Source organism: Bufo gargarizans, chromosome 2 (assembly GCF_014858855.1).
Source record: "Bufo gargarizans isolate SCDJY-AF-19 chromosome 2, ASM1485885v1, whole genome shotgun sequence".
Taxonomy (NCBI): domain Eukaryota; kingdom Metazoa; phylum Chordata; class Amphibia; order Anura; family Bufonidae; genus Bufo; species Bufo gargarizans.
The window spans coordinates 440405450-440477538 of NC_058081.1; positions in this window are offsets into that span (position 1 = coordinate 440405450).

A 72089-nucleotide genomic window follows, 5' to 3' on the forward strand; every position below is an offset into this window, starting at 1 on the left:
TAGCAGGTGTTTTTCTTGGAATGCTGTGTTCTTTTTCCTCCATGCATAACACCCCTTGTTATGGCCAAATAACTCAATTTTAGTTTCATCAGTCCACAGCACCTTAATCCAAAATGAAGCTGGCTTGTCCAAATGTGCTTTAGCCCACCTCAAGCGGCACTTTTTGTGCTGTGGGCGGAGAAAAGGCTTCCTCTGCATCACTCTCGCATACAGCATCTCCTTGTGTAAAGTGCGCCGAATGGTTGAACGATGCACAGTGACTCCATCTGCAGCAAGATGATGTTGTAGGTCTTTGGTGCTGATCTGTGGGTTGACTCTGACTGTTCTCACCATTCATCGCTTCTGTCTATCTGAGATTTTTCTTGGTCTGCCACTTTGAGCCTTAACTTGAACTGAGCCTGTGGTCTTCCATTTCCTCAATATGTTCCTAACTGTGGAAACAGACAGCTTAAATCTCTGAGACAGCTTTCTGCATCCTTCCCCTAAACCATGATGGTGAACAATCTTTGTCTTCAGGTCATTTGAGAGTTGTTTTGAGACCCCCATGTTGCTACTCTTCAGAGAAAATTAAAAGAGGAGGGAAACTTACAATTGACCCCCTTAAATACTCTTTCTCATAATTTGGATTCACCTGTGTATGTAAGTCAGGGGTCACTGAGCTTACCAAGCCAATTTTAGTTCCAATAATTAGTTCTAAAGGTTTTGGAATCAATAAAATGACAACAGTGCCCAAATTTATGCACCGGCCTAATTTCGTTTAAACACATATAGCACACTTTCTGTAAATCCAATAAACTTCATTTCACTTCTCAAATATCACTGTGTGTGTCTCCTATATGATATATTTAACTGACATTTTTTATCGTAACAACCAACGATTTATACAGGAAAATCATTTAACAAGGTTGCCCAAACTTTTGCATCCCACTGTATATGTGTAAGTGGGTAACAGTGGGTATAATTTGTAGGACCCAGAAACACATATCAAGTATAGGCTTTTCTATAGTAATTCCATGGGCTCCATAGTCGCAAAAACTTGGAATGAGATCGGTTGGCCCAGCTACTAAGTTCTTCCATAAGGTATAATTGATCGACTTTCATCTTCCATTGGGTAAGGGAAGGAGGATTTGGGTCAAGCCAATGCAGCGGGATAAGAGACCTGGCTGCTTGAACAAGCCATGTAGGAAGATCAAACGGTTTAGGGGACCATCCCTTAGAGGGTAGCCACAATAGTACTGAGACAGATGTAAGCTGGAGGGAGGTATCACATATTTGGTTTATTTCTGTTTCAATATGAGACCAAAAACTGGTAATTAGCGGGCAAGACCAAAATATGTGGCCAAGTGTGCCTTTTCCCTGAGAGCAACGCCAGCATACGTTTGTTTTTGTTAAACCCATTTTGTGAAGTTTGCTAGGATCATTATACCATCTGACCATCGTTTTGTATGAATTCTCCTGTATTTTTATGCATCCAGAGAATCCATGAGATCTCAGATGTATTTGGTCAATATCCGCTACACTGAAGGATACTCCCAGAGCCTCCTCCCATTGGGCGATGTAGGCAGGTTTGTTCTTTTTTAGTGAACATTGTAAGTTCTTGTAAATAGCAGAGATTGCGTGTTTAAGTGTCGTTTGCCCTTGTGCCATTTTTTCAAACCAGGTAGCCTCTTTTACTGTTGTATATTTGTCATGTAGTTTAGAACATGTATCTTTGAAAAATTGGCCTGTTTTAGGTGATGGGAATAGATTGTGTTTAGGTCTGTTGTTGTTTTTGTATGAGCTAGTAGTTCCTCAATATTTAAATCGTTGAATAGAGTCTAGAAATCCGGAGGGTTGATGACACTAGGATAAATTAGGAATGGACTTAGTGTAGAAGGCACGAGTCTTGGCGGTTCAGAAAGTAAGTGTGTGTGGCTGGATAGGATATTGAAGACCGAACAAATCCCTTTGGACAATCCGTCTATTGGGAGGTGAAGCTTTTTGATGCCCATAAGCCTGCTAATTGACAGTTGCTTAGAATAAGTAATTCTATATCTGAGCCTAAAATCCTGAAGTGGGGAATGCATAATTACAGCCACCTTTTTATTTGGATCGCCTTGTAGTAAGTCTTGGCGTCCGGGAGGCCCATACCTCCTTGTGAGTGGTCTCTGATCGCTTTATCGTATGCTATACGTGACTTTTTGCCTTTCCATAGGAAAGATGTAAATAATAAGCGGGTGGAAGCAAAAAAGGAATGTGGTAAGTGGATAGGAACCATTTGGAGGAGGTAGAGGAGTTTAGGCATAATATAGGTTTGTAGAAGTTTTTTTTCTGTACAGCCATGAGACAAAGAGAAGAGCTAGGGAGTTTAACTGGTCTCAGATTTTTTTCAGTAGAGGTAAATAGTTTATGGAATATAGATTCGACGGTGAGTTGGTTAGGAAAATTCCTAGGTATTTGATTTTTTCCTGCTGCCATGTAAAAGTATAGGAAGCACGCAGTTTATGGATTTGAGGTGTTGGGACGGTGATGTTACGTGCTTCTGATTTAGAGTAGTTAATTTTAAAGTTTGATAGTGTTCCAAATTGCTCAAACAATTCCATTAGCGGGGGAAATGCCTGAATGGGATTGGTGATCAAGAGTAGAAGGTCGTCCGTAAAGGCCGCATAGACTAACCAATTGGAGCGATCGCTGACAAGGGACCACTCTGATTGCTACTCTGATTACGGGACTCTGCACTTTCCCTGACAGCAGCAGTGCAGGGGAAGAAGCTTTAATCCAAGTGATTTGCAGCACTTGGATTAAAGCACTGCCATGACGTTTATACACATGCTATCTGCACGGGGTATGTGCAAATGGCACGTATATAGCCGTATGGCAGTGTGCTCTGCAGAACTAACTGTCCCCCAACAGCTACTCTACACGTTTTGCTAATTACTAAGCTCATCAGGAGTAGCAAACATACATGCCGTCTGCCTCATGTGGTGAGGCGGAGGTCTCGGCGCTAGGATGGCTGTAGTACAGCCGCCGATCCGACTGAATTATAAAGAGGAGGCCCCTCCAACTGATCTAGCCATTTGGCTGATGTGTGGGAGGAATGGAGGTGCGGTAAGATCGCGATATACAGTACCACCTCTACTAGTCCGGCTTACTCTCAGAGGAGATCATGGTAAACAGTATAAAACTCTCAAATATCATCTGGGGATATATATCAGTGGTTCAAGAAAAGGTAGACCATAGCATCAAAACTCAAGAGATCAGTTAGAATCATCACATGGTGCACAAAATATGCACATCCAGGAAAAATGCTAAGTGTTCACAATCAGGGAAACATAGAATAATGATATATGATGGAAGGACGTTTCTAACATCTCTTTATAAATGAGAAGGAGGAAGAGAGAGAAGGGGAGGGGATATAGTGGATGGTAATACTACCCATACACAACATGGTAGAATCTAAGCAAAAATGAACGTCATCATCTCAGATGTGACCTGGACAGAAGTCCAGATGTTAAATAAAACATACAAAATAGATGTGTTCATTCAGACCCTCTGGATGCAATGTCCGCAATTTGAAAATCCTTTGTGCCTCCTACTGAAGTAATTTATTATCAAAGTCTTCCCCTCTCGGGGACCTTTTTGCCACCTCCAAACCCTGGAATCTCATCACCTCCATGTTATTATCATGGGTCCTGGCCACATGACGGGCAATTGGGGTGTTCGAGCTCTGGAACTCCCGAATGTTTCCAACATATTGTTTTCTACATGTACATGTGGCTAGATAAATTACCCCTCTCGTTTTGCAATTAATATAGGATCTAATTGCATTTTGTTTTGTGACTGCACTGTTTCCTACTCGCACACCAGGCCACACAGTTACCACAACGAAAAGTACCGGTGGGTTTTTAACCAAGCCATGTAGTTGTGGAAGGGATTGCTGGAAACTGTGAACCAGTCTATCCCTAAGGTTGCGTCCACGGCGGTATGTAATTATAGGTCTATCCTCAATAAGGTGCCCCACATCGGGATCTGATTTCAAAATTCCCCAATATATTGTGAGGACCTCTAGCACCCTTTTATGGGCCACATCAAAGGTTGCAATGATGCGACTTGTTGTTTCTTGCAACGTATCAGTTTTAGGCTCAAGCAGAGTATCCCGATTCACTGCCAGAGAATGTTGATAAGCTCTGGCTAAAACATGATCGGGATAGCCTCTGTTCTTAAACCTATTCTGTAAGTCTCTGGCTGCAACCCGAAATTCAGATAGCTTAGAGCATTTGCAATGCAGTCTTAGATATTGCCCCTTAGGACTGCCTTGCTTAAGGGGCATGGAGTGACAACTAGAGATGGCCTTGCAGTTCACCCGGCGGTCGTTTCACGGCGAACTTTGCGCCTAACATTCGAACATATGGCGCCATATTCTTTTGCATTGCACCATACATGGCACATTCATCAGGTGGGACAGGACAGCCAATTGAGACTTTTCAGCATATGGACACCCTCCCACCCTATAACAGAACCCAATCTGGCAGCCATTTTACATTCTATGTTTTGCCAGTGTAGGGAGAGGTTGCTTTGTGGAGCAGGGACAGACTGTTAGGGACACCAAATGCTAGCAAATAGGGCCATAAAAGTCCTTTAAAGGACTGGTATAGTTGTGCTATTGATAGGTGTGATATACTGAGGGGTGTGATATACTTATAATATACTTTCTAACATAGAAAGTATATTATAGTGCATTTGTATTGTGCAGCAGTTGTGTGTGGTTCTGCTGCGATACCACAACTATAAAAAGGGACAAGCGCTATTGGAACAACTATTTGCAACGGGTGTGATATACCTGTTGCCCCCAAAATAACTGATTAAGGGGTGCAATATAACTGCTTCCACAAAATACTGATTAAGGGGTTTGATATACCTGCTTCCACAAAATACTGATTGAGGGGTGCAATATACCTGCTTCCACCAAATATTGATTAAGGGGATTGATATGCCTGCTTCCACAAAATACTGATTGAGATGTGAGATATACCTGCTTCCACAAAATATTGATTAAGGGGATTGATATGCCTGCTTCCACAAAATACTGATTAGGGGGATTGATATATCTGCTTCCAAAAAAATATTGATTGAGGCCTGTGATGCACCTGCTTCCACAAAATACTGATTAAGGGGTTTGATATACCTTCTTTTACCAAATACTGATTGAGGGGTGCGATATACCTGATTCTGCTAAATACTGATTAAGGGGTTTGATATACTAGCTTCCACCAAATACTGATTGAGGCCTGCAATATGCCTGCTTTCACAAATGATGCTCTTCTCTAGGGACATTGGCACAAGGTCATTTTGAAAATGACAGGCAGAGGAAGAGACAGGCCGTTACACAATGGGTGGTAGGGGTCGGTTAGGTGCACCAGGCCAGAGCCTAAGTGGGAAGTTGGAGAAGGTGTATGCGATTACTTCAAAGGACCCACCAGAGTTGGCTCACACAGCCTTCCACTTCTGCACCCTCCTCATCCTCTGTATCTGCACCCTCCCCACTGTCTGCTGTGTGCACCCCCAAAGACACCACCACCACCATAGCTCCTCCACTCGAGTCAGAGGAATTATTTTCCCATCCATTTCCAGACCTTACCGATGCACAGCCATTCTTGGCATCGGATGAGGTAGCAACGGCCGCCACCCAGCGGTCTGATGACAGTACCCAGATAAGCCCAAGGAGGATGATCCCAGCTGTTGCTGCCTACTCCGAGATCCCTAATGGCAGTGGTGGTGAAGGTACCGATGATGACGTGTCGATGGACAAGAAAGGAAGAGGAAGAGGAGAGGAGTCCAAAGGTAGAGACGGAGCAGCAGATAGGGAGAAGAAAGCAGGAGAAGCAGGCAAAACTCACAGTGCACAGGAGGCTAAAAGCAGACTGAAAATGTATCTGGAGCGAGCTATCCACCATGTACGGTCACATCTTGCACTCCCAGGATGCTGGCACATGGCTCCGCAGTGTGGCCTTTTGTTAATGCGTCAGTTGCTAACAATAGTGTTGCCATCTGCAGCCTGTGCTGTCAATGCATAAGTCGCGGTAAGCCCAACACTCACCTAGGGATGACTGCCTTAATAAGACACTTGGCCTCCCATCACCAAGCCCAGTCGGAGCAATGCTGTCGGAACCCACAAAGCCACATTCCTGGCGCTCCACGTCTCTCCTTTCATTTGTCCTCCACTCCACCTTTCACCGTGCTGTCGTCGCATTTATCTGGCAGAAGACAGGCTTCTGTGGCCGAAATGTTCGAGCGTAAAAAGTTGATGACGCTGGATAACCCTCTTGCTCAATGGCTGATCGCCGGCTTGTCAGAACTGCTAGCTCGCCAACTACTGCCATATAAACTGGTGGACTCAGAGGCCTTTAGAAAATTTGTGGACATTGGCACACCGCAATGGAAGGTCCCTGGAAGGAAACATTTCTCCCAAAAGGGCATCCCAGAGTTATATGTCCATGTTCAGCGGCAAGTGAATATATCTCTGGCACACAGTGTCGGTGCCAAGATACATCTGACCACAGGCACATGGTCTAGCAAACACGTTCAGGGAAGGTACATAACTTTTACTGCCCACTGGGTGAACCTTCTGACAGCTGTCAAGCATGCAACCCATGACACCAGTGTGGATTTTGTGTTATCACCATGGATTGCATGCAGCCCTGCCTCTTTTTCTCCTTCTCTTACTCCATCCTTTGTCTCCTCCTCGGCTGACTCCTCCTTTTCCACTGCACCCCCCCCCCAAGCTCCCCAGAACCTATTTGAGGTGCCAGGTGAGACGTTGCCATGCTGTGGCTGTTGTGCCTGGAAGCCAAGAGCCACACCGGTCACTCACTGCTTTTAGCTCTGCGGTCACAGGCCGATCAGTGGCTAACCCCGCTCAATTTGACAGTTGGTAAAGTGGTGTGCGACAACGGTGCCAATTTGCTGAGCGCGCTGAAACAGGGCAAAATTACACACGTGCCGTGCATGGCACACATCCTGAACTTAGTATTGTAGCGATACTACAAATACCCCAGGGTCCAAGGCAAATCCTTTACGTTGGACTCCGCGAGCAATACCCACGCTATATGGCATTTTATTAATTGCCGCACCGTGGGGGTAATCTATCACGTCACCTGTGAGTGTTGGGAAACCCCTAAGGGAGTTCTGTAAGCGGATGAGTGAACATATCGAGATATACGTAATGAGAGGGATACCCCAGTAGCAAGACATGTGCTGACTGCACATGGGGGTTGCATGTCAGCTATCACCTTTATGGGCATCGAGTGCATAAAAAAAATCGCAAGGGAGGGGATTGGGATAAACACATTCTCCGAAAAGAATGCTGGTAGATTTTTTAACTTAACACCTCCCACACCTATGGCTTAAATGAACAGTTACATTTTGGGTGCTTTTTATGACCCCCATCACTGCTTAGCCCCCTCACCTTATCTCCGGGTCAGCAATATATGTCCATTAGTTCACAATTACTTACTATGGTCTGGTTTATAGATTATTTCCTTACTCTGTTTGGCGCGTTTTGAATCCTGCCAATAATGTCTCCCCTTTTAATATGAACTGGTGGGCATCTACTTATGTATTCCCCAGTATCTTAGGGTGGTAGTGTAGTAGCTGTGGTGTTTGATTTTTCATCCAGGGTCGCGATTTCATGAGTAATGTCACCCAAAAAAGACATTCCATCAGACAATTTATCAATTGCCGAACAAAGGGTGTTATATACAAGGCCACGTGCATATGCGGCCTTGAGTACGTAGGTAAGACTACCCGTGAACTCAGAAGGCATGTGGGTGAACACGTGGGAGACATGCAACATGATAGAGATACCCCCTTGGCAAAGCATGTCGCGAGTCACCACAGGGGCACACTCTCAAGGGGGAGACTGGAACAGAAAAGTTTTACAGCGTGAGACATGGATTTTCTAACAGAAAACTATGCACCGGGAGGGGGCTCAATAAGCAGCTATCATATAGCTGCTTTATTTAGCCTCAGTCCATCAAACCCCTTGCTTTTGACAGTTTTTGACTGGCATGGGGGAATGCATAGCGGAGGTAGTTTGCAAACTGGTTGTTGTTGTAAACTACAACTTCAACACACTATCTGTATTTTACAACAAAGCGCATCTATTCTATCATTATTAAATTATGTACAATGATAATAGCGCAGTGATGGTCCCCACCGCCTCCATTCTATACCTGCCTCCGTCAGCGAGATAAGATCCCTGACGTCACTCCCAAAGTGTCACATGGCGCGCGCATCATAGAGCCTCACACATGATTAGGAGGCCTGACGGTCATGTGATTCAATGGGGAAGGCGGCGGCTCTCTCTGCATGTCATCTAACTATACACATGACTCGGTCACGTGACGGTCAGCTGACCGATAAGGGGAGGGGGCGGGCCGGTGCTCACGGCGTTCTTTAAAAAGCGCCAATCCACATGTGGCAATGTTGCTGCCACAAGCCATTTTACAGCCACATCCTGTAATGACCGGCAACACACACAGGGAGGAAAACAGGGAAAGCCCTGCCCAAGGGAGAGGGAAAGGTGGTGACCCCTAACTCACCTTGCAGCTGGCACCTGCCTGCCCTGACGTCCCTAGACGGGTTCCTCACCCGTGCGGCGATCACGTGCCTAAACCCTGGCTTTCCCTGAAATGAGCCCTAGATAATGAGCGGGCCGGTGGGATCGCTAGTCCTCACCACTGCACTAAGAGGGAAACACCAGGGAGAGGACAGACAAACACAGACAAACACAAACACCCAGGTGGACGGCAACAATTGTCCACAAAGGTCCAACAGGGATCCGGAGGGTAGCGTTCTAAGGCAACACTCAGAGAACGCAGCAACACAGCTCCAGTGGGTCAGAATAGATGTCCAGGCAGGAAGCTCTATATCTGGCAACCAGAGAAGTGTGAGAGGGGAATATAAGGAGGATTGGGAGTACTGGACAAGGAACAGCTGAGAGAAGGAGCTACGGATCCCTGAGTGAGCCAAAAGGGTTTGTAAAGCAAACCCAGAAAGCTACAATAAGGAAACTTCCCTATCTGACATAGAGCGTGCAGCCAACCGCTGCGACCTCCTGACCCCGGGTACAACGGAGTCAGGCGTGGCTCTTGACACCCTCGTGACACATCCATGTGGACCGAGACATGGGGGGCAAAGATAAGTATTGAGACTTATGTGATTTAATGCATTACCTTATTGGGATTTAATATCCCTCTTGCATTGGATGTTTATATTGTAGGCCAGTGATAAGAGGTGGGCCTGGGTTTAGGTGTGCAGCCACAGGCACAGCCCAACACAGGGATCACCACCTCTGAAACTGAGCTTATTGCTAATAGGTCCCCTGATGAGTTGGACTGATGTCCAACGAAACACATTGGAACGTTTAGAAGGAACAAACGAGGTACACGATTTATGACCAGAAGATTGACTTACTGGTAACAGGGCTCTTATCACAGTGTGACTAAGCTGGGCAGTCTCCATTGCTGCGCAGGCACAGGGAGGGCCTAATGTGTTTACACGGCTAACTATGGGAATTGATGTGGATGGTGCCACAGACACCCTATATCCATTGTAGCAGGGGCGTAGCTAAAGGTTCATGGGCCCTGGTGCAAGAGTTTAGCTTGGGCCCCCCTTCCATCATTGCTTTGTGGCCAGCGGCAGGGAAGCACATTGCTTTCCTGCTGCCTGAGGCAAAAATTGAAACTGCACCCCCACCATGCCAAATTCTTGACCTAACACCTTCCCTCCAGCCAGAGGTATAACTTAACCAGCATGCACCTTCTATAAAACAGGTGTCTTCTCATGTGGTACCCCTTTGGGGCCCCTCAGGCTCCTGGGCCTGGTAGCGACTGCTACCTATGCACCCCGTATAGCTACGCCCCTGCATTGTAGGGAGATACTAGTTGTTAGGGATAGGGGAGGCTAATACTGGGTCTCTATTTCCTGGTTACCATTGGCACAGTGAATGGTGTTTATCACTTATATTTAGGGATTTATTTGCATACTATTAAAAGTTATGTTTTAAAAGGTATCTATTTGGATTATAATTGTGAAACTTATGGTACCAGATTTTTCACCAATTTGGTTGTGTTATAAGCCAAACGACAATGTAACAGCAGTATTTAACGGTTTTATTGGAATGTCTGAAATGCAGCGCAGGCCGCAAATGTACTATCTAGCACAAAAAATTAGTTTTTTTTCAAACGATCAATGTAACAGCAGTTTTTATTGGTTTTATTGAAATGTCAGAAATGCATCGCAGGCCGCAAAGGTACTATCTACCACAGAAAGTGTGCTTTTTTCTACCAACAGTGTAACAGCAGTATTTAATGTTTTTTTTGACTGTCAGAAATGCAGCGCAGGCCGCAAATGTACTATCTGGCACAAAAAGTGAGTTTTTTTCAAACGACAATGTAACAGCAGTATTTAACGGTTTTATTGGACTGTAGGTACTGTACTTTATGGGAAAAAAGATGATGTTTTCACCCAAAGTGAAACAGATGGATTTACTGATTATATTTCACTATCAGATTTGCAGCACAGGCCGCAAAGGTACTTTATGAAAAAAAAAAAAAAAAAAAAAAAGATTTTTTAACCCACAGTGAAACTGATGGATTTACTAATTTTATTTCACTATCAGATTTGCAGTGCAGGCCGCAAATGTACTTTTTAGCAAAAAAAAAAATGTATTTATCCCCCCAGAATCTAACAGATGGATTTACTGAATTGATTACACTCACATATGCAGCACAGGGGTACTTTACAGAAAAAAATTTGAATATGTCTCCCCCCCCAGAGTCCCTAAACACAGACGGATTACCTATATTATTTTACCTTCCCCTGGCACATATGTACAAAAATGTTGCATTGCACATACAAAAAAAAAACGCTGTAGATCGCAGAGTTAACAACAAGTTCTGATATCAGATTCTTTCCTATTCTCTCCCTCACAGCAGCAGCATCCTATCCCTACACTAGTAGGAGCTGAGTGGCTCTACGTGACTCCAGCTTTTATAAAGGCTGGGTCACATGCTGCACTGGCAAATCACAGCCATGCAATTAGTAGGCATGGCTGTGATAGCTTCTAAGGGCACACGAGTTAAACACTTGTTGATTGGCTGCCCTGCAGCCTTTCAAAGAGTGCCATTAAATCGCCAAACACCGAACTCGAACCCGAACTTTCACTGAAATGTTCGGGTCCGGGGTCAAAAAAGCATAAAGTTCGGTACGAACCCGAACTTTACAGTTCAGGTTCGCTCAACCCTAGTTCCTGTCTTATGTATATACAGCGGCAAAAAAGGCCTTTTCTGTCAGGTGAATGTCTAATTTTTTGGGCCTATACTCCACTAGCCTACAGTAAAATTGTTATTCAGTGACTGCCTAATGTACCTTCAGCCACATAATCACTTGTTCTTTTCTGTCAGGTGAATGCCTAAATTTTGGGGCCTGTACTCCACTGGTCTACAGTAAAATTGTTATTCAGTGACCGCCTAATGTACCTCCAGCCACATAAAGTTTCCCTTTTAAGATGTATAAAAATAGCCCCTGATTAAAATACATATATTTTGTGGGACTTTTTGCCATTGATCCCCCTCTGGTATGTCGCTGTCCATGTTGTGGGACTATTTGTGCACTTCTAGTAAATATTTGGTGATTGCAAATATAACCTGAAGGTCATGGGGTCCACTGCGAACGTGCGGTTCGCAAATATTTGATCACGAATGCATGTTCGTGAAACGTCCCGTGTTCGTCCATCACTAGTGACAACTGTCCCACTGTAACAGACTGTTAGTCGCAGTCTTTTTTTAAATAATCAGGTACCCAGACTGCCATCCTGATCTCTATAAATAGTCAGATCCAGTAAGGTGATCTGGTTAGCATGGATTTCGGACATGAAGTGTAACCCTACGTAATTTTTATTCAGGTCCATCACAAAATTATTGAAATCCGCAGTGTTCCCAGACCAGAGTATCAATACATCATCAATGTAGAGCAACCATAGATTGATGTGGCCTGCCCATTTGTTATTCTCTTCGGCGAAGACAACCTCCCGTTCCATAGAGGTTGGCAAAAGTGGGTGCACAGGGGCTCCCCATTGCCATCCCCCTGAGCTGGTGGTACCATGCTGACTCAAATAGGCCGCCACAGCTCCACACCCCTTTTCGTGGGGTATGGAGCTGTACAGTCCAAGCTGGCCAGCATAATGTAATCATCCAGTTGGATGCCCTCCAGTTTTTTTTAAAACATACGTAAAATCCCGCACTTAAGGCAGGAGGGCCAAAACAAAGTGTCGACAGACTTTATCCACATAAGTGCTGATGTTTTGGTTTTTTTTACCAAATCTTTTTTTATTGAAATAGACAGGCTTGCTGCTAGGATAAGCATAGTCGGGAGACTGTGTTTGGATGGGGTGATGGTCTCGTTTGGGCACCATAAAAGTATCATTTTGGGGTCTAGTGATATGTTTGTGGAGCATATATTATTTAATGTGGAGCACAGTTCTTTTCAAAAGGGCATCATGACTGAGAAAAGCCACCCTATATGGGAGAGGGAGCCCACCCCCAGACCGCATCTTCAACATGAGCTTGAGATTTCTGGATTGATTTTGTGCAAGTATTTAGGGGTCTTGTACCACCTGGATAACAATTTGTATGAGTTTTCTTGTATTTTAATGCATCTATTACATCCATGTGAGTTTGTCAGGATAAAGGACATTTCCGGGTCGGTGAGTTTGATCGAGTGCTCCCTCTCCCACACATCCAGAAAGGTTAGTTTCGGTGGTGAAGAAGACGAGTAGTTTATATGAAAGGGATAGTAGTCATTTAGGAAGCTGGGGTGCATCTAGTAGCTTGTCAACACAGGACACTTCTCCCTGGTGAGCGGGGGGTATGGTAAAATGTATGACTCTCTCTTGAAGTTCAGTAGATGCAGGAATGAGGATCCCTGCACTCTAGGGAGGTAAAGGATGCCACTCTATAGAAACCTCACGGAGTGTGTGGTTAGTTAGGAGAGACTATACACCTCAGAGCTCCGTCATATTAGGGTGGATATATGTTTGCAGAAGTTCTAGCAGGAGTATTGGGTGGTGGAACCTGATCCCGTGTGTCTTATAGATCTTAGACCACTAAACCTGCATGCTCCGCATCAGAGTTGGGGAGGAAGAGTCATTGTAAGAGTGGTGTTGGATCCCCCATAGTGTAAGCCTCTACTTGTTAGTCAGAAGGTGTCTCTCTAGTTGTGAGCACAGACTTGGTGAATGTGGGGATAGTAAGGTTAGACTTCTCAGTTGTTCTGCTTTATAATATTGGTGGATATCTGGTAGTCCAAAGCCACCAAATCTTTTCTCTCTCGTCAGGAGGGAGTATGCGATTCTGGAGGGTCTCCCCCCCCCAGAGGAAAACAGACCACATCTTATGTACCAGTACCCAACCCCCATACTTTTTTAGGTCTATCCCAAGTAAACACCTATGCATTAAGGAACTGCCAACAACCTCAACAATACAATCAAAAACATGCATCTTTTCACATAAGATATTTGCAACATTGGATAAAAAAAGGTGCTCTGAGCTAGGCCTAGATAGAGAAGACCTAGAGAGTCTAGACAACCTTATACATCTGTTAGATGGGAACGAACGACCAATTGGACAAGGCCCCTTCACCTCTCTGAGAAATAAGAGTGTTAAAATGCCACCAAAAGCACTGAATGAAGCCAACATTGATATTTTTCTCAAGTCTGTCACACGTGACTTGGAGAAAATAGGACACACTATCCCTAATAAAAATTATACTCGATCAGAGATGGCAGTGCTAAAAAACCTTGGTATGAATTAAAAGATCATAATGAAGCCATCGGATTAAGGGGAAACATTGTGATCTTCTCCCTTCAACAAACTAGAGGTATGTGTATATCTCTTTTATCAGACAAAAACAGCTATGAAGTACTAAGGGGGGACCCTACCATGGCTTACTCGGCCAAGCTATCTCAAATTGTGAAGGGGGGTTTGATAGACAAATGTATAGATCGCAAAGAACTTGAATTCCTGTTACCTACTACTCCAAAAATAGCAACATTCTATGGACTCCCTAAAATTCATAAGGGGACTGTCCCTTTAAAAGGACGTCCCATAGTTTCAGGAATAGACAGCATTACTCAACATGCGGGGACTTACATTGACCATGTCCTACGTCCCCTCGTATCATTTCTACCATCCTATCTTCGTGATACGACGGACCTACTTAAACGAGTAGAGGGCATAACCATGGAACCAGGCAGCTGGTTTGCCTCGATTGACGTAGATGCACTCTATACATCAATGCCCTATGATAAGGGCCTCTTAGCAGCTAAATATTTCCTAGATTCTAGATCTAAAGATATGTGTCATCATAACAGATTTGTCTTGCAACTTCTCAATTTTGTCTTAACACATAACTTACTTCATATTCGAGGACCGTGTCTACCAGCAGCTCAGGGGCACCGCGATGGGTAGCCCCTGTGCACCAACATATGCCAACTTGCTCCTGGGCTGGTGGGAAGACACTGAGGTCTTCTCTGAATCTATGACGGAATGGACCAGACATATATCTCTCTGGTCCAGATTCATAGACGACGTTCTACTTCTGTGGTCAGGGACTGAGAGGGAGTTCCAACAATTCATAGACAAATTGAATTCCAACCATATAGGCCTATACTTCACCTCCGAAATTAATCGGAACACGATCACCTTCCTAGACGTAGCCTTAGAGAGGGACGAGAATAACTATATTAAAACAACGCTATTTCAGAAGAAGACCTCTACTAATAGCCTCCACCCTAGGCCCCACAAAAAGGGTATCCCTAGAGGACAGTTCTTGAGGGTACGACATAACTGTTCTGAATCTGAGACTTTTACACGTGAGGCATCCAAGCTTTTTCATCGCCTTAAGGAAGAGGGGTACCCTAGCCTCTATGAGGCATGGAATTGGGCTAAATCTAGAGATTGGTCCTCCCTATTACGACCACAAATAAAAAGAACAAACTCACAAGGACCTATAAGGATTATTGGGACCTTTGACTCTGAGTCACAGCAGGTCTGTGATATCTTGAGTCGCAATTGGTCATTAATTAAAACGGATCCTAACTCAACCATGGTTTTACCTGAAAATCCGTCCATTACCTTTAGACATGGCCGAAGCATAGGGAAATGTGCTGGTTCACAGCCATCTAGAACCACCTGAAACCAGCACATGGCTGTCCAATAGACATGTAGGTACCTTCAAATGTGGTAAATATAAGGCATGCAACTTCGTAGCTCCAGGAAATACGTTCAAGAATAGCTCTGAAGACAGAATATTCTATATCCGGAGCTTTGCAAACTGCAATACCTCGGGAATGGTCTATCTGGCTAAATGCGTCTGCGGGCTTAAATATATAGGGAAAACCAAGAGGATGTTCAAGAAAAGAATTCTTGAACACATTGGAGACATTCGCAACAGACGGGAGAAACCCATCTCCCGTCATGTATGGACTAGTCATGCTGGGGCTACGAATGTCATCCAATATTCCACGATTGAAGCACTTAAACCTTCAAATAGAAGGGGGGATTTAGATAAAATCCTCAGACAGAAGGAGTCCAGCTGGATCTTTATGCTTAATACCGTCACACCCGCTGGACTCAATGAATATATTGATTTTGCGTGCTTTTTATGAAAAGGTCTCCCATATCTTTCGATGATTTGGGGATTAGTGCATCATGTTTATATAGTTTGTGTAGGGAGGAATCTCTCAACACCTATCCCCATATCTCTTATAGCCAATTACTCCCTTACCATATTATGTTAATTGCATTATTACACAGATTAGTCATTAGTAATGTATGGCCGCAGATTGAGTCCACATTTATAGAACAATACAATAATTTCCCCTCTCCCAAGTTACTTCAGTATAACTTAACATCTGATTTATTAAGTGTCAGGCCTTGATAGCAGCATATACAGATATGAATAGGTGACATTGAGAGGTGTTTTTATCCACGTAGGGAACATCCTGGATATTAAATGAGGGCAGTGAATAAATAGATAATATATATCTACAAGTGGACCACCAACAGTGTGTACCCTATCTATAAAGACGACACCTTAGAGAAGGTACTTATTATTCACTGCAGCATTATACCTATCTAAGTGCAGAATGACCCGTACACTAAACAGGATGACTGGGTCACGTGATCGGAAGCAGATAGGTGACCATACACGTCGGCCGGCTAGTGCGGTCATGTGATCGGCAGTAGGGTCGGGTGCCTACTGATGCCACTGCTGTAAGTAGGATTAATGGGATAACTGAGTCACGTGATCGGAACGAGGCACGTGATCATCCACGTCAGCAAGCTAATACGGTCATGTGTTCGACAGTGGAAGCAGGGTTTAAATAGCGCAAGCGGGGTTTACTGACTGCTTCCTCTATCTGACGATTGTATGAGACGATTATTTCTGTCACAGTATCTACGTATACCTTTTTGTTTGACATCTCATGTGACAACTACTAGCCCCTATATATATCTATATTTGAATTTATACATTGAATAAGATGCTCACGAAGAAATGTAGCATTTATTTGAATTGAGTGATTGGACACTGAAATATATGAAATACACAAACAGGGACTATTATGAGTACCCCTTACTTTATCACTATTCTATCCCTGGTTGTACTGAAGTGTTACTTGGATATTACCAGTATAGTGGTCTTCAACAACAACGACTCGGCCATTACTTGTGACTAGGTTTTGAACCTGTTGTTTCAAGAAGCTATATAGCAATGTATAAAATGGTGTTTTTTTATAGTAGCAACCACTGATCTATGGGAAAAGCATTATCTTGGCCTCTCTATATTCTGGTGATAGATCTCTGGTGACATGATATATATGTTTTGTCCCCTGAGGAGCCTGTAACCAACTAGGCGAAATGGGTAGGAACGGTCAGGAGTGTCAGTCTGACATATGACCTGTATACTTGCTACATTATTTACTATTTCTGCACTGTTTGTCATTTGGGTGGATTCTCGCCACCTCACTGGGGGGCCATTTATGTACTTTATTTTTTTTTATTTTTTTGGGCAATTATACTAGCCTAGGTCTTATGATAGGGCCAGGATTTCATATTGCTGTATCCATTTCCCGTGCTAGGGCCATCTAGGGGTTATTAGGAGGCACGAGACACGGGATCGACCCTATCGGGGCGGCTATTCCGTTTGCAGGCAGGGCAACAATAATAGGGCTAGAATCAGGGACATTGCCCCAATAGCCTATTAAACACTTGTCTGCCATCCTGCGCACGTAGGCTAGTGGAATATAATTTTCACATTTTAGGTTTTTTGATTCATTTCTCGATTTATATATTCTTTTTGTACTATAAGGGTCCATTGGCTTTTATTAATGACTTATTAAAAGTTATGTTTTAGAATTAATGGTATTTCTGTGAAGTCACATCTTACGTACATCAGAGAAAAAGGTAAGGGGGAGCCAGATAGTGAGGGCCTGGAGTAGGTATGTAAATTTGGGCACTATGTATGTTTTATGGTAATTTTTCCTACCTATCCAGGATATGAACAGGATTTTTAGGGACTTGAGGTGTGAGCGCATTGACTGTAAGAGCGGTGTGTAGTTGAGGCCGTAAAGTTCTTTGGGGTTTGCTGAGATATAGATTCCCAGGTATTATACATTTTTAGGTGTCCAGGTAAAGGGGGTGGATCTTTTCAGTGCATTGACAGTAGGGGAATGCTAGGAAATGTTGAGAGCCACTGATTTATTGTAGTTTATTTTAAAGTTGGAGATGAAGCCAAACTCATTGAAAATGGAGAGGAGTCGGGGGAAGGTTGTCTGTGGGTTGGAGGTCATTATGAGTAGATCATCTGCAAAAGCTGCTGTGAGATGGTTGTGTGACCCAACTTTAAGTCCTTTAATCAGTGGATCTTGTCTAATTTTACAAAGCAGGTTTTCCATAGCCAGTACGAATAGGGCTGTTGACAATGGGCAGCCCTGCCTCGTCCCATTGAGTATATGGAAGGGGGGGGATAGAGTCCCATTAATCTTGACTCTGGCAGAAGGGGCCGAATAGAGTGTGAAAATTGACCATATGAACTGGTATGGTATGCCGAATCTCGACAAGGCAGCCAACATATATTGCCAGCTAGACGATTGAAAGCTTTCTCAGTATCAGTGCTGAGAAGCGCTAGAGGCTTATGGGAGTTTTGCGCCCAGGTAATCAGGCACAGTAAACGTATTGTGTTCTCTTTACCCTGTCTGCCAGAGACAAATCCCACCTGCTCCCCGTGGATTATTTTGGGTAGGATTGATTGAAGGCGATTTCAATATTTTTGCCCACCACTTCATGTCTGTGTTCAGTAGGTAGATTGGGCGATAGCTGCTGCATTCTAGTGGGTCTTTTTTGTCTTTGTACGTATATTACTGTAATGTGGGCTTCTAGCACTTGGGGCAGGAGGAAGCCTCCTTTACCTTTAAGGAGGTGGCTACAAAGCGTTGTGAACGTGGGGAACTAAGTTGTTGCGGAAGGTTTTATAGTATTGGATAGTAAAACCATCAGGTCCTGGGCAAACTTCCAAATGTGTGATGGGTGCAAGTAGTTGTTCAGATTGGGAGATGGTGGTGGATGGTAGGTCAAGGGAGGAAAGGAATGCTGTTGTGGCCTCTGGTATAGTAGTTGGGGCTGGATGGGCAGAGGGGGTCAGGTTATATAACTTAGTGTAGAAGGTACAGAAGGCTTTTGCAATCTCGGGGGTTGTTTTGTGCTGGATTCCCTTCATGTCCCTAATGGAGTGTAAGAAGGAATCAGATTGTTGTCATTTAATCAGGGCCAACATCAATTTGTTGCCCCTGTCTCCATGTGCATAGGCCTTAAATCTATATTGGAGGAGGGTCTTGGTTGATGTTACATTAAGTAGGTTCTTCAGCTCTGTATGCAGCTTTAGAAGCTCCTGAGCTGCTGTTTTGGCTTTAGATTGTTTATGTAAGATTTCTAGCTTGGAAATCTGTGACAACAGGGAGTCAAGGGCCATCTGGTGTTTCTTTTTCATTAGGGAGCCTAGGGCAATAAGCTTGCCTCTAATTACTGTTTTGTATGCTTCCCATAATATGGAAGGCAAAGTCTGATCATTCAGGTTGAACCTGAAGTACTCCTCCAGGGAGAGCTTAAGCTTTGATATATTTGAGGGGTCTGCTATCAGCGTGTCATTAATGCGCCAATTCCATTTTCTCTGGGGTAGGTCTTTTAAGAAAGTATGGAGGAAAGTCAGTGTGTGATACGAAAGGGTGATGTTGCCAATGCTGTCCTTCGTTATGGAGCATGGGCAGTGGATAGGAAGAGGCAATCTATTCTGTGATAGGAAGACTGCACATGTGAGTAAAATGTGTAGTCGCGAAATGAAGGGTTGAGGGTACGCCAGACGTCCATGACCCCAGAGTTTTCAGGGCTGTTTTTAATTGGCCAAGGAGTTTATGGGAGAAGTGTGTGCATCTGGTTGAGGAGTCAAGTTCTGGTTGTAGGGGAACATTAAAATCCCCCCCCCCCCCCCAAAATGAACATGCCCTGCTTCAAGGAGCTAAGTAGTTTGAAGGTCTGAACGAGCCACTGTGTTTGACCCTTATTAGGGGCATATAAGTTAGCTAGTGGGACCCGGGAGCCTGCAATTGAGCCCTTGACAAATATATAGTGACCCTCGGGGTCAGCAACGGAGACAGAGTATATGAATTGTTGTTCATGAATGGCGATGCTGACACCTCTGCTCACTGAGGAATATGTGCTATGGAACCATTGGGAAAATCGCCTGGGAGGTAAATTAGGGATTTTACCTGTTTTAAAATGAGATTCTTGGATGAAGGCTATGGAGACTTTGTCCTTAAGGAGTCACAAGACCTGGTATCTTTTCCGTGGCTCGTTCAGACCCAGTGCATTCAGAGATGACATTATAATAGAAACCATGACATCATCAACATGTATCATATAACCGTTGCATAAAAATTGGTATCTCCAAGGGATAGGGTTTAGTGGTGATAGTTGGGGTGGGGTAGTACTGGTGTGATGGGTAGGGGGGAGAGAAAATGCAAAACTTTACAATAGTGGCTATCATTCACTTAACTGGAGAAGGTGAGTGCCCTGCTAAGCACCTGGGGACATTCAGTCCTGCCATATATGAAGCATATAGGAGAATTTGCTTAGGTGGGGTGTCCTGTAGAGCACCTAATGGTCTCTTGTGGACCAACATAATAAAGGTGGGACCAGAACTGGAGGTACACTGGCTATAGCCCCTTAGGTCGTGTATGTCAGTATAGTGTAAGTATTATAACGACTAAGGTAGGAATAAATAAATAAAATAGAAAGATGTAGAGAAGATAACATAATATAAAATGTTCATGTGGGTGTCAAAACAGCAGACCGGTGATTCATCGCAGTGGCCTGGTGGAGCCCGGGCAACTACGTGGTACCTTAGGTATGTGTCACAGATGATATTGACAGATGATATTGCAGATAGCTGGAAGTTATGGATAAACATCCGACTGGTTTGATCCCAAAATAAGGAGCAAAAAGGTGACTCCTGTAAAACCCTAAGAGCTCACCCTGACTGCTAAGCACATACAAGGGTCTCAGAGGTAGACCATTGCATGCCCTCGTACCTAGACTGTGTGACACCTGAAAACCCTATAATAGCGAGGGGACACGACCACCGGCTCCCTGCACTTAATACAGAGGGAGTCAGGGTCACCTAGAATCAAGCCAGCAAAGAAACACAATACAAGAAAGGACTTATCTAAACAAGCAGTAACAGAAGTCTCCAGCAGTGATCACTTCAATCCAGGAAGTAGTATAAACCGCAAAGTGAGGCAGTATGGGAGGGAATATAAAGGGAGGCAATTAGTGTGAATAGGTGACAGCTGGGAGAAGGAAAGGAGATGGCAAAGTGAAACCAAAACAAAGAACATCATGCAAGAGGTACAGAAGAACGTCTTCTCAGAGAGCTGGCAGTGACAGTATGTTGATGGCATACATGTAGATCGGGCAGAGTCCAGTGGTGGTCCAGGTAAGGATGTCGGAGTCCCTGAGGGTTACCGGTGCTGTTTATTGCTGTGTGGATATTTGAATCCCTTGAGGTGAAACGGGGAGGATCAAGTTGGGTTTCTGGGCGTGTGGCTCTTTTGGGTTTTATCAGTCTTTACTGGTGACACCATCTTCCAGGGGTCTGAGCGAGGTGGGCATGGCAGCAGTTCGCCTTGGTCTGCAGGCATCCAGGAGGGGATGTCTATGGGGGTAAGTCCCAAAGTGCTCCAAGCGGCTTTAAGGTCCTGTGGTAAACTGATGGTTATTTACTTGCCATTCTTGGTGATTGCGAGGCCAAATGGATAGAGCCATCGGAACGGTGTCGCTGACGCTTTCAGCACCTCTAGAAGGGGTCTGAGGATTCGGCACTTGGCCAAGGTAGAGGGGTCCAGGTCTTGAAACATTAGTATGTCCGCTTCCTCATATTTGAGCAGGTTGGATTCTCTGCAACTTTTCAGTATGGCAGATGTATCGACATAGCTTAGCAGGCTACATATCGTGTCACGAGGCGGCTCGTTCGTCTTGGGCCTATGGCGCAAAGCCCTGTGGATTCTTTCAATGACAATGTGGGCTGCCCTCTCTGGGCCCAATAATGAAGCAAAAAGTTCCCTGGCGACTTTTGAAAGTGCCTCAGCAGCTACTGACTCAAGGATTCCGCGTTGCCCCTGCAGCTGTAATTTTCCTGATCTTCTAATTCGAGCAGAGCTTCATTTAGTAGGGATTTGTGTGCTGCTAGTGCTTTAATGGTTTTCTCGCCATAGGACAATATGGCGTCCTGTGTGTTTTCTAGCGCCACTACTCTATGACCTAAGTGGTGTAGGTCTTCTTTTATGTCTGATAAGTCCTTTTTAGAGGTGACAGGGCATGTCTCTGAAGACAGATTTCGATATAGGGGGTTCGCTCTGGGGATGTCTGTGCTCCGGTATGTCTGGGATGCTACCTGTATCCAAGAGCTCTCTCTTCAGAGTTGCGCGTGGTGCTCGGTGCCTTCTTGGCTTCACTAGACGCGACTGGTTTGAGGTTTTTGCACAGGAGTTTCTCCAGGTCCGGTTTTCTTGAGCGGATCGGAGTTGCTTCAGCAATGTCCCCCTGCTTTCCTTTGATGATTTATCCCATTGCTGATCAGATGGAGTGTTTAATTAGGGGTGAAACAGACAGTTTTCACAAGGAACTCAGACTTGAGCGGCCATGCAGCAGCGCAGTCAGGCTCCGCCCCAAGTGCTGATGTTTTGTGTCAAACTCCCCATTCCTGATACAATAGGCCTTCCTTTAAGGGGAGAAAGGCCCTTACGAACTTTCGGGAGACTATAGAGGCAAGGGGTTTGTGGATAATAATAATATTTTAGCTTTGTGTTAGTATTAATTAACTACCATATAACTTTACTGTAATAACGATGAATGTAAAATTAAAGGGGTTTTCCAAGCCTCACTGTAGTTGTAGTTATAGCCCTGAATCTGCTTTGCCAAAATAAAGAAAGGAACTTACCTGTTCACTGGTGCTCCATTCCAGTGCCGAGGGTTCCATCCTTGCTGCTTCTGGTCCATTGTGGAATGGAAGTGTGACAACCCATACATTATCACATGGTCTTTTGTTGAAAATCATTGGCCTCAGAGGTGACATGTCCCCAAGTGGCACATGAGTACTGAGGCCTGTGAATGGCTGCAGCAATGCACATGATGACAAATTGGATGTCACACTTTCAGTTCACAGGGGACTGGAATCCACACAGATGAGATCACTGGAATGTGGTACTGGTGAATAGGTAAGTGCCTTTCTACAACCATAACTATAAGTTGTTTTGCAATGATTTTTTAGTTCTAAATACTTTCAGTGGATATAAAACTGCATATATTTTTATGAAATATTACTAAGAATTTTACTTTTGAAAATGTCTTAAAATATAATGTGTAACAAGAGGAAGCTATAGACACATTGACATATTTTAGATGCAAATGCATGACTCTATTAAGTACTTTCAAATGTTTTGCTATCATATTTTCATGGCTGGCTTAGGTTTTGATTTGCGAGGGGGCTACTGTCATCTGACCATTTTACAGCTCTGTGGGAGGCTGTGGCCACAAGTCAACAATAGCTTTCAGATTTTCCGCAAACATAATCTGTTGTTTCCCTTTGTGATGAAATAAAAATGCTCATGTTACACAACTAAAACAATGAAAAGCTCCAGCAGGTGTTTGAAGGTAGCACAGTGATACAAAGTGTTTAATGAGGCTTTGGCTGTACAGAACTATTTTAAAGGATATATGCCTCTTTGCACACAACTTCTCTTCTGACATACAGTTGTAAAAAAACAGATTTGTGCATTGGTTATATTTAATAAAATGTGGTCTGGTTGTTATTCAAGTCACAATTATAGACAAACACAATCTAACTAAGCTAATGATACACAAACCATTTTATCGTGTCTTTTATTGATCTGGATATTGAGTATAGATTCACAGTGTAGGGACCAAAGTAAGTGAGCCTACTTTGAGAGCTAACTGTCAAATGTTTTAATTAGGGCAATGAGATTGTCAATGTGCGTTTTACAGGGATGTTGCTCATTAACTACAGACACACAAAGCCTAATTGATGAAAAATATCTCCTCCAAAATAGATTGGTTTGTGTGTGAACCATGTCTTGATGCAAAAAAAATAAAAAATGTGAAAACCACAGATGTGTTTGATTTTTAGAAATGCCCAAATCTAGAAAAGGCTGCAAAAGCTTTGCAAAAACCATGAGTGTACACTAGTGATGATCGAGCATGCTCGGCCAAACACCGACACTTGCTCGGCACATGCATAATTCACTGCAAAAAAAGCACCAAAGTGATACGCAACTGACAATACTAGCTAATTCCTCAAGCAGATGTTAAAAGCTAAGAACTTTGCCAATATCTTCCAGTCAGAAACATATCGGAGCCCCTCATGCACCACGTCACGGTGTCTCAGCACACATGGGGTCCTACCACTAAACTACCTGTGGTGTGTGAACAAGGTCTGAACAGTGCAATTAACCCACAGCCAGGCTCTCATATGCCTCCATAGTGGTATCACAAATGCATTGTGAGGTAGAATAAAGCTGTGAGCTGCACATGCTCGGCACATGGCAGTACTCAGCCGAGTACCACATATGCTTGAGCGCCATGCTCGAGTCACCTTCCAGAAAGTCAGCCATGTTGGCTACTGGCATTACAGTGATTGGCTGGCCGCAACGAGTCATCGGGTGCTATTTAGCACCAGATGACGCATGTTCAGCTAATTTGTAGTCAGGGAGAGCTCTGCATAGGAAGGGACAGAGAGTGTAGGGAGTTTAACTGAATATTTTTTTGTACAAAAACATTTCAGAGACCCAAAAGTCCTTGTAAGGACTATTCTGTGTGACAGCAGCAATATATGTTTGCAGCACAACCTGCGCTAAATGGCTCAGTGTTAGGGAGAGCTGTGCATAGGAAGGGAAAGACAGTGTAGGGAGTGTAATAGGAAGATTTTTATACCAAAAACTTTTCAGAGACCCAAAAGTCCTTTTAAGGACTATTGTGTGTGACAGCAGCAATATATATTTTTAGCGCATCCTGCGCTAAATACCGTGAAATAGGCCACTACTGAAAGTTGTATTTGCACCACATCTCCTGTGTAAAGTGTGCGCATCCCTAAAATATCAGTGACATCCAGTGTACTTTTTCCGTAGACCGTGTCCGCTATGGATAGTTAAATTATCTGTGCCCCATCTCTTGTTTAAAGTGTGCGCATCCCAAAAATGTCTGTGAATTCCAGTGTACTTTTTCAATAGACGGTGTCCGCGCTTCCTAGCTGAAGTATTCAGGTGAACCGGCCTGCTTTGAACACTGTAAATTTTTTCAATGGTCAGCTAAGCAGCAGGCACTCTCCCATAATTTTTTAAATGTTCAGATCAGCAGCAGGCCCTCAACCATAATGTTTTAGAGGGTCAGCTCAGCAGCAGGCCCTCGCATATAAATTTTTAGAGGGTCAGCTCACCTGCAGGCCCTCACCTAATAATACCTAATAGGTAATCTGCGCGCATGCTGCCTTGCTTAGATGTTGTAGCCGTAGTGGTTTCTTAGGCTCTCTCTCCAGAATCGAACACTGATTCCCCCTTATTTCGTGGTCACCGTGGTTGGCGCTGAAAATAACATCAAAAGTTGATAGGGCAGACATCTGAATGGATCATCGCCGTCACAGGGACATGCGATCGGCCCAGGTTATCCAGATTAACCAAAGCGGAAGCAGGCCCTCAACCCCTAATGTTGGTGGTCAGATCAGCAGGCACATGCTCCAAATGTTTGAGGATCACCATCAGGCCATCAATCATAATTTTTCAAGTCTGTGTATGATGCCCTCCTTTATGTGTAACAAAGGGTTTATTGGAGTGCTTAAAGGGTTTATTGGAGTGTAATTTTTGGCAGCCCTTTCACCTAGTGCATATGCTTTATGAGTGTAGGAGTGCCACTATCTAAACAATTGTACTACAATCTGAATGAGGCCCTCCTTTATGTGATATATAAGTTGTATCGGAGTGCCTCTTCCTTGTAATTTTTGGCAGCATTTGCACTTTATATACAAGTAAATATACAGGAAACAATGTTTCCTAACAATGTTTCCTCTAAAATCGATTTTATCTTCGGTTTTGTGCCTATTGTCAGTCTGTAAAAGTGGTGTAATACTCGGACAACATCGTTCCCAGCAGCAACCTGGGAGTCCAAGCTGCATCTAGACATCCTCCTAATGCTGTTCCCGAACCATTTAGGTGGTGTTTCCATCAATTTCTGACCTTTTCGTATAAACCAGGCAGAGTAGGGTTGCCTGGTTTAATGTTCGGGTTCTCCCATTGACTTCCATTATATTCCAATGCTTAGTAAAGCATCCCAATGTGTTCGGCCGGAGCACCCGAGCACTATAGTGCTCGATCAACACTAGTGTACACCAATGCATGGTTATACAAAATATGTACAAATGAAGAAAATTCAAGGCTGTTACTACTGTTGATTGGAATGGGTGTTCTGTTATGCTCACTTCAAGTCCACCACAAGCAACCATGAAAAAGGTAAGTAAGAACCCAAAGGTTATAGTTAAAGACATACAGAAGACACTACAGAAGAAAGTATACCAAAATGGAAGCTGCCACTATAAAAGAAAAATGGGGAAAAAGGCCATTCCACAGTGCTTTTGAGAAAATGTTCTATGGGTAGATGAGACAAAAGGCTAATTAACACAAATACACAAATGTTTTGATGAAAAAACCCTCACCAAAACCTCAATCCAAATTCCATACATAATGGAGGGAGCATCAAATTTTAAGACTGCCTTGCTCCCTCAGGACACTATGTTTGGATGAAAAAGAACACAGCGCACATCAACACCAAAACCTCAACCCAGTTGAGTGTAACTGCCATTTCACTACCAAAAATGAAATTCCTAACATATGTAATGCTGAAGGGAAGATATTCCTGAAGCTGCCTTTTTTCAGCTAATTTTACCTTTCTGATGTCTGTATTCAGCCCCTAGCAACCATATTTATCTGTGCCTCTATTTCAGCAACTTCCTAAGATGGCCTCTGCTACTCTTCCTGTGATGATCTTTGCCCTTCCTTGAGACCATCCTGTATTTCCCTAATTTCCCATAAGCCCTTGCTCTCCTCACATGAACTATCAGAACGCATATTACTTCCCACAGTACCCAGAGCAGTGTGCATCCTCACATACAGCTAACCAGAGACACGCCCTGAAATTACATTAAATCAGTAAGCATTCCTTTTAACCTCTTAATAGCCAACTGTCCCTCATTCTCTTCCAGACTGACAGTTGGGGGGGGGGCTGCTTTAGCTGCTTATATCTCTGGTTTGGTAACAGCTAGATATGGTATTATTATTATGACATTCCAAGCTTTCAGACAATACCATAATGACATAAATCTGTTCAGTACAGGGGAAGATATCAATGGTAGAAATCGGGATGCTGTGAATGAAGCTGAAAGTAAAAGCAGATTTTACCCGCAATTATTCCCGACTATATTTCTACCAGTGATTTCTGTTTTATGTGAAAGCCTGTACTGTCAGCTTTCAACCAAGTCCAGTTGCATATTTCTAGCTGCTACCATTAAGAAGATATCACCATATAAAGCAGCCCTCCCCCCTCCACTTTCTGCCTCGGCCCAGCTCCAGGCTGTCAGGGCTGAGCTCCTCATCCCAGAGCTTATCGCTCTCTTGTTAGGGGACTCGGAGCTCAATACAGGAAAATAACTGGGTTTTATCCCAATGCATTCTGAATGGAGAGAAATCCGTTCAGGATGCATCAGAATGTCTTCAGTTCAGTCACTGAACGGCGTTTTGGACGGAGAAAATAGAAACAGATCCATTTGTACGTATGACAAACAGAGAGACAAATCCGTTCTTGCAATGCATTTGTGAAACGGATCCACATCCGTATCCGTCTACAAATGATGTCCGTTTGCATGCAAATTGCCTGATCCGGCAGGCAGTTCCGGCGACGGAACTGCTTGCTGGATCACTCTGCCGCAAGTGTGAAAGTAGCCTTATAATACTGAGAAGACGGACTGAACATGGCAACGCTGTGAGATGAGAGCTGCTAAATAGGGCAGTAGCATGCATTTGTGGGAGTTATTAGCAGGTTAACCACTTCAACCCCCCTAGCTGAAACCCCCTTAATGACCAGGCCACTTTTTACACTTCTGCACTACACTACTTTCACCGTTTATTGCTCGGTCATGCAACTTACCACCCAAATGAATTTTACCTCCTTTTCTTCTCACTAATAGAGCTTTCATTTGGTGGTATTTCATTGCTGCTGACATTTTTACTTTTTTGTTATTAATCGAAATTTAACTTTTTTTTTTTCAGTTGTAAAATTTTGCAAAAAAAACGACATCCATATATAAATTTTTCGCTAAATTTATTGTTCTACATGTCTTTGATTAAAAAAAAAAAATGTTTGGGTAAAAAAAATGGTATGGTGAGTTCATGTGAGATTTTATTTTTTGACACAAGTTAGTGGAATATGAGACTTTGTAAGAAAAATAAAATAAAAATTAAATATCTATTTCCGCTAACTTGTGCCAAAAAAATGTCTAAATGGAGCCTTACAGGGGGGTGATCAATGACAGGGGGGTGATCAGGGAATCTATATGGGTGATCACCCCCCTGTCATTGATCACCCCCCTGCAAGGCTCCATTCAGAAGTCCGTATGTATTTTGCGGATCCGATCCATGTATCCGTGGATCCGTAAAAATCATACGGACGTCTGAATGGAGCCTTACAGGGGGGTGATCAATGACAGGGGGGTGATCAATGACAGGGGGGTGATCAGGGAATCTATATGGGTGATCACCCCCCTGTAAGGCTCCATTCAGACGTCCGTATGTGTTTTGCGGATCCAATCCATGTATCCGTGGATCCGTAAAAAACATACGGACGTCTGAATGGAGCCTGACAGGAGGGTGATCAATGACAGGGGGGTGATCAATGACAGGTGGGTGATCAGGAAATCTATATGGGTGATCACCCCCTTGTCATTGATCACCCCCCTGTAAGGCTCCATTCAGACGTCCGTATGTGTTTTGCGGATCCGATCCATGTATCCATGGATCCGTAAAAATCATACAGGAGAATAACTCTCCCTTAACTTGTATGTCCTCCTGTGCGCCCCATGTTCCCCCCAAGTCCCCCATAGTTGGCTGTGTGTCCAGGAGCGTGATTTTAAGCGCGCACACGTCACTGTGTTGCATCCCGACACAGGCACACGATGACGTCATCACGCACGCCTGTGTTGGGATTTCACTACCGCATAGGCCTCAGGCCTACTAGGCCTGAAACTTATGGCGGTGATCGCAGTGGGGCAGGCAACTTGCGCTCCCATGCCCTGCCAAAGTATTTAGGAGTTTGGTCGGCGTTGGGCCCCCCAGCGATGTTGGACCAAGGGCTGCCAACTCAAATGACCCTATTATAATCCGCCATTGCTAAGGATATGTAGAAGTGCGAGGCGGCACTGCTGATACGTCCAGTACTCTCGAAGTAAGACTAGGAACTATGCAGCTCAGTCAGATGATTACACTAATCAGCGGTGCTCTGCTATCAATAGGAGGTTCACAGTATATCATGCGGTAAGTAAAATGAATAACGATAGCGGCACTCACCCAAGTGTTCCAAGCTGTTTCTTTATTTATATACATTCGGATACAAAGTTCAGCGGACATAAGCGTGTCTATGCTGAGTGATTAGCTGGCGACGGCCGTTTCGCGCACTTGTGCTTCCTCTGGCCTCTGACCTAAACACGCTACCTGTGCGCTCCTTTTTAAAGCGTCTCTGTTGCCTCGGCAACCATCGACGCTAGTGAAAATAAGCAATCAATTGCCTCGCTTACTGAAATGTGAGTTAAGGTACCGGACTAAAAACATCCCTGACATCTACTTGGTCTACTCACATATACTAATCTAGGCATCGTGTTACTATTATCATTTATAAATATACACTTAAGTCATTACGGTCGTTTAATCCCAGGGGGCCCATCGCACCTGTGCGAATAATCCAATCCGCCTCCCTCTGCATGAGGAGGCGGTCTCTATCTCCACCTAATGCCGGGGCAGGGATATGTTCCAGGGCTGCAAATTTTAAGCATTTTGTATTGCCATCATGTTTAGTTTGTATATGCTCAATAAATCTTGGGCACACTTTTCCTGACCTGACGGAATTAATATGCTCCCTGAACCTCTCATACATAGGGCGGATGGTCTTCCCTATGTAGAAAGATCCACAGGAGCATAATATTAGATAAACCACGTATTTTGTTTTACATGTGGTGAATTGTTTAACCCTGTGTTTGATACCTGCAAAATAAATATATTTGCCCTGTAAAGCATGCTGACAGAAGGAGCAATCACCACATTTATACCTCCCTACTGGTATACGTTCAGTGAGCCAATTGCTTTCAGTGCAAAATAGATTGGTATGTGACATTCTTCTAAACAGAAGATCTGTCCATGCAGGGTTTCGCCTCGGTGGACTTCTTGCTGTCATTCCAGTTCATTATTTTTCTCCTAACCACCAGGGCACGCAGCATTGAACACTGCTGAGATCTCAGCCTAGGTGCATAGCAATCTGACAGAGTGATAAACCAAGGTTTATCAGTTCAATTATTCTGTCCTTCTCAGTTTATGGCCAGTTGCTATAACTGGCACATCGATGAACAGGAGGCATTTCACAATCATCTGACTCAATTTTTGAGGGGCAGATCCTGCACTTGTGGTCTGCTGCTAATGGCAATCCCCAGCAAAAATGTATACAATGGAGGATGCCCGCAGCGGACCACAAGTACCACAATAGACATCCTACACAGGATAGCAAATGTGTGTTAAACAATCAAACAAAATAACAATAACATACAAAGACAGGTGCACTCAGCGGTCTTACTAAACACTGATACTGATGTAAAATTGAAAGATTAGCCATCATATCCTACTGTATGAGGGTTTAGTTAGACCGCAGAGTGCACCTGTCTTTGTATACAGTCAGGTCCATAAATATTGGGACATCGACACAATTCTAACATTTTTGGCTCTATACACCACCACAATGGATTTGAAATGAACTGAACAAGATGTGCTTTAACTGCAGACGATCACCTTTAACCACTTCAACCCCGCTAGCTGAAACCCCCTTCATGACCAGGCCACTTTTTACACTTCTGAACTACACTACTTTCACCATTTATTGCTCGGTCATGCAACTTTCCACCCAAATGAATTTGACCTCCTTTTCTTCTCACTAATATAGCTTTCATTTGGTGGTATTTCATTGCTGCTGACATTTGTACTTTTTTTGTTATTAATAGAAATTTAACGATTTTTTTGCAAAAAAATTACATTTTTCACTTTCAGCTGTAAAATTTTGCAAAAATAGACGACATCCATATATACATTTTTCACTAAATTTATTGTTCTACATGTCTTTGATAAAAAAAAAAAATGTTTGGGCAAAAAAAATGGTTTGGGTAAAAGTTATAGCGTTTACAAACTATGGTACAAAAATGTGAATTTCCGCTTTTTGAAGCAGCTCTGACTTTCTGAGCACCTGTCATGTTTCCTGAGGTTCCCAGACAGTAGAAAACCCCCACAAATGACCCCATTTTGGAAAGTAGACACCCTAAGGTATTCGCTGATGGGCATAGTGAGTTCATAGAACTTTTTATTTTTTGTCACAAGTTAGCGGAAAATGATGATTTTTTTAAATTTATTTTTTCTTACAAAGTCTTATATTCCACTAACTTGTGACAAAAAATAAAAACTTCCATGAACTCACTACAAAATACATTGGGGTGTCTTCTTTCCAAAATGGGGTCACTTGTGGCGTAGTATTACTGCCCTGGCAATTTAGGGGCCCATATGTGTGCAAAGTAGTTTGAAATCAAAATGTGTAAATAATGGCTGGTGAAATCCTAAAGGTGCTCTTTGGAATGTGTGCCCCTTTGCCCACCTAGGCTGCAAAAAAGTGTCACACATCTGGTATCGCCGTACTCAGGAGAAGTTGGGGAATGTGTTTTGGGGTGTAATTTTACATATACCCATGCTGGGTGAGAGAAATATCTTGGCAAAAGACAACTTTTCCCATTTTTTTAATACAAAGTTGGCATTTGACCAAGATATTTATCTCACCCAGCATGGGTATATGTAAAATGACACCCCAAAACACATTCCCCAACTTCTCCTGAGTACGGTGATACCAGATGTGTGACACTTTTTTGCAGCCTAGGTGGGCAAAGGGGCACACATTCCAAAGAGCACCTTTAGGATTTCACCAGCCATTTTTTACACATTTTGACTTCAAACTACTTTGCACACATTAGGGCCCCTAAATTGCCAGGGCAGTATAACTACGCCACAAGTGACCCCATTTTGGAAAGAAGACACCCCAAGGTATTCCGTGAGGGGCATGGCGAGTTCCTAGAATTTTTTATTTTTTGTCGCAAGTTAGTGGAATATGAGACTTTGTAATGAAAAAAAAATAAATCATCATTTTCCGCTAACTTGTGACAAAAAATAAAAAATTCTAGGAACTCGCCATGCCCCTCACGGAATACCTTGGGGTGTCTTCTTTCCAAAATGGGGTCACTTGTGGCGTAGTTATACTGCCCTGGCAATTTAGGGGCCCATATGTGTGAGAAGTAGTTTGCAATCAAAATGTGTAAAAAATGGCCTGCGAAATCCGAAAGGTGCTCTTTGGAATGTGTGCCCCTTTGCCCACCTAGGCTGCAATAAAGTGTCACACATATGGTATCACCGTACTCAGGAGAAGTTGGGGAATGTGTTTTGGGGTGTCATTTTACATATACCCATGCTGGGTGAGAGAAATATCTTGGCAAAAGACAACTTTTCCCTTTTTTTTTATACAAAGTTGGCATTTGACCAAGATATTTATCTCACCCAGCATGGGTATATGTAAAATGACACCCCAAAACACATTCCCCAACTTCTCCTGAGTACGGCGATACCACATGTGTGACACTTTTTTGCAGCCTAGATGCGCAAAGGTGCCCAAATTCCTTTTAGGAGGGCATTTTTAGACATTTGGATCCCAGACTTCTTCTCACGCTTTAGGGCCCCTAAAAAGCCAGGGCAGTATAAATACCCCACATGTGACCCCACTTTGGAAAGAAGACACCCCAAGGTATTCAATGAGGGGCCTTGAGAGTTCATAGAATTTTTTGGGGGGGGCATAAGTTAGCGGAAATTGATTTTTTTGTTGTTGTTTTTTCTCACAAAGTCTCACTTTCCACTAACTTGGGACAAAAATTTAAATCTTTCGTGGACTCAATATGCCCCTCAGCGAATACCTTGGGGTGTCTTCTTTCCAAAATGGGTCAGTTGTGGGGTGTTTGTACTGCCCTGGCATTTGAGGGTCTCAGCAATCATTACATGTATGGCCAGCATTAGGAGTTTCTGCTATTCTCCTTATATTGAGCATACAGGTAATGAGATTTTTTTTATCTGTTCAGCTTCTGGGCTGAAAGAAAAAAATGAACGGCACAGATTTCTTCATTCGCATTGATCAATGTGGATGAAAAAATCTCTGCAAACAAAAAAAAGGAGGGGAAAGGCGTCTGCCAGGGCATAGGAGCTCCGCCCAACATCCATACCCACTTAGCTCGTATGCCCTGGCAAACCAGATTTCTCTATTCACATCAATCAATGTGGATGAATAAATCATGGCCATTTATTTTTTATTTTTTTTTATATACAAAGTGTTTGCCAAAGCATAGGAACACTGCCTCCTCCTCAACTCATATGCCTTGGCAAACGTATCTTTTACTGCAGAGGAGAAATCTCGTCTTGCAGCGCCGCATACACCGACTTGCGTGTAATCTGACAGCAGCGCAATGCTTCTGTCAGAATGCACATCAGTGCTGCAGCTAGTCGATCGGTTGGTCCACCTGGAAGGTAAAAAAAAAAAAAAAACAGGCCGCAACGCAATAATTTTATTAACTTTGGAACAGAACATATAAACTTTAACTTTTTGAACTGAACATTAACCTTTTTGCTTACTGGTGTTTATTTTTTTTTATTTTTTTTACCTTTATAGAACAAACCTTTCCTTCCCCATGGGTCAATGTGCAAAGCGCAAATCGCCCAAAGATGTGGCGAAGTGCGTTATTCACTTTGTCCCAGGTGAAAGGAGACGTTTGCAGCAGCTCTGTGTGAATGGGCCCTAATAGCCCTGTGTGCCTGTCCTGGTGAGATGTGATCCCTATGCTAGGTGTACCTGTGTGTGGTATTTCCGGAAACACTCCCCTAAGCATAGGGCAGGGTGGTCAGGGCAGTCAGGACAGAAATAGCGGGTGTCACGCCTTATTCCACTCCTGCTACAGAAACACCAACTTTTTCGGGGTGACAGTTGGGTTGAGGTACCGGCAACGACATTGGGGAAATGTCGCTCGTGTAGACGGCTAACTACTCTGGTGGATGGGGCCACGGAATCTCCTCTCGATGATCTCTTCCTGAAATTTGAGGAAGGATCGTGTTCTCCCAGCCTTACTGTAGAGAACAAAATTATTATACAGAGCCAATTGAATCAAATATACAGACACCTTCTTATACCAGCGTCTGGTTCTGCGGGAAACTAAATACGGAGCCAACATCTGGTCATTGAAGTCCACCCCTTCCATGTGAAGGTTATAGTCGTGAACTGAGAGGGGCTTTTCAATGACACAGGTTGCTCGCTCAATTTGTATTGTCGTGTCTGCGTGAATGGAGGAGAGCATGTAAACGTCACGCTTGTCTCTCTATTTCACCGCGAGCAGTTCTTCGTTACACAAGGCAGCCCTCTCCCCCCTTGCAAGACGGGTGGTAATGAGCGGTTGGGGGAAGCCCGCGTGACTAGTTCGCGCGGTGCCACAGGCGCCAATCTGTTCTAGAAACAAATGCCTAAAGAGGGCCACACTTGTGTAGAAATTGTCCACATAAAGATGGTACCCCTTGACGAATAAGGGTGACACCAAGTCCCAGACTGTCTTCCCACTGCTCCCCAGGTAGTCAGGGCAACCGACCCGCTCCAGGGTCTGATCTTTTCCCTCATAGACACAAAATTTGTGGGTATAGCCTGTGGCCCTTTCACAGAGCTTATACAATTTGACCCCATACCGGGCGCGCTTGCTTGGGATGTATTGTTTGAAGCCAAGGCGCCCGGTAAAATGTATTAGGGACTCGTCTACGCAGATGTTTTGCTCTGGGGTATACAAATCTGCAAATTTCTGGTTGAAATGGTCTATGAGGGGCCGAATTTTGTGGAGCCGGTCAAAAGCTGGGTGGCCTCTGGGACGGGAGGTGCTGTTGTCGCTAAAGTGCAGGAAACGCAGGATGGCCTCAAAATGTGCCCTGGACATAGCAGCAGAGAACATGGGCATGTGATGAATTGGGTTCGTGGACCAATATGACTGCAATTCATGCTTTTTAGTTAGACCCGTGTTGAGGAGAAGGCCCAGAAAAATTTTAATTTCGGAAACTTGGACTGGTTTCCACCGGAAAGGCTGGGCATAATAGCTTCCTGGGTTGTCGGTTATAAATTGTGTGGCATACTGGTTTGTTTCGGCCACGACTATGTCTAAGAGCTCCGCAGTCAAGAACAGCTCAAAAAATCCCAGGGCCGAACCGATCTGAGCTGTCTCAACCCGAACTCCAGACTGGGCGGTGAAAGGGGGAACTACAGGTGCGGCTGAAGTTGGGGACTGCCAATCAGGGTTTGCCAGCACCTCAGGGATTCTAGGGGGTCTACAGGCCCGTCTTTGCGGTGGCTGCGACGGGGTAACTACTGCACGTGCCACCGTACCAGCTTCAACTGCCCTTCTGGTGCTCGCCACTTCACTAGGTTGTACGGCAGTGCTGGTACTAGGTCCAGGGAGGGCTGCGCTGCTGGTGTATGCCTCACCACGTAATCCGACAGTGCCAGCCCCACTCTGCTGCCCTTGAAGCGGATCCTGCACAACCTGTGGTCTAGCGACACGGGGCCGGGTACGCCTGGTGCTATCAGGGACCTCAGCCTCCTCGTCCGAACTTTGGGTCAGAGTGCCACTGCTTTCTACAGGTTCATATTCTGACCCGCTAGATTCGTCAGATGAGGGTTTCCATTCCTCATCCAACTGGGTCAGAAGCCTGTAGGCCTCTTCAGAAGAATACCCCCTGTTTGACATTTGGGAAACTAAATTTAGGGGTATTCTCTGAGACTACCCAAGAAAAAAAGCAAGCCTGTCTTACAAATGGGAGGCTAGCGAAGTACCGGAGGCCGCTGCGGTTGATAAAAAATATCAAAACTGATTTTTTTATCGCCGCAGCGCGTGTAAAGTGAATGTGCAGTGATAAAAAAAAAATATAAACTTTTGTTTACTAATATGATGTGTTATCTGGCATTTGATTGGCTTTTTTAAAAATCATCAGCTTGCCAACCGCGATCATTGGCTGGCAAGCTGATGACGTGGCCCGCATTGCGCATGCGCTGGCCGGCTAAGTGCGTCATCTCGCGTCTCGCGAGATGACGCGTATATGCGTCAGTCTGCGCAGCGCTGCCGCCTCCGGACCACGAATCTGCGTTAGGCGGTCCGGAGGCGGTTAATTTGAGGGTATTTACATCCAAATCAGGTGAACGGTGTAGGAATTACAACAGTTTGCATATGTGCCTCCCACTTGTTAATCAACCAAAAGTAATGGGACAATTGGCTCCTCAGCTGTTCCATGGCCAGGTGTGTGTTATTCCCTCATTATCCCAATTACAATGAGCAGATAAAAGGTCCAGAGTTCATTTCAAGTGTGCTATTTGCATTTGGAATCTGTTGCTGTCAACTGTCAAGATGAGATCCAAAGAGCTGTCACTATCAGTAAAGCATGCCATCATTAGGCTGGAAAAACAAAACAAACCCATCAGAGAGATAGCTAAAACATTAGGCATGGCCAAAACAGCTGTTTGGCACATTCTTAAAAAGAAGTTGAGCTCAGCAACACCAAAAGACCCGGAAGACCACAGAAAACAACTGTGGTGGATGACTGAAGAATTCTTTCCCTGGTGAAGAAAACACTCTTCACAACAGTTGGCCAGATCAAGAACACTCTTCAGAAGGTAGGTGTATGTGTGTCAAAGTCAACAATCAAGAGAAGACTTCACCAGAGTGAATATAGAGGGTTCACCACAAGATGTAAACCATTGTTGAGCCTCAAAAACAGGAAGGCCAGATTAGAGTTTGCCAAACGACACCTAAAAAAGCCTTCACAGTTCTGGAACAACATTCAATGGACTGATGAGACCATGATTAACTTGTACTAGAGTGATGGGAAGAGAAGAGTATGGAGAAGGAAAGGAACTGCTCATGATCCTAAGCATACCAACTCATCAGTGAACCATGGTGGTGGTAGTGTCATGGCGTGGGCATGTATGGATGCCAATGGAACTGGATCTCTTGTATTTATTGATGGATGAATTCTGAAGTGTTTCGGGCAATATTATCTGCTCATATTCAGCCAAATGCTTAAGAGCTCATAGAACGGCGCTTCACAATGCAGATGAACAAAGACCCAAAGCATACCGCAAAAGCAAGAAGGGAAAGAAGTAGAATGTTATGCAATGTCCAAGTCAATCACCTGACCTGAATCCAATTGAGCATGCATTTCACTTGCTGAAGACAAAACTGAAGGGAAAACGACCCAAGGACACTCAGAAACTGAAGACAGTTGCAGTAAAGGCCTGGCAGAGCATTACCAGGGATGAAACCCAGCGTCTGGTAATGTCTATGCGTTCCAGACATCAGGCTGTAATTGACTGCAAAGGATTTGCAACCAAGTATTAAAAAGTTTGATTTATGATTATTATTCTGCCCCATTACTTTTGGTTCCTTAACAAGTGGGAGGCACATATGCAAACTGTTGTAATTCCTGCACCGTTCACCTGTGTTGGATGTAAATACCATCAAATTAAAACTGACAGTCTACAGTTAAAGCACATCTTATTTTTTCATTTCAAATCCATTGTGGTGGTGTATAGAGCCAAAAATGTTAGAATTGTGTTGATGTCCCAATATTTATGGACCTGACTGTAGACAAATAAATTGCATTGCCACATCCAGAACAACCAGATGTTTAAAATCCTCATGTTACATGTACTGCACAGTACTGCCCAGCAAACACTGTATTAAAGGAAAGGAAGGAAGGAATGAAGATGAAGTGTTTTTGGTTAGCTCATCTCTCAAAAAATGGAATAAAAAACAGTCAAAAAGTCATATGTACCGCAAAATGATAAAAATAAAAACTTATTGAAAAAAAAGCCCTCAAACAATCAAAAAGTCAAATGTACCACAAAATGATACAAATAAAAACTTACTGATTGCAAATATAAAAAAAAGCCCTCAAACAGTTGCCTTGGAGAAAGAAATAAAATGTTAAGTGAATTAAAAATCATTTCAGCAAAATCCATGTACCAAATTCCAAATCCTTGCATTCTAAGCCCTTACATTTTCCCCAGATATGCAGTTTATGACCAGATATTAGACATTTCTGTACTTAGAAAATTCATAAAAATGGCGTACTTTCTCCATTTACGTTTCTAAAGATGAAAATTTTGAGGCTAAAGCAACAAACCATTGAAAAAAATAACATTTCCACTTTAAATTATACATGATGCAAAAGGTGGGGACTAGAGATGGCCTTGCGGTTCGCCAGGCGGTTGTTTCATGGCAAGCTTTGCTTGTTCGTTGTTTGCCCAACAGGCGAACATATGGCGATGTCCGCCGGTGCCATATTCTTTGCATTGTGCAGAACTTTGACCCATCCATCTGAGACAGGACAGCCAATTAAGATGTTTCAGCACATGGACACCCCCCCCCTACCCTATAAATAAACCCGATCTGGCTGCCATTTTACATTCTGTTTTTTGCCAGTGTAGGGAGAGATTGTTGTGTGGAGCAGGTACAGAATTATAGAGACAGCAAACGCTAGCTAATCGGGCCAGAAAAGTCCTTTTAATGTCTGGTATAGGAGTGCTATCAATAGGTGTGACATACTGAGGGGTGTAATATACTTATAATATACTTTCTAACATAGAAAGTATATTATAGTGCATTTGTATTGTGCAGCAGTTGTGTTTGCGGTTCTGCTGCGATACTGCAGTATCACTATACAAAGTGACAAACTCTATTAGAACAACTAATTGCAACTGGTGTGCTATACCAGTTACCTCCCAACAAATCTGATTGAGGCAGGGGTGTGATATACCTATAATATACTTTCTATATAGTGCATTTGTATTGTGCTACATTTGTGTGCGGTTCTGCTGAGATACCGCAGCTATACAGAGGGACAAGCGCTATTGGAACAACTAATTGCAACTGGTGTGATATACCAGTTGCCCCCCCAAAAATATGATTGAGGCAGGGGTGCGATATATATATATAGAATATATTTTCTATATAGTGTATTTGTATTGTACAGCATTTGTGTGTGGTTCTGCTGAGATACCGCAGCTATACAGAGGGATAAACGCCATTGGAACAACTAATTGCAACTGGCGTGATATACTGTACCAGTTGCCCCCCAAAAAATCTGATTGAGGCAGGGGTGTGATATACCTATAATATAATTTCTATATAGAGCATTTGTATAGTGCAGCATTTGTATGTGGTTCTGCTGAGATATCGCAGCTATACAGAGGGATAAACGCCATTGGAACAACTAATTGCAACTGGTGTAATATACCAGTTGCCCCCCCAAAAAATCTGATTGAGGCCGGTATGTGATATACCTATAATATAATTTCAATATAGTGCATTTGCATTGTGCAGCATTTGTGTGCGGTTCTGCTGAGATACTGCAGCTAAACAGAGAGACAATTGCCATTGGAGCAACTAATTGCAACTGGTGAGATATACCAGTTGCCCCCCTAAAAAACTGATTAAGGGGTTATATATACCTGCTTCCACAAATATTGCTCTTCTCTAGGGACTTTGGGACCGGGTCATTTTAAAAATGACAGGCAGAGAAAGAGGCAGGCCGTTCCGTAGGGGTGGTAGGGGTCAGGCAGGTACACCAGGCCTGAGCCTAAGTGGGAGGTTGGAGAAGGTGCGTGCGATTATGTCAAAGGAAGCACCAGAGTTAGGTGAGTGACTCACTCAGCCTTCCGCTTCTGCACCCTCCTTATCCTCTTCATCAGCACCCTCCTTACTCTCTCATGTGTGCACCCCCAAAGACACCACCACCACCATAGCCCCTTAACTCAAGTCAGAGGAATTATTTTCCCATCAATTTCCAGACCTTACCGATGCACAGCCAAATTTTGGCACACCGCAATGGGAGGTCCTCAGAAGGAAATATCTCTCCCATAAGGGCATCCCTGAACTATATAGACAAGTTCAGCGGCAAGTTAATATATCTCTGTCACACAGTGTCGGTGCCAAGATACATCTGACCACAGACACTTGGTCTAGCAAACACAGGCAGGGAAGGTACATAACTTTTACTAACAACTGGGTGAACCTTCTGATGGCTGTCAAGCATGTAACCCGTGGCACCCGTGTGAATTTGGTGTTATTTATCACCACAGATTGCATGCAGGCCTGCCTCTTCTTCTCCTCCTCCTACTCCATCCTCCATCTCTCTCTCAGCTGACTCCTCCTTTTCCACTGCTACCGCCTCTTCCGCTGCACCCCCAAGCTCCTCAGAACCCATTCGACATGCCAGGTGAGACATTGCCATGCTGTGCTGTGGCTGTTTTGCCTGGAAGCTAAGAGCCACACAGGTCCTGCACTCCTTTCAGCTCTGTGGTCATAGGCCAATCAGTGGCTAACCCCGCTCAATTTGACAGTTGGTAAAGTAGTGTGCGACAACGGTGCCAATCTGCTGCACACATCTTAAACTTAGTCATGCTGTGATTAGTTGCCAGATACCCCGGGGTCCAGGACATCTTGTGGCAGGCCAGGAAAATCTTTGCCCATTTTAGAAGATCTTACACGGCAATGGCTTGTCTTGCTGACGTTCAGCGGCGATACCACTTGCCCCTCAGACGTCTGATTTGTGACTGCCCGACACGCTGGAACTTCACCTTGTATATGCTTGATAGACTTCTCCAGCAGAAGGAACTCTGAGGCAGGACAGGTTCTAGGGAGCATGGTTTCTGTTCACAGCCCCAGTGGCTGCTTATGCACGACACATGCAGACTTCTGTGGCCATTTGATGAGATCACCAAACTGGTCAGTGGCAGCCAGGGCGCCATCAGTGACTTTCTGGAGCGTGCATTGCATCGTGTTTTTGATCAAGCCGTCGAGGAGCAGGAGCAGGAAGATGAGGAAGTCGCAATGCTGAATGAATTGCTACTCCATCTGAGACAAGTCAGCAGGAGTCTGAAGAGGAGTCAGAGGAGGATGGTGCCTGGGGGAGGAGGAAGAGCAAGAAGAGCAGGCTTTAAACTTTTCTGGGATCCCTGGTGTCGTCCGTGGATGGGGGGAGGAGACTGAGGACGACATTCTCCTGGGCGATGAGCAGGATCCAGGCCGCTCCACCGCTTCTAATTTAGTGCAAATGGGCCCTTCATGCTCCAGTGTTTAAAGAGGAACCCCTGTATAAAAAGCATAAAGGGCAAGAACCAGTACTGGGTGGCAATTTACTTAGACCCAACGGTACAAACATAAAATGGTGGACATGTTACCAGCATCACAGAGGGCTGTCAGAATGCAGAATTTCCAGTCCTTGCTGCGAGAGATGCTGCATCCTGCTGTTGCGGGCGCTGGCAGAGGAATTTCCACCCACAGAAAAACAGTTGAAAGTACCAGTTCTACAGCACATGCAAGAAGAGGGCGGTTTGAAGATGTGTTGGTCACTTCAGATATGAGATCATTCTTGCAGCCAACCCATCGACAGCTGCCCTCCAGATCCAGCCTCAGGGAATGCCTAGACCGACAGGTGTCCGACTACAACCGGTTAACGGCCAATGTGGATGCCCTGAGTAGCGAGAAACCCCTTGACTACTAGGTGTGCAGGCTTGACCTGTGGCCAGAGCTGACACAATTTGCTATGTAACTCTTGGCTTGCCCCTCATCGAGTGTCCTGTCTGAAAGGACTTTCAGCACAGCAGAGGGGATCGTGACCAATAAGCGCACTCACCTAGATCACGACAGTGTGGACTACCTCACATTTCTAAAAATGAATGAGGCATGGATCTCAGAGGAATTCAACACCTGTAATGACCACATTTAATTTAATTTCCTCATGACAGCCCACAAATATCCGCCACCACCCAGAACAAAAATTGGTCCCTGTCTTAGGTAAATACAGCGGCATAAAAAGCTTTTTCTGTCCGGTGAATGCCTAATGTTTTGGACCTTTGAGGAATTTAACAGCTCGATGACCAAGTGTCATCAAATTCGAAATATTATCATTTGGGGGGGTTTCAAGAGGGGGGATTTCGTTGTTTTTAATCCAATTTTATATTTTTTGTTCTTTTAAACATATGTATTTGACATCTATTTGTACTGGCCTGCAGTAAAATTGATATCCAATTACCGTCTAACAGTGGCTTAGCGTGGGTTGCCAGCACCCGGGGCAAGCCATGTATTGCGCCCCCGTCCCCCCAACCTGTGGACTCGCCCCTTTTTACAGATAATGTAGTAGATGTCACCTGCAGTCCTATGTAACACCACAGATAACTCAGTGATAACTCTCTGAGTACAGATAATGTAGTAGATGGGTGTGAGGCCCCAGAATTCAGAACACGCACAGTGTGACCAGAAGTCTGGGGCCAGGATGCGGCAGGGTGGACCATATTCTCAATCCACCCCCCCAACCCTACCGTGAAACAGATATGTGGATGGACATAACATACATTGCTACAAAATATACAGTATACTACAGCACCACATACCTCATCCATCCAGTGACATCTCCTGTGATGCAGACTTTCCTCAACGTCTTCATTTGAAGATAAGACCACCATGATACCTTCTTTCAGCTGTATCTCTACAGAGTTTTACAGAAAGCATTTTTTGATTCCTCACTTTACTATGATCCTCGCCTCATTGTACCTCAACACTGTTATCCTGCTGCCCCCCAATACTGTGGTAGAGCCAGACAGATAGAAGGACCAGAGTTAAGGCACACTAATGTATACTAATATTACAGAGGGGCCATTATATATTAAATTAATACACAGGGGGCTATTATATATTATAGTAATACAGAGGGGGCTATTATATAAACTAATAATACAGAGGGGCCATTATATATAGTAATAATACAGAGGAACCATTATATATACTAATAATACAGAGGAACCATTATATACACTAATAATACAGAGGGGGCTATTATATATGCTAATAATACAGAGGGGACAATTATATATAGTGATAATACAGAGGCGGCCATTATATATTATAATCCGTGTGGAGGGGGCACAGAGGAGGCAAAACCACTGTGCAGAGATAAGCGAATTTCATGTTATATAATTTGTTTGTGCTTCGTTTGGTGGTAGAAGCAGAATTGCGTTATGGATTTTGTTACCACGGACCATACACAATTCTATGACTTAATGTATAACGGATTGCCTTTAGAGGCATTCCGTTATTCATTCCGTCATATTAGAAGTCTATGGCCTGCATAACGGATCTGTTCCGGTTCCGTTATGCAGGAAGGACTCCCCTGCACAACGGAAACGGGACGGATCCGTTATGCAGCCCATAGACTTCTATTATGATGGAATAAATAACGGAATGCCTCTAAAGGCAATCCGCTATGCATTCCATCATAGAATTGTGTTATGGTCCGTGGTAACGGAATCCATAACGCAATTCTGCTTCTACCACCAAACGAAGTGTAAACTAATTTCAAAATCAGAAATTATCTCTACCACTGTGTGGAGGGGGCACAGAGGAGACAAAACCCATAGTGTGGAGAGCACACAGACGAGGCAAAACCACCTTATGGAGTTAAAATACCTAATGCAAGGGGATGTACTGTATTGTGAGCAATGTAACTGTGGCTGATTTTTTAAAAGCTTCTAGCAGCTCTCACACCCCTCATATACTCCACTACAAACGACATAAAAATACAGCCCCCAGATTCCTCACCAGAAATCACTGACCACAGCATAAGTGCCTGCACTCTCCCTGCTCTGGACGCTGCTCTGCTTCTCATTATATCCCTTTTCATGCATCTGGCACAGACTGTAAGGGGCAGGAGGAAACAGTCACATGATCTCATGACGTCATGCCCTCGAAGAAGCCAATACATTCTAAGCCTGTCCTGAAGCCCATGAAGCGGAATGGAAATGCTTGCTGCCCTCCTTTAAAAAATGCCTGCTGCCGGGCGCCCCCTGCAAGTTGGCGCCTGGGGCAATGCCCCCCCCCCCCCCCCCAACGCTACACCACTGCCGTCTAATATACCTCCAGCCTCATAATTACTTGTTCTTTTCTGTCCGGTGAATGCCTAATGTTTGGGGAATGTACTACACTGGCCTGCAGTAAAATTGATATCCATTGACCGTCTAATATACCTCCAGCCACATAATCGCTTGATTATTTTGTACGATGAATGCATCATTTTTGGGGCCTGTAATCTAACTGGCCAACAGAAAAACTGTTATACGGTGACCGCTTAATGTACCTCCAGCCACATTATCAATTGTTCTTTTCTGTCCGGTGATTGCCTAATGTTTGGGGCCTGTAGTCCACTGGCCTGCAGTGAAATTGATATCCAATGACCTTCTAATATACCACCAGCCACATAATTAGTTATTCTTTTCTGTCCGGTGAATGCCTATTGTTTGGGGCCTGTACTCTAGTGTCCTGCAATAAAAATTTTAGCCATTGACCACATAATGTACCTCGAGCCACATAATCACAATTTCTTTTATGTCAGGTGAATGCCTATTTTTCAAGGACCGTACTCCCGTGGCCTAAAATAAAAATTTTCTAGGCTCCATCAGGACACATTTCTGAAAATTTCCCTTTAAGACGCATAAAAATGGCCCCTGATTAATATATATTTTTTGTCTAGTATGTCACTGGGACATGTTGTGAGACAATTTGTGCACTTCTAAAGTATTTGGTGGCTGTAAATACTTTTTTCAGGTTTGCCTGCCATTAAAGTGAATGGGGCCCACCGCAAACTTGTAGTTCGCGAATATTTGATTGTGTTTGAGCGATCGCGTTCGCGAATCGTCCTGGCCAAAGTTCATCCATCATTAGTCGGGACCAGCCATTCATCAATTAGTTTATTTTCCATTAGGTTAGGTCTACACGACGACATTTGTCGTGCAACATTTTGTTGCACTAATGTCGTGCGACAATTTTTATAATACCAGTCTATGGTGTCGCATTCGAGATGGATTTTTTTGCGACTGTTGCGTCGCAGTCGCAGCATGTTGCATGTTGCAGTGCGACACCATAGACTGCCATTATAAAAATTGTCGCGCGACATTAGTGCAACAAAATGTTGCGCCCTATCTGTCGCACGACAAATGTCGTCGTGTAGACCTAGCCTTAGATCATTATTTGCAACAAATCTTTGCTCTTTAATAGTTTTGGTTTTAAAAATTTGAAGAAATGGCTGAACTGTTAGGAGGCATATTGAGCACCCTCCCACCATAACAGATCAGACACCAAATTATTTGCTGGATGGGTTTCAACTTTAGCTTTTGTTAAGTACTCCATAAACATTACACCAGGGCTGGTGTAATAGAAAAATAGCTTTGAAACAGTACACCTCCTACTAGTGTTCCAGTAGATTTTTCATCTTCAAATTCCATCCTTCATTCAACTAACATGTCCAACTGCTAGCTATGACTTCATAAATCAGTGAATAACAATTACAAGACAAATCTAAAAGAAAAATGTACACAAAGCACATACAACATATCTGATATGAGCATGAATGAATATCCCACAAGTTAAATGTTAAAGATGAAAGGAGAGCTTGCCTCTAGTGCCCAGAGAGGGAGGAAAAAGAGTTAAGAGAGATCATCATCTATTCTTCTTCTAATATGGGGGATCTATAGAGGACACTGTTATTGGGGATCTGTGCCAATAGAGGACAAAACCATCAAATTAAATATCCTGAGCAGTTACTCTACACCCTCTCTATGTGGTCTGGTGCACTTCAACACCTCAGTGCTGAACTGATATTCTTTTGCTTGACATGATGTTGGAGCACGTCTATGTGCCACACAGTTGTTGAACCCGTAGTTTTAACCATTTCCCATTGTCCAGTGAGCTGACCTGCTTTCATTTTTTATGCGTATAGCCACTACCAGGGCCGGCGCCACCCATAAGCAAGGTAGGCCACCTCGTAGAGCGCCCTCTTGCTGGGGGCGCCGCTTTGGCCGCAATAGAAGTCGCATCGCTCTCTGCTCTGACTCTCCTGCGCTACTCTAAACTGGCCCCGCCGCTCACAGGATTATACATTTATAAACTGTAATCTGTATCCTGCAGTAACTTTAACTTTAAATCAGCGCTCATCTCTTTACTACCTTACACTCAGCTCCAGTAACAGGCAGTGTGGGTGGCCCTCACTCACTGATGTCACGCGTCTGCTCCTCCCACTAGGCGGTGCAGGCTCGTGACATCAGTGAGTGAACCCTGCCGCCCACACTCACTGACGCTATGGACACCCCAGTGTAGTTAAATCTAATTTAGCTGTTATTTCAGAAAAGTTTCTGCTGGGATTCAAACTCACTACCTTCTGTATTAGAGGCAAGGCACTTAACCACTCAGCTATAATAGCTGCATAGCCACCCACTTTAAAAAAACAAACAAACAAAAACGTCTACAGTACTGTACTTCTACTGTATAGGTCTCAGTAGAAGTACAGTACAGTAAAAGTCATATATATATATATATATATATATATTATTTTTTATTTATTTTTTAATAAAATGAGACTTCCACTGTACTGTACTTCTACTGTATAGGCCTCAGTAGAAGTACAGTATAAGTCATATATATATATATATATATATATATATATAGAAATATATATATATGTATTAAGTAACTGGCTCTGCAGCTATTATAGTTGAGTGGTTAAGTGCCTTGCCTTTAATGTAGAAGATTGTGAGTTTGAATCCGGGCAGAAACTTTTCTGAAATACAGGCTAAATTCAATTTAAATACACTGGGATGTCCCCAAGCACTGACTCCATATATGGACATAGCTATATATGGAGTCAGACCAGGGACTCCTAAGCCACAGACTCACACTGAGGGATTCCCTCACTGTACATCGATCTTCTGCACAGAAATAGAGACTAAATTAGATTTAAATACACTGGCTCGAGCACACGTGGTGTTCAGCCAAGCATAGCAATTCTCGAGCCGAACTGGTGTTCGGCCGAGCACGCTTGCTCAACACTAGACAGAGTTGGTTTAAGGGAGTTGTATCACTTCAGTAAACAGCAATTATTATGTAGAGGAAGTTAATGTAAGGCACTTTCTAATGTATTGTGATTATCCATATTTCTTCCTTCGCTCTCTGGATTCTTTTCCAGCACATTATGTGTTATGGGGGATCTGTGGATGACACTGCTATGGGGGATCTGTGGAGGACACTATTATGGGGTATCTATGGAGGACACTGTTATTGGGGATCTGTGGAGGACAGTGTTATGGGGGATCTGTGGAGGACACTGTTATGGGGATCTGTGGAGGACAGTGTTATGGGGCATTTGTGGAGGACACTGTTATGGTGGATCTGTGGAGGACACTGTTGTGGGGGATCTGTGGAGGACACTGTTGTGGGGGATCTATAGAGGACACTGTTGTGGGGGATCTGTAGAGGACACTGTTGTGGGGGATCTGTGGAGGACACTGTTGTGGGGGATCTGTGGAGGACACTGTTGTGGGGGATCTGTGGAGGACACTGCTGTGGGGGATCTGTGGAGGACACTGTTGTGGGGGATCTGTGGAGGACACTGTTATGGGGGATCTGTGGAAGACACTGTTATGGGAGATCTGTGAATGGCACTGTTATAGGGGATGTGTGCTATGACACATAGGGCCATGAGAGGGGCCAGCATAAGACACACATATAGCATCTTATGCTGGTCTCCCTCATGGCCCTATGTGTCCTCTCATGTGTCCTAAACTGCGTGCATAACTGGCTTTTTGTGTAAAGTATTTTACTACTGTCTGAAACAATCTCTCTCCTATTGATAAAATTGGCAGCCTCTGTACTCACTTTCACTATGAATGCACTACAGCGAGCGTCAGTGAGTTGGCTGGCCGGCGCGTGACTGACGTCACTTAGTAACGCTCGTCCTGCTTAATTCAGGAAGAAGGAGCGTTACTAAGTGACGTCAGTCACGCGCCGGCCGGCCAGCTCGCTGCCGCTCGCTGCAGTGCATTAATAAAAGTGAGTACAGAGGCTGGCCATTTTATCAATAGGAGAGAGCTTGTTTCAGACAGTAGTAAAATACTTTACACACAAAGCCAGTTATGTCCCCTTCATATATAACCGCAGCATTTTCGGGTTGGCCAAATCGCCATATCGCATTTGGTGATTATCGCGATTCGATCATTTTTTTGATATATCGTGCAGCAGGACGAAACGCGCGTACGTACGTGCGTTTTTAAATGAGCAAGCAAGAAACGCCCATTGTTGCGTGTTCCCGCTGAAGTCTATGGGCGGGAACGCGTGACAATATGCCCCAAAGAAGCTTCTGTACTTCAAGGACCACCACCAATGATGGATTGCAGGGTGGTTGGTACCATGGAAACAAGCAGTGTATAATGTGATAGAAAAATGAATCCAGCAAGCAAAAAAAAAAAAAAAGCAATATGGACAATAACAATACATTAGTAAGTGGCTTGCTTAACTTCCTCTACATAATAAATGCTATTTGCTGAAGTGACACAAACCCTTTAAGTAGTAGCTTTCCTTGGATGTGTGGTAAACCTAACTTTCAGACAGAGTAGGTACAATCTTGAACAGCTCTGTATCTGTGGTCTCTAAAAATCCTGTAAACCCACAATTATATACTATATATGCTTCTAAGCATCCTCTGGTTGTGGTCCCTTGTGTTAGGCAATCACTACCACAGTGCCTGATGCCTCTCTGTGCTGTTGTTGTGGGTACCCCAGTGTAGGGTTTGCTGGCTTCCAATATTCTGCCTGCCTGCAGTTCTCTGCTTTACATATGTGTGACATTACACATTTATCCACAGCCTGGACTAGTGAGTGACACATCTGTGACACTACAATGTGGACATCTGGTACATAAATCACCACTTCTGGGGCCTACAGCTCTATTGGAGCAAAATTATTCTTGATCTGCAGGCTACAAAACACATCTCTCTCAAAGGGGCTCAACCTTTACTGATCCAGAACGTAGGTTGCTGCTTACAATTCCCAAGTACACCTCAGCATATGTAGTAACTGTGTGATTTTTTTCTGATTGCTGGTCTTATTAATTTTGAGGTCTGACTTAGCGGTCTGATCTAGGTTCAGACTTAGGGGTCCGGTATGTGACAAAAAATAAAAAATTCTAGGAACTCACCATGCCCCTCACGGAATACCTTGGGGTGTCTTCTTTCCAAAATTGGGTCACTTGTGGGGTAGTTATACTGCCCTGGCATTTTAGGGGTTCAAATGCGTGCAAAGTAGTTTGAAATCAAAATGTGTAAAAAATGGCCTGTGAAATCCAAAAGGTGCTCTTTGGAATGTGGGCCCCTTTGCCCACCTAGGCTGCAAAAAAGTGTCACACATGTGGTATCGCCGTACTCAGGAGAAGTTGGGAAATGTGTTTTGGGGTGTCATTTTACATATACCCATGGGACAATGTGCAAAGCGCAAATCTCCCAAAGATGTGGCGAAGTACATTATGCACTTTGTCCCAGGTGAAAGGAGAGGTTTGCAGCAGCTCTGTGTGAATGGTCCCTAATAGCCCTGTGTGCCTGTCTTGTGAGATGCAATCCCTATGCTAAGTGTACCTGTGTGTGCTACTTCCGGAAACACTCCCCTAAGCATAGGGCAGGGTGGTCAGGGCAGTCAGGACAGAAATAGCGGGTGTCACGCCTTATTCCACTCCTGCTACAGACACATTTTTTTCGGGGTGGCGGACGGTTTGAGGTACCAGCAACAACACTGGGGAAATGTCGCTCGTGTAGATGGCTCACTACACTGGTGGATTGGGCCACAGAACCTTCTGGATACAGGAGGTTCTCGATGATCTCTTCCTGAAATTTGAGGAAGGATCCTGTTCTCCCAGCCTTACTGTAGAGAACAAAACTATTATACAGAGCCAATTGAATTAAATATACAGACACCTTCTTATACCAGCGTCTGGTTCTGCGGGAAAGTAGATAAGGAGCCAACATCTGGTCATTGAAGTCCACCCCTCCCATGAGCGAATTATAGTCGTGGACACAGAGGGGTTTTTCAATGACACTGGTTGCTCGTTCAATTTGGATTGTCGTGTCTGCGTGAATGGAGGAGAGCATGTAAACGTCACGCTTGTCTCTCCATTTCACCGCAAGCAGTTCTTGGTTACACAAGGCAGTCCTCTCCCCCCTTGCAAGACGGGTGGTAACGAGCCATTGGGGGAAGCCCCTGCAACTAGGTCGCGCGGTGCCACAGCAGCCAATCTGTTCTAGGAACAAATGCCTGAAGAGGGGCACACTTGTGTAGAAATTGTCCACATAAAGATGGTACCCCTTGCCAAATAAGGGTGACACCAAGTCCCAGACTGTCTTCCCACTGCTCCCCAGGTAGTCCAGGGTCTGATCTTTACCCTCATAGATCCGAAATTTGTGGGTATAGCCTGTGGCCCTTTCACAGAGCTTATACAATTTGCCCCCATACCGGGCGCGTTTGCTTGGGATGTATTGTTTGAAGCCAAGGCGTCCGGTAAAATGTATAAGGGACTCGTCTACACAGATGTTTTGCTCAGGGGTATACAAATCTGCAAATTTGTTGTTGAAGTGGTCTATGAGGGGCCGAATTTTGTGGAGCCGGTCAAAAGCTGGGTGGCCTCTGGGACGGGAGGTGCTGTTATCACTAAAGTGCAGTAAACACAGGATGGTCTCAAATCGTGTCCTGGACATGGCAGCAGAGAACATGGGCATGTGATGAATTGGGTTCGTGGACCAATATGACCGCAATTCATGCTCTTTGGTTAAGCCCATGTTGAGGAGAAGGCCCAGAAAAAAAATTAAATTCGGAAACTTGGTCGGGTTTCCACCGGAAAGACTGGGCATAATAGCTTCCCGGGTTGGCGGCTATAAATTCAGTGGCATATCGGTTTGTTTCTGCCTCAACTAAGTCCAAGAGCTCCGCAGTCACTCCACGAACTCCAGACTGGGCGGTGAAAGGGGGAACTAATGGTGCGGCTGAAGTTGGGGACTGCCAATCAGGGTTTGCCAGCACCTCAGGGACTCTAGGGGGTCTACTGGCCTGTCTGTGCGGTGGCTGCGATGGGGTAACTATTGCACGTGCCACCGTACAAGCTTCAACTGCCCTTCTGGTGTTTGCCACTTCACCATGTTGTATGGCAGTGCTGGTACTAGGTCCAGGATGGGCTGCGCTGCTGGTGTATGCCTCACCACGTAATCCGACAGCGCCAGCCCCACTCTGCTGCCCTTGAAGCGGATCCTGCGCAACCTGTGGTCTAGCAACACAGGGCCGGGTACGCCTGGTGCTATCAGGGACCTCAACCTCCTTGTCCTAACTTTGGGTCAGACTGCCACTGCTTTCTACAGGTTCATATTCTGACCCGCTAGATTCGTCAGATGAGGGTTTCCATTCCTCATCCGACTGTAGGCCTCTTCAGAAGAATACCCCTTGTTTGCTATTTGGACTACTAAATTTAGGGGGTATTCCCTGAAACTACCCAAGAAAAAAAAGCAAGCCTGTCTTACAAATGGGAGGCTAAACAAAGTACCCGAGGCCGCTGCGATTGATAAAAAATATCAAAACAGATTTTTTTTTATCGCCGCAGCGCTTGTAAAGTGATTGTGCAGTGATAAAAAAAAATAAAAAATTTGTCACTGCGGCGGGGCGGGCGTGGGTGAACGCACGTGTGGGTGACTGATCAGGCCTGATCGGGCAAACACTGCGTTTTGAGTGGAGGGCGAGCTAAGATGACACTAATACTCTTATAGATCTGACTGTGATCAGTTTTGATCACTTACAGATACTATAAAAGTACAAATGCTGATTAGCGATACACTAATCAGCGAATCAGTGACTGCGGTGCGGTGGGCTGGGTGCTAAACGATCGCTAACTACCTAACCAAGGGGCCTAAACTATCATAAAACCTAACAGTCAATACCAGTGAAAAAAAAAAGTGACAGTTTACACTGATCACTTTTTTCCCTTTGACTAGGTGATTGACAGGGCGATCAAGGGGTTAATTGGGGTGCTGGGGGGTGATCTGGGGCTAAGTGTAGTGTTTGGTGGCTACTCACTGGGATGCCTGCTCCTCTGCTGAGACCAACTGACGAAAAGGACCAGCAGAGGAGCAGAGAAGCCATTTAACACCTTATATTTGTCAAATATAAAGTGTTAACGGCCTTCTGATTCAATTTTTTTAAAATCATCAGCCTGCCAGCCACGATCATTGGCTGGCAGGCTGATGACGAAATACTCCTCTAACTTTTGCCGGCCTGCGATGCACATGCGCGGGCCGGCTTTGCCTGAAATCTCTCGTCTCGCGAGATGACGCACCGGCGGGTCCATCCAGAATAACAGGGCCGCCGCCAGGATGCAATCCTGCGTATGGCGGTCCTGTAGTGGTTAAAAGGAACAAAAAATATATACAGCGCCTTGCAAAAGTATTCACCCCCTTGACTGTTTTCGTATTTTGGTGCCTCACAACCTGGAATTAACACAGATTGTTTGAGGATTTGCATCATTTAATTTACAGAACATGCCCACAACTTTGAAGATTTTTTTTTATTTTTTATTGTGAAGCAAACAACAAATAGGACAAAATAACAGAAAACGTCAATGTGCATAACTATTCACCTCCCTAAAGTTAAAGGGATTCTGTCACCTCCCCTCAGCCAAAAAACGATTTAAAAGCAGCCATGCAACACAGCTTACCTGGATTAAGCTGTGCTCTTTTATCTTGAAATCCGTCCAGCGGTTAGTGCAAAAAACGACTTTGATCGATATGTAAATGAGTCCTGAAGGTGCCCAGAGGGGCGTTTTTTTCTTCTTAGTGAGCCCAGTACCGCCCCTCTTTCAGTGCCCAGCCCGCCTTCCTTGTACTTTCTAACCGCCGCCCCCAGCCTGCCACAGCCTCTCCTGCCTCTCCTCCCCCTCCCTCACGCCGAACGAAGTCTCGCACAGGCGCAGTACCCACTGAGGGCTGCGCCTGTGCGATCATCAGGAGACTGAGGGCGGCAGCTTCATCTTCGTCACTGGGCATGCGCCGAGCCCAGTGACGTCCGATATTAGCTCTTTCCCTCAGTCAGCCTGGTAGGAAGCGCAGAGGATTGCCGATCGGCTGCTGCACCCTGCGCTTTCTCCAGTCTGCCTGCCTTTACTTAATATAATAATACCTAATTCGCCCCAACAAATACTTATTTCTTTCCTGAAGGGAGGGTGGGGAAAGAAATCGCTGGCCGTCTTCACTGTGGCAGGCAGACTGGAGAAAGCGCAGGGTGCAGCAGCCGATCGGCAATCCTCTGCGCTTCCTACCAGGCTGACTGAGGGAAAGAGCTAACATCGGACGTCACTGGGCTCGGCGCATGCCCAGTGACGAAGATGAAGCTGCTGCCCTCAGTCTCCTGATGATCGCACAGGCGCAGCCCTCAGTGGGTACTGCGCCTGTGCGAGACTTCGTTCGGCGTGAGGGAGGGGGAGGAGAGGCAGGAGAGGCTGTGGCAGGCTGGGGGCGGCGGTTAGAAAGTACAAGGAAGGCGGGCTGGGCACTGAAAGAGGGGCGGTACTGGGCTCACTAAGAAGAAAAAAACGCCCCTCTGGGCACCTTCAGGACTCATTTACATATCGATCAAAGTCGTTTTTTGCACTAACCGCTGGACGGATTTCAAGATAAAAGAGCACAGCTTAATCCAGGTAAGCTGTGTTGCATGGCTGCTTTTAAATCGTTTTTTGGCTGAGGGGAGGTGACAGAATCCCTTTAATACTTTGTAGAGCCACCTTTTGAGACAATCACAGCTCCAAGTCGCTTTGGATAAGTCTCTATGAGCTTGCCACATCTTACCACTGGGATTTTTGCCTATTACTCCTTGCAAAACTGCTCCAGCTCCTTCAAGTTGGATGGTTTGCGCTTGTGAACAGCAATCTTTAAGTCTGACCACAGATTTTCTATTGGATTGAGATCTGGGCTGTGACTCGGCCATTCCAACACATTTACATGTTTCCCCTTAAACCACTCAAGTGTTGCTTTAGCAGTGTGTTTGGGGTCATTGTCCTGCTGGAAGGTGAACCTCCGTCCTAGCCTCAAATCATCCACAGAGTGGTACAGGTTTTGCTCAAGAATATCCCTGTATTTAGCACCATCCATTTTTCACTCAACTCTGAACAGTTTCCCAGTCCCGGCTGCTGAAAAACATCCCCCCAGCATGATGCTGCCACTACCATGTGTCACTGTGGGGATGGTATTCTTTGGGTGATGTGATGTGTTGGGTTTGCGTCAGACATAGCGTTTTCTTTGGCTGAAAAGTTAAATTTTAGTATCATCAGACCAGAGCACCTTCCTCCATACATTTTGGGAGTCTCCCACATGCATTTTCGCAAACTCACAACGTGCCTTTTTGTTTTTAGCTGAAAGTAATGGCTTTCTTCTGGCCACCCTGCCAAAAAGCCCAACTCTATGGATACTCCAGTCTCTCCTGTGGAACTCTGCAGCTCTACGAGGGTTACCTTAGGTCACTGTGCTGCCTCTCTGATTAATGCCCTCCTTGCCCGGTCCGTGAGTTTTGGTGCGCAGCCGTCTCTTGGCAGGTTTCCTGTTGTGCCATGTTCTTTCGATTTGATGGTGATCCTGGAGATCATCAAAAATTTGGATATTTTTTTATAACCTAACCTGTCCCTTACTTGTTTGGAGAGTTCCTTGGTCTTCATGGCAGTGTTTGGTTAGTGATGCCTCTTGCTTAGGTGTTGCAGCCTCTGGGGCCTTTCAAAAAAGGTGTGTATATGTAATGACAGATCATGTGACACTTAGATTGCACAGAGGTGGACATCATTTTGATAATTATGTGACTTCTGAAGGTAATTGGTTGCACCAGAGCTTTTTATGGGCTTCCTAACAATGAGGGTGAATGCATACGCACATGACAATTTTCTGTTTTCTATTTCTAAACAATAGTTTTATTTATATATTTTTCTCATTTCACTTCACCAATATGGACTAATGTGTTCTGATCCATCACATGAAATTCAGATTACCAAAACATTGAACTTAAGGCTGTATTGTAACAAAACATGAAGGGGGGGGGGGGTGAATACTTTTGCAAGGCACTGTATATATAAGTAGGAATTAATACTACATTATACTGAACATACTGTATCCATTGCAGTGCTAGTGAAATTTTTGATAAAATGTATTGAAATATGTAGTGTATATAAATATGTATGCTGAGAAACGGGCAACAAAGAAGAAATAATATTTCTTTTCACTTCAGATTTCTAAAAAGAAACTCCATTTAACCATAAAACATAATTTATTTTGTTGTCATGTCTTAAAACAGGAAGTAGAATAGGCATTTTCTTAATCACAATTTATATTACATGCACATTTTTCTAAACAAGCACTGTAGATGGAGGGCTTGGAAGCAATAATATTTATGAACAGCACTTTTAGCAAGCAAAGGAAAATGTGTGACCTCTTTTATTTTGTTTGACATTTCACTGTAGTATTCTGTACTCTTGACATATATGATGGATGCTTATGAGCCTCATGTTTAAACAGGAAATGCTTCTAAGATGAACATTTATGAGGACAGTGTATGGAGCTATTTTAAATTTGACTTTATCATCTTAATAAAATCTTGCATTAGTTCTATTTTTCAGCAAGCATTTAAACATAAATCATATCAAATATATTAGTCACAGACATTAAGCGCTTGTACAAGAACTTTCATTATGTGATTATTGCATATAGAAAGTTTCCTGGATTTAAAAAAATAAGCAAAACGCATCCTATGACTTTCATAACAGCATGTTAGACAATTAGGGTAATGTGAACACAACTACTGATCTTTTCACACACTGGAGTATTACAATACATGTTAAAATTATAGCATTTGCATTTTATATCCACCATACATTGTGGACAGGCAAGTACAGACTAGCCCACTGAGATGCCAAACCCAAGGGGCCCTTGCCACATTCATGATAGTGGAGCAGTACTATTCTATATTCTCCTTTCTTAAAGGGGTTGTCCCACAAAAAATATTCTACAGTTTTCAAACCACCACTTAAAATTTAGCACAGCCACAGCCAGAGTTATTCAATAAAATGTATCTGTATAGCACCACCTGCAGTTTTTTTTTCTTATTTCTTTGTCCGGGTCACTGAGATGGCCGCACATGCTCAGTTTCATCCTTCAACTGCCTCCTGAGCTGTGATAGGTAGAGCATAGAGACGCCCCCTGAGCTGCAGCAGAAAATACACTCCCCTTGAGCTGTTAGTTTGATATAAATCTAGCTGAGTAAAGAATGTGGAGATTTCTGGACCCATGTGAGGTACAGAGCTTGTTGCTCTCTCTTTAAATGTCTAATTGAGTTTTTATCTTAATTGTCTCCATAACTCCCATACACTTCTTAGGAGATGGCATGTGTCATGTACTTACCTGTTTTGGACCCTGTACTTCCTGCTCCTGTACTTACCTTGGCAAACAGTCCCGCTGACAGTGATTGGCCTGTCAGGGAGCATGGAAGAAATCAGTGTCAGCACTGATGCCATGTGCTTCCTGAAGGCAGAGTTTTTAAATAGGCAATTAATGGCCAGAAGTTGCCTTTGATTTGGTCTTCCTTGCTACACAAACGTGTTTTGTTCTGCTGTTTGTACTTCTAGATTCCTGACCACTGACCCTCTCCTGACTTTGCCTGCCAATTTGACTCCTGACTTGACTTCATGGTATTGACCCTGTCTGGTATTGGACTCCATATGTTTTTCTAGTCCAGGGTTATGACATGTATTCTTTAGCTGTGACCTGGCCTGCCTGACTTCATTATCCCCTCTAATTTAGATCCCGTGCACTTCTCAGGTTAGGGACTGTCGACCAGTTGGGGGCTGCCGTTTAGGGCGGATTGTGCAAGTAGGTAGGGACAATGGTGTGGGTGGAGTTTAGGGCTACACTGTTCCCTACCTAATGTGACTGCATTATTATTCATGGCAAACTCTACTATAGGTAATTGTGATGGATTAGGTGGGGTATAGGTTCCCAATGGAGGAGATGTGAACCTCTACCAACATTTGTTCCCAGTGGCCTCCACCAACCTAATCCATCCCTAGATGAAGCACAGAAATTAAACCTACAATTCTTCCAATGTGCTAGCATCAGCAAAGAGCAGGAGTTCAACACATCCGATAGGACACAGAAGGAGCAGTACTGAAACACGGGTAGTACGGTCCAAAATGATATGGTAAGTCTTATATTTGTACTGCAAGTGAAGAAAGCATAGAAACATAATGTATAATAAATGACAAGCTGTCTGTGAGTGTAAAATCAATTTACATCCCATAAATTTGTCATCCCTGGTGTTTGAAGAATCCAAATTCCATAACAAAGATTTCCAGTAGAAAATATTTGGAAAACTTTGAGGGATCCAGCACATATGGGAGCCATGGTCATGTTGCAAATATCAGTTTTGGTGTGAACTTTCTTCCAACCACACATCAGAAGCCATATATCTTTCTATCTTGATACGTATCTTCTACAAGGAATAATGGTCACCCCCTATAGCAACTACATAAATATCAAGGTGCTAGTCCATTTTATAAGGTTCTGCATGATACTGTCAGAGAATTGAAGAAACTTCAGCAAATGTAAGTCTCTCGTCTATTCTTTTATGGTGTGCTAGATATCCCTAACAATAAGCTTTCAAGACAAATGCAGTACAGCTGGGGAATTTATGACTTCTGATAAAACCTCTTACATCTGTGTCTTTCCCAAATACTAACTTTCTCAGACCAATTAAATGTAAAGTAAATGTGATGGGGGTTTGTTGCAATATGACATAAGGCATAAAACAAAAAAGAGACATAAAACTACTGGCATAGATATTTCTGGGCTGTTTCGTTTGGGACGCAGTTTCATTTGCTGTTATCAGCTGTAACATAGCCAATGTCATAGCTCAAACAAGCTGTGGTTAAACTATAAAAAAAAAGACTTTAGACTGAGAGTTTTAGGCAACTTTCACACTAGCGGTTTTACTGAATCTGGCAGGGTTCAGCAAAAATGCTTCTGTTAGGGCTCAGTCACATGGAGATGTGAGTCAATGGAGTCTGAGGAATGGGCAATGGGAGCAAAGTACCAGAAGGGGTGGACCGAGACGGTTTACATCGAGCACACACACTACATGCCTGGATGTAGGCCTTAACATCCACGGACATACTGGGACACCAAATGTGATGTTTAACAAGGCAAGTGTTTTCTTAACAACCAGATGCCCTACAGCCTTGGAGTCGTGAAGCTGTTGGATAACCTTTAACCGAAGGTTAACTGGTACAAACCATCGCCCCTCGGGCTTGTTAGGCGGACTCTCTGCCTGTGAAGGCTCGAGAAGAGAGGACAAGTCCTACATTAACTCTGCGGTCCCTAGGGCGGCCAGAAAACATTTAGTGGGAAGAATAGTTTCTGGTTCAGAGCTCAGGATGGAAGCAGCCTCAGGGAAGCAGCGGGACAGAGGATCTGCCTTCTCATTTGTAGATCTTGGCTTATACGTGAGACGAAAATGTAAGCGGGTGAAAAACAATGCCCACGAGCTTGTCAGGAATTGAGTCTCTTGGCAGTCTCTAGGTACTCTAAAATTTTGTGGTCAGTGTAAACCGTAATGGAATGTTCCGCAACCTCTAGCCAATGTCTCCACTCTTTTAAAGCCAATTTTACTCCCAGAAGCTCTCTATTTCCGATGTCATAATTACACTTGGCTGGAGACAGCTTCCAAGAGAAGAAGGCACAGGGATGTTACCTCTCAGGGACCCTAGAATACTGTGAAAGAATTGCCCCAACACCAACCTCGGAGGCGTTGACCTCGAGGACAAAAGGTCGGGAAGTGTCTGGATGAGTAAGGATTGCCACAGTACAAAAGGCCTGCTTTAGCGGTTCAAAGGCTCTGTCTGCCTCTCTCGTCCACTTTGAAGGATTAGCTCCCTTCTTAGTGAGGTTAGTGAGAGGTACCACTATTGCAGAGAAATCATTAATAAACAGTGCAGTAGAAGTTGGACAAATCCTAAGAAACGCTGCAGTCCCTTCAGATCCTTAGACCGAGGCCAATCCCAGACAGCAGAAAGTTTGGATGGCTCCATAGCCAGTCCCCTTTCTGAGATAATGTACACCAGAAAAGGCAATTCCGTTACCTCAAATAGACACTTCTCTAGTTTGGCAAAGAGGCGGTTCTCCCTCAGTTTCTGGAGAACCTGACACGTGTCCCCGATGAGACGCCAGATCCGTAGAGTAGATTACCATGTCGTCTAAATAGACAACAGCAAATCTACCCAAGGAATCCCTGAGGACATCATTGATGAACTCCTGAAAGACCGCAGGAGCATTACAGAGACCAAAAGGGATAACGAGATACTGTTCATGCCCGTCCCTGGTGTTAAATGCGGTCTTCCATTCATCACCTTCTCTGACACATACAGTGGAGGAAATAATTATTTGACCCCTCACTGATTTTGTAAGTTTGTCCAATGACAAAGAAATGAAAAGTCTCAGAACAGTATCATTTCAATGGTAGGTTTATTGTAACAGTGGCAGATAGCACATCAAAAGGAAAATCGAAAAAATAACTTTAAATAAAAGATAGCAACTGATTTGCATTTCATTGAGTGAAATAAGTATTTGAACCCCTACCAACCATTAAGAGTTCTGGCTCCCACAGAGTGGTTAGACACTTCTACTCAATTAGTCACCCTCATTAAGGACACCTGTCTTAACTAGTCACCTGTATAAAAGACACCTGTCCACAGAATCAATCAATCAAGCAGACTCCAAACTCTCCAACATGGGAAAGACCAAAGAGCTGTCCAAGGATGTCAGAGACAAAATTGTAGACCTGCACAAGGCTGGAATGGGCTACAAAACCATTAGCAAGAAGCTGGGAGAGAAGGTGACAACTGTTGGTGCGATTGTTCGAAAATGGAAGGAGCACAAAATGACCATCAATCGACCTCGCTCTGGGGCTCCATGCAAGATCTCACCTCGTGGGGTGTCAATGGTTCTGAGAAAGGTGAAAAAGCATCCTAGAACTACATGGGAGGAGTTAGTTAATGACCTCAAATTAGCAGGGACCACAGTCACCAAGAAAACCATTGGAAACACATTACACCGCAATGGATTAAAATCCTGCAGGGCTCGCAAGGTCCCCCTGCTCAGGAAGGCACATGTGCAGGCCCGTCTGAAGTTTGCCAATGAACACCTGAATGATTCAGAGAGTGACTGGGAGAAGGTGCTGTGGTCTGATGAGACCAAAATAGAGCTCTTTGGCATTAACTCAACTCGCTGTGTTTGGAGGAAGAAAAATGCTGCCTATGACCCCCAAAACACCGTCCCCACCGTCAAGCATGGGGGTGGAAACATTTTGCTTTGGGGGTGTTTTTCTGCTAAGGGCACAGGACAACTTATTCGCATAAACGGGAAAATGGACGGAGCCATGTATCGTGAAATCCTGAGCGACAACCTCCTTCCCTCTGCCAGGAAACTGAAAATGGGTCGTGGATGGGTGTTCCAGCACGACAATGACCCAAAACATACAGCAAAGGCAACAAAGGAGTGGCTCAAGAAGAAGCACATTAAGGTCATGGAGTGGCCTAGTCAGTCTCCGGACCTTAATCCAATCGAAAACCTATGGAGGGAGCTCAAGCTCAGAGTTGCACAGAGACAGCCTCGAAACCTTAGGGATTTAGAGATGATCTGCAAAGAGGAGTGGACCAACATTCCTCCTAAAATGTGCGCAAACTTGGTCATCAATTACAAGAAACGTTTGACCTCTGTGCTTGCAAACAAGGGTTTTTCCACCAAGTATTAAGTCTTTTTTTGTTAGAGGGTTCAAATACTTATTTCACTCAATGAAATGCAAATCAGTTGCTATCTTTTATTTAAAGTTATTTTTTCGATTTTCCTTTTGATGTGCTATCTGCCACTGTTACAATAAACCTACCATTGAAATGATACTGTTCTGAGACTTTTCATTTCTTTGTCATTGGACAAACTTACAAAATCAGTGAGGGGTCAAATAATTATTTCCTCCACTGTACCAAGTTATATGCACCCCTCAAATCGAGTTTGGTGAAGATCTGAGCCCCTGCCACCTGAGAAAACAAATCGTCAATCAGAGCAGAGGGTACCGGTTCTTCACCGTGATCCGATTGAGGGCACGAAAGTCGATGCAGCGTCTCAAGACTCCATCCTTCTTCTCCACAAAGAAGAACCTGGCTCCAGCGGAAGTGGATGGACGAATAAAACCCTTCTCGAGATTTTCTTTAATATGATCACGCTGGGCCTGAATCTCAGGCCCAGTGAGATTATATAGATGTCCCCGGGGTGGCATGGTACCTGGCAACAGATCTATGGGACAATCATATGACCTATGGAGAGGTAACACATCCTGGAAGGGATGGTAATGCTGGGGTAATGTACTTAATACTTCCGTGGAGGCTAGTTGCAACTCAGGACATATGCACCGAGTGAGGTATTCAATACTCCACCGGCAAATCTGACCTGAGCGCTAGTCTACTATCGGATTATGTAGTCTCAATTAAGGGAGACCCAAGACCACATGGATAGCATGTCCAGGACAAAAAGGCTTAAGGTCTCCCGATGATCAGCTCCCACTGTTACCTGCATCCCGGGCATCATCCACATGGTACGACCATCCTGGAGAGTAGATCCATCAATAACGGTCACCAACAGGGTGTTCTTTGGTTGGCTAAGCGGAATGCCAAGTCGATGCACTAAGACTGAGTCCATAAAATTCCCTGCTGCTCCAGAATCAATCAGGGCAGAAAACACATGGACTTTGTCTTGCCACTGTAGTGAAATGGGTACCATCACTCGAGTTGGAGGAGGGATAATAGCACCTAGGAGGTTCTCCTCTATGCCCCCTAGGTACATTTGAGTCCCGTCGACAGGAGGGGACAAGTCTTAACAAGATGTCCTGCTTTTCCACCAAACAGGCACAAACCTTTCTGTAGGCGACGAGCTCGTTCTGCTTGTGTAATATGGGAGGACCCAACCTCCATTGGCTCTTCTGCTGGCTTGGTGGCCCCTGAATGTGGCTGTGAAAGTGTAAAGTGAGTCGACCGCTCTACCCGCCTCTCCTGGATCCATCTGTCAGCATCGATTGCCTGGGAGATGGCCATCTCCAATAACACAGGAGTGGTTAAGGCTAAAAGAAGATCCCGGACTGCATCAGAAAGTCCCAGCCGGAAACGATGGCTGCGTCGCCTCAGGTGGTGAGGCGGCTACCTTGCTGAATATGCTCGAGATGGTTCTTTGCAGTACGGGTACGATCTGGGTCATTGTAGATAACAGCCATGGCCTCAAAGAAAGCTTCGACTGACAAATAGGTGGCTCAGTCCTGGGGCAAATTAAACACCCAACGTTGGGGATCTCCACGTACATTACGATCCCAATCCTCTGTCTGATATTGCCGGAAGATATTGGCCGCAACTGGAAATATAAAAGGCAGGAGTCCTTAAAGTTTAGGAATTCCTGTCTATCTCCTCTGAAGGAGTCAGGCAGAGGAATCTTCAGCTCTACTTGGTTCATTGCGATTGTGATGGGTAACGATCGGGAAGCTCCTTGGAGCAGCTACTGAACCTCCCCCATCACATTAGACAGTTGCTCTTGGATTTGAGCTGCAGCGACTGACGACACATTCGGGTATCGTTGGGTTAACAGATTAACTGCTCCTGCTGCTGCTGGATTCTTTCCATGGCAACTGTTTGCTGGGCCCACTGTTCTGTAATGCAAGGCATCAACAAAACAGACCAGTGAGGATGAAGTAAAAGGGGTTTATCAAGAAAATAAGCAAAGTCCAGGTAAACTTCAGGTAAACTTCACTGGGCAAACATCAGGCAAACAAAAAACGAAGGAAAGCCTGGAGTAGTCCCGATCCATGCATAAGTCTCTGTGCAACTTGCCAGGTAAACGGATGTGTCATGGAAAGTCCCAGGTCCTGGGTCCCACTAGAATGGACAGAGTCCCAGCAAACTTCAGTCAGTAGCTAGCAGTACTGACCTGCACCTGGATAAGGAAGGATAACAGTGGGCACTGACTGACCTGGGAGGCTACCTTTTATGTGCGTGCTAACAAATCCCAGGGCGCCAAGTGTCCACTCCCCATAGGTCATGATCCTGCCCTACACCTGTGTACGGTAAGGCTTTAGTCGGTCATTAGTGAATTAGAACACCTAATCTGCTTTGAACTTGCGGCCAAGTGCTATTCCCATAGGCTCTGAGAGAGTGCGAAAGCGTGTTGACATGGCCATCGGAATGGAATCCACAATAGGCACCGGAGACAAGCTTGCCCGCAGCGTACTGCCACTAGCCCGACTAAGCTGTCCCCGAAAGCCATGCTGTCTTCACCTCCGGCGCACATGCGAACGCATCCCCGCGTCGGTTCACAAAGAGGTCGGAACTGGTGTATCAATGGAGACACGTGTAACCTGTCCCGCAGCTCCATGAGGACCCTTTTTGGTCCCACCGGAGTGTGAGACACGTGAGGATCTTACGCGTCACATGCGTAACAACCTTCTCTATAAAAATATCACATGACCTACCCCTAGGTGAACACTGTAAAAATAAATAAATAAAAACTGTGCAAAAAATATAGATTTTGGTCACCTTGCCCCATAAAGTGTAATAATGAATCATAAAATCATATGTACCCCAAAATGGTACCAATAAAAACGTCAACTCTTCCTGCAAAAATTGAGCCCCTCCACAAGATGAAAAATTTAACAAAATGACGTTTAGAAAACTTTTTATTATGTAAAACTGATACAAAGAACTTATCATCGCGTCCGCAACAACTCTATAAAAATAGCACATGATCTAACATAAACACTGTAAAAAAATAAATATGAAAACTGTGCCAGAACAGACATTTTTGGTTACCTTGCCTCATAAAAAACGCAATATGGAACGATCAAAAAGCATATGTACCACAAAATAATACCAATAAGGCCTCATGCACACGACCGTTCAGTTTTTTGCGGTCCGCAAAAAACGGAAGCCGCCCGTGTGCCTTCTGCAATTTGCGGAACGGAACAGGCGGCACATTGTAGAAATGCCTATTCTTGTCTGCAAAACAGACAAGAATAGGACATGCTATATTTTTTTTGTGGGGGCCACGAAACAGAACAAAGGAGTGCTGTCTGCATCTTTTGCGGCCCCATTGAAGTGAACGGGTCCGCACCCGATCCGCAAAAACTGCTGCTCGGATGCGGACCCAAAAAACGGTTGTGTGCATGAGGCCTAACACTGTCACCTTATCCAGTAGTTTCCAAAATGGGGTAACTTTTTGGAAGTTTCTACTGTAGAGTGCAACTGGGGGGATACAAATGGGACATGGTATTTAAAAACCAGTCCAGCAAAATCTGCCTTCCAAAAACCATATGGTGTTCCTTTTTTTTTGTGCGCCCTGCTGTGTGCACATACATCAGTTTACCACCATATGCAGGGTGTTTCTGTAAACTGCAGAATCAGGGTAAAGCCTTATGCACACAATAGTGTTTTTTCACTGTCAGTGATTTGGCTTCAGTGGTCCGTGTCCGATTTTGCTTCAGTTGTGTTTCCTTGTGTCTTTCTTTTTTTTTTTGTCTAAACGCAAAAACACAAAATGCAATCGCACTCTGCAACCAGCACTCTGCCCTGCCTTTATGCTGGATGTTGAATAAGGCATAAGTGTACATTTTGGCCAAAGCATAATAAGCCACTCGCCTTAATGAGTGGTCCCTAATAGGGATGAGCGAACTCGAACTGTATAGTTCGGGTTCGTACCGAATTTTGGGGTGTCCGTGACACGGACCCGAACCCGGACATTTTCGTAAAAGTCCGGGTTCGGGTTCGGTGTTCGTCGCTTTCTTGGCGCTTTTGTGACGCTTTCTTGGCGCTTTTTGAAAGGCTGCAAAGCAGCCAATCAACAAGCGTCATACTACTTGCCCCAAGAGGCCATCACAGCCATGCCTACTATTGGCATGGCTGTGATTGGCCAGAGCACCATGTGACCCAGCCTCTATTTAAGCTGGAGTCACATAGCGCCGCCCGTCACTCTGCTCTGATTAGCGTAGGGAGAGGTTGCGGCTGCGACAGTAGGGCGAGATTAGGCAGATTAACTCCTCCAAAGGACTTGATTAACTGATCGATCTGCAGCTGTGGATCATTGAGCTGCTGATCCTCAATTGCTCACTGTTTTTAGGCTGCACAGACCGTTTGTCAGTCTCATTTTTCTGGGGTGATCGGCGGCCATTTTGTGTCTTGTGGTGCGCCAGCACAAGCTGCGACCAAGTGCATTTAACCCTCAATGGTGTGGTTGTTTTTTGGCTAAAGCCTACATCAGGGTGAAGCTGTCACACCAAGTGCATTTAACCAGCAATAGTCTGTTCATTTTTTGGCCATATACAAAATCAGGGGCAAGCTGCGCCTGTCACCAAGTGCATTTAACCCTCAATGGTGTGGTTGTTTTTTGGCTAAAGCCTACATCAGGGTGAAGCTGTGACACCAAGTGCATTTAACCAGCAATAGTCTGTTCATTTTTTGGCCATATACAAAATCAGGGGCAAGCTGCGCCTGTCACCAAGTGCATTTAACCCTCAATGGTGTGGTTGTTTTTTGGCTAAAGCCTACATCAGGGTGAAGCTGTCACACCAAGTGCATTTAACCAGCAATAGTCTGTTTATTTTTTGGCCATATCCCAGTCTAATTCTGTCACTAAATCCATACCGGTCACCCAGCGCCTAAATACTAGGCCTCAAATTTATATCCAGCTAAATCTGTCCCTAGTGCTGTAGCTGGGCGAGTTATTTAGTGTCCGTTCAAGCACATTTCTTGTTCTGGGTTGAAATACAATTCCCAATTTAGCAATTTCATAATTTAGTGGTTCCTGCTATATCAGAGCTATTTGAAATCTATCCCAAAAAGGGTATATAATATTGAAGGTGCACATTGGGTCATTCAGAATAACTTCACACACACCCGCTACTGTGTATTTCCAAGTCTAATTCTGTCACTAAACCCATACCTGTCACCCAGCGCCTAAATACTAGGCCTCAAATTTAAATCCCTCTAAATCTCTCGTTACCGCTGTACTGTTGTTGCTGGGCAAGATATTTAGTGTCCGTCAAAGCACATTTTTTGTTCTGGGTTGAAGTACAATTCCCAATTTAGCAATTTCATAATTTAGTGGTTCCTGCTATATCAGAGCTATTTGGAATCTATCCCTAAAAGGGTATATAATATTGAAGGTGCACATTGGGTCATTCAGAATAACTTCACACACACCCGCTACTGTGTATTTCCAAGTCTAATTCTGTCACTAAACCCATACCTGTCACCCAGCGCCTAAATACTAGGCCTCAAATTTAAATCCCTCTAAATCTCTCGTTACCGCTGTACTGTTGTTGCTGGGCAAGATATTTAGTGTCCGTCAAAGCACATTTTTTGTTCTGGGTTGAAGTACAATTCCCAATTTAGCAATTTCATAATTTAGTGGTTTCTGCTATATCAGAGCTATTTGAAATCTATCCCTAAAAGGGTATATAATATTGAAGGTGCACATTGGGTCATTCAGAATAACTTCACACACACGCTTCTGTGCATTTCCAAGTCTAATTCTGTCACTAAATCCATACCGGTGACCCAGCGCCTAAATACTAGGCCTCAAATTTAAATCCCTCTAAATCTCTCGTTACCCACCGCTGTACTGTTGTTGCTGGGCAAGATATTTAGTGTCCGTCAAAGCACATTTTTTGTTCTGGGTTGAAGTACAATTCCCAATTTAGCAATTTCATAATTTAGTGGTTTCTGCTATATCAGAGCTATTTGAAATCTATCCCTAAAAGGGTATATAATATTGAAGGTGCACATAGGGTCATTCAGAATAACTTCACACACACGCTTCTGTGCATTTCCAAGTCTAATTCTGTCACTAAATCCATACCGGTGACCCAGCGCCTAAATACTAGGCCTCAAATTTAAATCCCTCTAAATCTCTCGTTACCCACCGCTGTACTGTTGTTGCTGGGCAAGATATTTAGTGTCCGTCAAAGCACATTTTTTGTTCTGGGTTGAAGTACAATTCCCAATTTAGCAATTTCATAATTTAGTGGTTCCTGCTATATCAGAGCTATTTGAAATCTATCCCAAAAAGGGTATATAATATTGAAGGTGCACATTGGGTCATTCAGAATAACTTCACACACACCCGCTACTGTGTATTTCCAAGTCTAATTCTGTCACTAAACCCATACCTGTCACCCAGCGCCTAAATACTAGGCCTCAAATTTAAATCCCTCTAAATCTCTCGTTACCGCTGTACTGTTGTTGCTGGGCAAGATATTTAGTGTCCGTCAAAGCACATTTTTTGTTCTGGGTTGAAGTACAATTCCCAATTTAGCAATTTCATAATTTAGTGGTTTCTGCTATATCAGAGCTATTTGAAATCTATCCCTAAAAGGGTATATAATATTGAAGGTGCACATTGGGTCATTCAGAATAACTTCACACACACGCTTCTGTGCATTTCCAAGTCTAATTCTGTCACTAAACCCATACCTGTCACCCAGCGCCTAAATACTAGGCCTCAAATTTAAATCCCTCTAAATCTCTCGTTACCGCTGTACTGTTGTTGCTGGGCAAGATATTTAGTGTCCGTCAAAGCACATTTTTTGTTCTGGGTTGAAGTACAATTCCCAATTTAGCAATTTCATAATTTAGTGGTTTCTGCTATATCAGAGCTATTTGAAATCTATCCCTAAAAGGGTATATAATATTGAAGGTGCACATTGGGTCATTCAGAATAACTTCACACACACGCTTCTGTGCATTTCCAAGTCTAATTCTGTCACTAAATCCATACCGGTGACCCAGCGCCTAAATACTAGGCCTCAAATTTAAATCCCTCTAAATCTCTCGTTACCCACCGCTGTACTGTTGTTGCTGGGCAAGATATTTAGTGTCCGTCAAAGCACATTTTTTGTTCTGGGTTGAAGTACAATTCCCAATTTAGCAATTTCATAATTTAGTGGTTTCTGCTATATCAGAGCTATTTGAAATCTATCCCTAAAAGGGTATATAATATTGAAGGTGCACATAGGGTCATTCAGAATAACTTCACACACACGCTTCTGTGCATTTCCAAGTCTAATTCTGTCACTAAATCCATACCGGTGACCCAGCGCCTAAATACTAGGCCTCAAATTTAAATCCCTCTAAATCTCTCGTTACCGCTGTCCTGTTGTAGCTGGGAAAGTTATTTAGTGCCCGTCAAAGCACATTTTTTGTTCTGGGTTGAAGTACAATTCCCAATTTAGCAATTTCATAATTTAGTGGTTCCTGCTATATCAGAGCTATTTGAAATCTATCCCAAAAAGGGTATATAATATTCAAGGTGCACATAGGGTCATTCAGAATAACTTCACACACACGCTTCTGTGCATTTCCAAGTCTAATTCTGTCACTAAATCCATACCGGTCACCCAGCGCCTAAATACTAGGCCTCAAATTTAAATCCCTCTAAATCTCTCGTTACCCACCGCTGTACTGTTGTTGCTGGGCAAGATATTTAGTGTCCGTCAAAGCACATTTTTTGTTCTGGGTTGAAGTACAATTCCCAATTTAGCAATTTCATAATTTACTGGTTTCTGCTATATCAGAGCTATTTGAAATCTATCCCTAAAAGGGTATATAATATTGAAGGTGCACATAGGGTCATTCAGAATAACTTCACACACACGCTTCTGTGCATTTCCAAGTCTAATTCTGTCACTAAATCCATACCGGTGACCCAGCGCCTAAATACTAGGCCTCAAATTTAAATCCCTCTAAATCTCTCGTTACCGCTGTCCTGTTGTAGCTGGGAAAGTTATTTAGTGCCCGTCAAAGCACATTTTTTGTTCTGGGTTGAAGTACAATTCCCAATTTAGCAATTTCATAATTTAGTGGTTCCTGCTATATCAGAGCTATTTGAAATCTATCCCAAAAAGGGTATATAATATTCAAGGTGCACATTGGGTCATTCAGAATAACTTCACACACACGCTTCTGTGCATTTCCAAGTCTAATTCTGTCACTAAATCCATACCGGTCACCCAGCGCCTAAATACTAGGCCTCAAATTTATATCCCGCTGAATTTGAATACAATACATTGGGCCAAATAATATATTTGTTGTTGTGGTGAACCATAACAATGAGAAAAACATCTAGTAAGGGACGCGGACGTGGACATGGTCGTGGTGGTGTTAGTGGACCCTCTGGTGCTGGGAGAGGACGTGGCCGTTCTGCCACATCCACACGTCCTAGTGTACCAACTACCTCAGGTCCCAGTAGCCGCCAGAATTTACAGCGATATATGGTGGGGCCCAATGCCGTTCTAAGGATGGTAAGGCCTGAGCAGGTACAGGCATTAGTCAATTGGGTGGCCGACAGTGGATCCAGCACGTTCACATTATCTCCCACCCAGTCTTCTGCAGAAAGCGCACAGATGGCGCCTGAAAACCAACCCCATCAGTCTGTCACATCACCCCCATGCATACCAGGGAAACTGTCTCAGCCTCAAGTTATGCAGCAGTCTCTTATGCTGTTTGAAGACTCCGCTGGCAGGGTTTCCCAAGGGCATCCACCTAGCCCTTCCCCAGCGGTGAAAGACATAGAATGCACTGACGCACAACCACTTATGTTTCCTGATGATGAGGACATGGGAATACCACCTCAGCATGTCTCTGATGATGACGAAACACAGGTGCCAACTGCTGCGTCTTTCTGCAGTGTGCAGACTGAACAGGAGGTCAGGGATCAAGACTGGGTGGAAGACGATGCAGGGGACGATGAGGTCCTAGACCCCACATGGAATGAAGGTCGTGCCACTGACTTTCACAGTTCGGAGGAAGAGGCAGTGGTGAGACCGAGCCAACAGCGTAGCAAAAGAGGGAGCAGTGGGCAAAAGCAGAACACCCGCCGCCAAGAGACTCCGCCTGCTACTGACCGCCGCCATCTGGGACCGAGCACCCCAAAGGCAGCTTCAAGGAGTTCCCTGGCATGGCACTTCTTCAAACAATGTGCTGACGACAAGACCCGAGTGGTTTGCACGCTGTGCCATCAGAGCCTGAAGCGAGGCATTAACGTTCTGAACCTGAGCACAACCTGCATGACCAGGCACCTGCATGCAAAGCATGAACTGCAGTGGAGTAAACACCTTAAAACCAAGGAAGTCACTCAGGCTCCCCCTGCTACCTCTTCTGCTGCTGCCGCCTCGGCCTATTCTGCTGCTGCCGCCTCGGCCTCTTCCTCCGCCTCTGGAGGAACGTTGGCACCTGCCGCCCAGCAAACAGGGGATGTACCACCAACACCACCACCACCACCTCCGTCACCAAGCGTCTCAACCATGTCACACGCCAGCGTTCAGCTCTCCATCTCACAAACATTTGATAGAAAGCGTAAATTCCCACCTAGCCACCCTCGATCCCTGGCCCTGAATGCCAGCATTTCTAAACTACTGGCCTATGAAATGCTGTCATTTAGGCTGGTGGACACAGACAGCTTCAAACAGCTCATGTCGCTTGCTGTCCCACAGTATGTTGTTCCCAGCCGGCACTACTTCTCCAAGAGAGCCGTGCCTTCCCTGCACAACCAAGTATCCGATAAAATCAAGTGTGCACTGCGCAACGCCATCTGTAGCAAGGTCCACCTAACCACAGATACGTGGACCAGTAAGCACAGCCAGGGACGCTATATCTCCCTAACTGCACACTGGGTAAATGTAGTGGCAGCTGGGCCCCAGGCGGAGAGCTGTTTGGCGCACGTCCTGCCGCCGCCAAGGATCGCAGGGCAACATTCTTTGCCTCCTGTTGCCACCTCCTCCTTCTCGGCTTCCTCCTCCTCTTCTTCCACCTGCTCATCCAGTCAGCCACACACCTTCACCACCAACTTCAGCACAGCCCGGGGTAAACGTCAGCAGGCCATTCTGAAACTCATATGTTTGGGGGACAGGCCCCACACCGCACAGGAGTTGTGGCGGGGTATTGAACAACAGACCGACGAGTGGTTGCTGCCGGTGAGCCTCAAGCCCGGCCTGGTGGTGTGTGATAATGGGCGAAATCTCGTTGCAGCTCTGGGACTAGCCAATTTGACGCACATCCCTTGCTTGGCGCATGTGCTGAATTTGGTGGTGCAGAAGTTCATTCACAACTACCCCGACATGTCAGAGCTGCTGCATAAAGTGCGGGCCGTCTGTTCGCGCTTCCGGCGTTCACATCCTGCCGCTGCTCGCCTGTCTGCGCTACAGCGTAACTTCGGCCTTCCCGCTCACCGCCTCATATGCGACGTGCCCACCAGGTGGAACTCCACCTTGCACATGCTGGACAGACTGTGCGAGCAGCAGCAGGCCATAGTGGAGTTTCAGCTGCAGCACGCACGGGTCAGTCGCACTACAGAACAGCACCACTTCACCACCAATGACTGGGCCTCCATGCGAGACCTGTGTGCCCTGTTGCGCTGTTTCGAGTACTCCACCAACATGGCCAGTGGCGATGACACCGTTATCAGCGTTACAATACCACTTCTATGTCTCCTTGAGAAAACACTTAGGGCGATGATGGAACAGGAGGTGGCCCAGGAGGAGGAGGAGGAGGATGAGGAAGAGGGGTCATTTTTAGCACTTTCAGGCCAGTCTCTTCGAAGTGACTCAGAGGGAGGTTTTTTGCAACAGCAGAGGCCAGGTACAAATGTGGCCAGCCAGGGCCCACTACTGGAGGACGAGGAGGACGAGGATGAGGAGGAGGTGGAGGAGGATGAGGATGAAGCATGGTCACAGCGGGGTGGCACCCAACGCAGCTCGGGTCCATCACTGGTGCGTGGCTGGGGGGAAAGGCAGGACGATGACGATACGCCTCCCACAGAGGACAGCTTGTCCTTACCCCTGGGCAGCCTGGCACACATGAGCGACTACATGCTGCAGTGCCTGCGCAACGACAGCAGAGTTGCCCACATTTTAACCTGTGCGGACTACTGGGTTGCCACCCTGCTGGATCCACGCTACAAAGACAATGTGCCCACCTTACTTCCTGCACTGGAGCGTGATAGGAAGATGCGC